The 72,089-nt window shown below is 46.3% G+C and overlaps 2 long non-coding RNA genes across 2 annotated transcripts; one reads left to right on the forward strand and one right to left on the reverse strand.

The window, feature by feature from the left end:
- The first annotated feature begins 24,602 nt into the window (after positions 1-24,602).
- Positions 24,603-53,001, forward strand: LOC123286833 (uncharacterized). Its single transcript, XR_011504551.1, has 3 exons — positions 24,603-24,825; positions 30,387-47,635; positions 49,422-53,001. It is a non-coding gene; the product is annotated as an uncharacterized lncRNA (long non-coding RNA).
- Positions 26,994-46,536, reverse strand: LOC123286834 (uncharacterized). Its single transcript, XR_006529632.2, has 4 exons — positions 46,412-46,536; positions 32,004-45,827; positions 30,488-30,641; positions 26,994-27,407 (listed from the first exon to the last, which is right to left on the reverse strand). It is a non-coding gene; the product is annotated as an uncharacterized lncRNA (long non-coding RNA).
- Positions 53,002-72,089: the final 19,088 nt, after the last annotated feature.

Raw genomic sequence — 72,089 nt, forward strand, 5'->3', positions numbered from 1 at the left:
CTATCTGGGGCCCAGTTTCTTCATCCATAAAACAAGATCATTGCAGGAGACAGTCTTGAAATCTGCTTTCTTATTAAGTTCTGTGAGGCTGGAAAAGTCCTGATTCACCAAACAGATGTGGTGAGGGCTCATTTCTTCCAAGGATTCGCAGTCAGAGAGCTTCATGCAGGCAGACCTGGAGCTGTCCATATCTGGGGAGGCAGGCCCACATCCCAGCACTCAGACTGACTGACGATTCAATCTGCCAAAACCCCATTCACACTCACACCTTCAGGAACATGCGGATTGCAATAGTCTACAAGGAAGTTACTGAGAATCAGGTAGACTCACCAGAAGAAGAATGTTAGGTATTAAAAATTAAAAATTGAGGTTTGTTTATGAGATCTTGAGCTCTTCACAGCCCCAGACCACTTCCGCTCATCTTGGTTTCCCCCAGTGCAGCCCCTGGATCCAAGAGACGTTCAGGAGCTGCTTACGACTGAACGCAGGCCACCACCAAGTCACGGGTGAGAAGCAGACACATGCAAACATCATCTCACCCAACTCTAGAATGGCTGGTGCCCTTTCACGAGAGTTCAGTGCTCTTTCGGAGGATTAAAGCATTTCGTATAAATCCTGTTTATGTTTTCCCAAGAGTGTGTTTAAAGTATTCAGACACAAGTGAATGTGCCTGCCCTCTTAATCTCACCATAGAAGATAAAAGAAGCTTTTTCTTTGAAGTGAACAGGTAGCAGCTCCACTGATTCCTCTAAGTTTCCCTGGAAAGGGCCTACTGAGTTGAGGGTGTTGGAATGTGGAAGAAGAAACCACAGAAGGCAAACCCTTTCCCCGGCCTCCCCCGAGCACCTCTCTGCTTTAGGTACCACAGGGTCTGCCACCCTCTTTGGGTGGGTTTATGCATTGCTATTCTCAGCTGGCAAGGCTGCAGACACTCTGCCCACTTCCCCAGAGGTCCAGAGCAGCCTTGGAAACACGAATCCAAGAGGATGAGTCTAGGAGTCCACTGGACCCCATTCTGTGGAAGGGTGAGCTCTATGTGGGTCTCGGCCAGGCAAGGACTTGTGAAGGTGAACCCAAGGCTCCTCAGAGAGGCTGGCCTTGTCCTGAAAACCTGCCCAAGCAAGTCAGCCTCTCCTTGCTCTCTGAGACTTTCAGTGCCCTGAAACACGGTCCCTCTCCAGCACTGCACCCAGCACAAGCACCCGTCCCACACCCTGAAGGCCTAAATGCCCAGTGCTGGGAACGGCTAATTTATGTTTGCATCAAGGTGTAACTTACGGCTGAGGGCTGTTTTAAGAATCATTTTGGCAGGAGGTGATGATATCAACTCCCAAAGTGGAGGAAGCAGCATTGCAGAGGGACAGACTGAATGTGACAACCACAGATGCCACCAACCTTCCAGTTTTGCTCCCCCTGGAATGGTTGTCTAGGGACACCCTGTAGCCCAGAGCCCACTGGACCATGTTCTTTCAGCTCACTGGAGCCCAGCACTGAGGGTCAAGAAAGGCCACAAGTCTCCAACATCACAACAATGAAGGGGACTTCCCCAGAAGTCTGAGGACCTCGTCCTGCCTCCCCTTGGAACATTCCAGCCCTGCAAGCTCCCTTGCTTAGCGTCCAGGCTGGCGAGGGATCCAGAACACCTGCAGTCAGAGCAGAGTTCATTCAATGCACACTGCTCGAACAGAGCAAGAGACCTCCTCGGGGTTCCCCTGGCTGAGCTAAAGCCGTTTGGTTTATTCATATTTGCTGCTTTTTTTCTCGCAAAGGAGTATCTATCACCAGTGGCCTCTCTAGACAGTACTGCTAATTCCCAGGGCTTCTTTGAAAGGCAATCACCTCGTTGATTTCTCAAGAGCGAACAACAAATTCTCAATACCCATGAGCTTTAGCTCACCTGCCCTGCTCATGGTCCAAGACAATATTACCAGACTTGCATAAGCCATCTTCATTTGAGCTCTTTGCCTAGCCAGGGGTACAATTCTCATTTGTGTTCTCTAGGAAGAAAGTTTTTCCACGGGAATCTTGAGTTCTCTGCATAAACATAATACTCGAATACAGGAAATAAGCTTTTCCCCATTATTAAAAACAACTGACTAAACACCACACCCGTCCTGGTCACCTGGGCAGGTCACAGTTTCACCACGAGCGGGGAGGCAGGCTCTCTGCTGCCGCTCTTCCCTGCCCAGGAGGAGACAGCATCAGCTCCTCACGTTGGGTCAGAGCTCACCCTGCCTCCCTTCGTTCTCCACGATTCCAAGCCATTTTCTCAGAAGCTTCATAAAGACTCTGAATATTTATGAACATGATCTCAGATTCTTTCTTCGGGACCTCAGTCCCATCACTTTTTAGAATACATTGCCTAATAAACTCCAAATCATTTTGATGTTCTTAATATTGATTGACAGATAAAATATCTTTCTGGAGATATTTAGAGACCATGTACACTTAATGCATGTAAAATTAGAACATCCTGGAATATACATGGAATATGTTTTGCTCCTTCAAAAACCAAAATAGAAAGCCCTGCCTGGGAACATGGCAGGAATGAGGGTTTGTAGCAGGAGGGCTGTTTCATTAGAAATAAAAATGTATCTGGAATTACAGTTGAAGTTTACTACTTTATGCCCTGCTTTACAGAAAAACAGACAATGGTTGCTCCCGAAGGAAATTTGGAAATATAGCATTTCCACGGATTTACTGAAGTCAAATATGTCAGCCACCACTTCCTTCATATTAAAGGTGCCCAAGATATTTGTCTGACTCTACATAGCTTGCCCCTCCACCTCCTTCCAGAAAAACATAAGATCACTAGGGGCCAGTCTGGTGGCGCAGTGGTTAAGTTTGCACACTCTGCTTCAGCGGCCTGGGGTTCGCAGATTCGGATCCCATGCACGGAGCTAGCACGGCTTGTCAAGCCACGCTGTGGCAGAATCCCACATCAAATAGAGGAAGATTGGCACAGATGTTGTCTCAGCCACAACCTTCCTCACCAAAAAAACAAAACATATCTATATCTATATCTATATCTATCTATCTATCTATCTATCTATATATAAGATAATTGATGTGGTGTTTTACAGTTTTTCTTCTTGCTAATGTATTGCTTCACAGACAGGAGAAGTCAAGAAAAAAGTCCATGTCTTATCAAGCACCAGCAAGGAATATTGTCAAGAACCAGCAAGGAGATACCCAAGAACAAGTTAGGAAATGATGTTCAGGAAGTTTCCTTCATTCTATTGTAGAAACAAAAGTAAACTTAGACTGAAAACGGCCTCCGGGCCTGAACGTGTGACACTATGAAGGCCCCGTGTAAGGGTCAGTTTGCGATCTATAACAATGCTCAAGGGCAACCAGGAAAGTGGGCTCACTTCTGAAATGAGCCAACTGCCTACTCGCATGAGGTCCTTCGATCTGCAAAGCAGCCTTGGTAGAGTGTGTATTAACTCTGTCCACACCTCCCACCCACATTCCAGCTGACTCCGAGCCCGAGGGAGGGGAAGGAAACTAATTCTGCACAAGGCGTGGGCCCCTGGAAACACCCTTCCACTTCTCCCAGGAGGCTCAGGATGGGGCTGGGAAGATGGCCCGCGGCCGTTTTATTTTGGATCTGTTCTTCAAGTGCCTGTTGGCTGGAAAGGAGGTTTGGTCAAGAGCCTTAGCACAGAGTCCAGGGAATAGTTGCTCACCAAATACAGTCACTTTGTGGGCTGGCAGGAGAGGCTGTTCCTGTGCAAGGGCAGCCAGGAAAATGGCTACTACTGATTGGTCCCACCAAAATATTGGAACAAAATGACCGGACAAAGGATTGTCCAGTGAGACAACAATGGCTTGCTTGTTTGAATGGTGTGAGAGCTAGATAAGATAAAGCAGAAGTTCCCAATCTTTCTAAGCTTGAAGGTCCCTCTTGAACAACAAATACGTTTGCGCATTCTATGTGGTGGTAGTTGTATCTCCAAGATACACTGACTGGAAAAATAGACGATAGCAGTCATGACAAAAAGCTGTCATGAATTCAATAATTTTTAAATGGATTTGTATTTATCAATTACAACAGTATCGATAGCCATTTGAGATACAGGATGAGAAATATCATTTGTTAAGTGTCCAAATGAAGAAAGTGTATGCAAGGATCCATCCCCTGCACACACTGCTCATACACGGGGAGACAAGCCTGGGTCATTTTGGACTCTACAGAATTCTGGTTATTTCATATGATTGAATGTGGTATTCAAACTCTCTGTAAACTATATATATATGCACATATGTATAGACACACACATATATACACACATATACATATATGCACACATACGTGCATGCACAAACACATATACACACATACACACACACACATAAATATGCATATACCTATTACACAGAGCTGACCCACCCTGATTGAAGGGAGTGCAGAGAGGTGGAGGACCACAAGTGCCCTGTCCCCCATCTGCTCCTCAGGACGCCTTTGAATGTGTCCTACAGCCCCTGGCCACAGCTGAATGGGCTGTATTTGCAGAATAAGAAAGGTCAGTTCGTCTAGGTCCACCAGCTCTACTGCCTTCACCATCCAGGACATAACATGCTCTCATCCGGTCACATTTGTCACATTTGGGGTGTTTGTATCAAAAGAATTGCCCTCCATGTGACAGAGGGACAGACGGGCCTCTAAGACAGAAATGCTTTGGAAGCTCGTTATATTTTAGAGACTATTCTGAGTGCTTTGTTCTTTCAGAAGTGAATTTTTGTCCCTTTAGGGATTAACATGAGAAAGCCGAGATCTGCTTTTTCAAATGTGAAAGTACACTGCTAACATATTTCCATTAAGTATTGGTCACTAGCCAGGTTAGGTGACCATGGGGTCACCACGACTCCTCTTGCAAGGATGAACATTAGTCACTGGGGAGGACCACAGACCAGAATTGCTCCAAAGCCAAGCTGGCACATACACAGAAAATGGTGGCAGATTTAGCCAAACAGCCAAATACCATTCTATAATGGTGTAAAACTAAGTTCACTCAGATGACTGAGTCGGGAACAGCTCCAATAGGATCCCAGTAACGTAATGAGGAATGCAATGAATGATTGCAGCCAGTAACCTGGCCCAGGAAAACCCTGCGGTTACAGTGATCTTGACCAGGGGCGATGACGGCTGCACCCAAACTCAGGCATTTCTTGCCTGTCTAATTTGCATCGCAAGAAGGGAAATCCAAAAATCTGTTCCAACAGGTGGAAGGCAACTCTCTTGATACAAGCACCCGAATGTCACAGGGTGAGAGCAGGTTTTCTTTGTAAAGTGAAAGCAGTAAAGCTGGTGGACCCATAAGGAGTGATCTTTCTGCAAATACAGACCTGTCCAACGTGGCTGGGGGCTGTGGCAGGTACCAGGAGGCCCACATTAAAGACCAATGGCTGACACTCAGACGCTGGCCCGGGCCCCCAAGTCTAAGAACACTTAGCTGCTAGGGTCAAGGTGAGTCCTTGCCCTCCCCGACCTTGTACAGGGTAGGAGGGGGTCTCTCTTGATACGAGGACAAGGGTTGGAGCTGAGGTGAGAGCTCACTCAGTGCCCCAGGATCGCACTCAGCCCCCTTTGTAGTGGTGCTGGCATCCTGAAGCAGAGGCGTGTGAGAGAGCCAGCTAACACAAAGCTTTGGCATCAGGATTTACCCAGAACTGAGGTTGGGAGGCTGCATGCCTGGTGGCCTAGGAGCAGAAGGTAACAGTGAGGATAGGCGAGGACAACCCTCTCAACCACAGCGGGGCAAAGAGCACTGAAGTGGAAGGGAGGACCAGCTGACACGTTCCCTGAAGAGAAAACAGAAAGGCAGATTCTAGTCCTCAGAGACAACGAGAGGGCTTGTGACTAGTCTGGAAGTCACAGAGGAGAGGAGCTGATGCGATGATGCGGAGAAAGTTGCATGCTCTTAGCAGCTGGTGAGAGGACCCGGTGTTAGCAGGCGCCAGTCTTAGTCAAGATGCTCTGGACCAGCCTGGAGTAATGACTACTTCAGAAGAAGCAGACCACTCTACACAAGGGAAGGAAAGGAACTGGAAGGAGAGGAAGGCAAGCAAGATGGCCAATGCACCAAACTCCAAGAAAATCTATCCTAAATATCTACTCAACTTGTAAAGATCTTGAATCATACTTCCAGCAAGAGTAGTTGCTAACATTTAGTGCACATTCACTGTAGTCAGACCCACTACTAAACACTCTGTATACTTCTCCTAGGAACAGTTTATGGGGTAATATTTCACTTACGATTATCTCTGTTTTACAGATGAGGAAACTGAGGCTTGGAAAAATCATGTAACTTTCTTAAGGTCCTGTAGCTCGTGAGAGGCAGACTAGACTTTGACTACAGGATCTTGAGTCGCTAGATCCTTCATCACTAGAATATACCAATACAGTAGTCTCTCTTACCCACAAGGGACACGGCCCAAGACCCTGAGGATGCCTGAAATCAAGGATAGCACCCAACCCTATATATACCATTTTTTCCTCTACATACATACCTAGGATAAAGTTTAATTTATAAATTAGCACAGTAAGAGATTAACAACAATAACTGATAATAAAATGGGACAATTATAACAATATACTATAATAAAAGTTACCGTAGATCTTAGCAACCTCAGTATATGATTTTTTTTCTTTCCTTATTAAGTCGAGAACTTTCACTTTTTCACTTAATGAACCTTACGTCTTCTCTTTGGCATATCTGAATTGCCAGCATCACTACTCTTGCACTTTGAGGCCATTATTAAGTAAAATAAGTGTTACTTGAACACAAGCACTCTGATACTGCGACAGTGGGTCTGATAACCAAGACAACTACTTAAGTGACTAACGGACAGGTGGCACCTACAGCACAGATCCAATGGACAAAGAGACGTCACATCTCAAGCAGGACGGAGTGAGACAGCTAGAGAGTTCATCGCGCTACTTAGAACGGCACGCAATTTAAAACTTACGACTTGTTTATTTCTGGAAATTTCCATTTAATATTTTTGGACTGAGGTTGACTATGATAACCTGAAACCAGGGAAAGTAAAACCATAAGGGGGACTTCTATAATTATTTAATTCTTATTCAGATTTGGACATAGCACCCGGCTGTGAACTCCAGCTCGAATCACCTAAAATTGTGAATCTAGCTCCAAGCCTTCCGGAAGTGAAGAAGTAATCAGAAAGTCAAAAGGAGTTCCGAGGCATACACGAGAATAATAGAACAGCTATGGCAGGGCAACATTAGAGAGACACACATTAGACATTTTTAGAATCTCACATTAGGAGGATCTAACCATTGGGGCAGAATGAAAAGGGATTGTCAGCTAATGACACAGAACCACAAGAAAATTCATGGGAATAGGAAAAGCGTTTCCTGATCAGGAAACCCAGCAGATTTGTGGACACTTTTCCAAAGGCAGGTTATGGAAAGCTCATTAGCTGAGTCATTTAGAATGGAACCAGATAAAATGTCCACAAAGATCCAGGAGCAACCTCCCTCACATTGGACAAAATGACCTAAATGATCTCTTCATCTCCCATTGTAAAGAATCTCATTTTTCCACACAGAACACCCCAATCAGCCCATCATCCTTTCCTCTCTTTTAGGTTCACAGAAAATGTGAAGCTAGAAAATTATGACACCTTAGAAAATTCAAATAATTGTTATACTGAATTATCCTAAAATCTTTCTATTTTCTGGCAATACAGTAAGAAACAATTTTTAAAAATTCAAGCACAGGTAAAAGCAATCTCATGGAAATATCCTTAATGGTACATAGCAAACTGAAAAATAAATGCTCTATGCCAATTTTGAAGACATCTATTTGGCATTATGTAGCAAAACCTGGTGCGCACAATGAAAGCATTAAAAGCCAAAATTCCACTATATCAGAAATACAGTTTATCTTTAGCTTCCCAGGTCCATTAAGCTGATCACTGAAATTTTGGGAAGGGACAGCTATGTGTAGAAACACCCCACTTACAATTATAAGGGCCTTTCCTCGTTGACCATCAACCACACCGCACCAGGCCGAGTGCCTGGGGATGCACGTGGACCCATGGCCCCAGGACCTCACGCCTGCTGGCTCCCCTCTTCCTCACTTCTTCCTTCCCTACTCCTTTCTCTCTCCCTCTCACCCTCCTGCTTCTCCTCTTCCTCCCCTTCCTTCTCCCTAAGAACATTGTTGTGGTAACATTGCTGGTCACCTCACCCAGGCCCAACGTCCAACCTAAACCTCACTGGGGTTTCACGGCTAAGGTCTCAGTAGGACGCAAACACGGGCTCCCTCACTTCTGTTGAGTAGTCGCCTCTTCATCAGTTTCTGCCTCTCCTCCCCGTCTGGAATGGGCTTTTCAGACACCACAGGGCTTGGACCAGCGGCCAGGTCTACACATTGAGACCCAGTCGGTGGCCAGAGCCGATGGCAGTTTTAAAGTCCCCTAAAGAATGCGCTGGTGCCCCAGCAGACCTGGCCAGGTGGATTTTGCCTCCAGGGAGTTTGAATGTGGAGAGGGAGGCGCTGAGCCTGGGAGTTGCTCTGCCACGTCTCCAGGCTGTTCAAACGGGGGTCCCGTGAGGTGTCGCGGTCCTCAGGCCCCTCTGCCGTCGCCTCTCCCATGGGCTAGCAGTCCGCTTCTGTCGCTCACCACCGGAAGAACGCCCCCACCGCAGCCTGGAGCCCCATGTCACGGTCCTTCTCCATTTCCTCTCTCCCATCATCTTCCCTCCTCACCTTCAGCGTTACTTGGGCTCAGGCCTGACCCTACTCAGTTGTTGGGGATTTTTTTTAATCAAGAGAAATATAAAAAAAAAAAAACCATATTTTTAATGGGCCATATTTCCTCTACCTGGAGGATCTCTGTTGATATTCATTTTTTATATAAAAGCAATATATGCACATGATTGAAAAATCAAGCAGTATAAAAAGACATTAAATGAAAACTAAAAACTCTCTTCCCCAGACAATCATTGCTAACAGTTTTTCATGCTTCTTCTCAGAAAATAAATTATGTCAGCATATATACTCTCTTATTTTTAAAAAAACTATTCATAGTAGCCTTTTCTATGGACAGCACCCATGTGTATATTTTTTTAACTTTTTATTTTAAAAAATTCAGGCTTACAGAATAGTTGCAAAAGTAGTTCAGAGGTTCCTGTATCCCTTTGGCCCAGATTTCCCAAATGCCACGTTAACATTTGACCAAACTTGCTCCGTCACCCTCGCTCCCTTTCCCTGTCTATTATTATTTCCCTAAACTGGTGGGGACTAGATGGCAGACACAGTGTCTCTTTATCCTGGAATACTCCAGTAGCGATCTCCCAAAATCAAGCACATTCTCTCACGTACGCACAGCACAATCAGACAGTCTGGAATCCACCCCGATGGTAGCACTCGCGTGCACACAGCACTGACAGAACGTTTGAGAGGCTGAGCTGGGAAAGGACGGTCTGATCCAACTGAACTGCCGGCAGGAGCCAGACACGAGCCAGGAATCCTTCCGGCGGGCTGGGTGAGGGCTGTGGCGCACTGGAGACCTGAATGAAGGGGAGTTAGTGTTTGACGGGGACAGAGGTTCTGTTTGAGTTGAGGGAAAGGTTCTAGAAATGGATCCTGATGATGTTTGCACAACAGTGTGAATGTACTTAATGTTACTAAATTGTACATAAGTGGATGAGCAAGAGCAACCTCCCCAAGGAGGGCAGGCTGTGGGCTCTTCCCTCCCACAGCAGACTGAGCAAATACCCAGAGGACCATGGCCACAGCCACCCAAAGATGCAGGATGCTACCCACCCCTTAAGAACCCACCACCCAGTGGGTAGCCCACCGCTCACTGGCCAAGCAACCCATCGTACCCATCAGCGAACATGAGCTACCCTGACAGCTCCTGTGCACCACACAGAATTTTCATCAGCGTCAGAGCTAAAATACAGAGGTCGGGGCATAAATAAACAAAACTAACAATGTTATAGTGTTTGGGAATTTATAAGGCTTCCTTATACGTTAGTTCAATTGATCTTAGCAGGAACGCTGTAGGATGAGGTCTTACAAGAATGCCCAGTTCATCTGCGGAGAAAACTAAGGCTCTATATGGGGCGTTGGCAAATTACAACCTGCAGGCCCAATCTGGGTTGGTAAATAAAGTTTGATTGGCGCACAGCCACACCCACTTGTTCCCGTGCCGTCTCTGGCTGCTTTTGCTCTACTGCGGCAGGGCTGAGTAGTCAGGACAGAGACTGTGGCCTGCAAAGCAGGAAATATCTGCTTTCTGGCCCTTTACAAAGAAAGTTTGCCAACCTCTGACATCCAACCTCTATAATTAAAAAGCTGGGGTTCAAATAAAACACTTCAGACCCCAAACCCTGTGCTCTTCCATCACACCACGCCGCCTTCTCCTAGGCAGGCGGAGTGGGGCTGAGGTTTGAGTTAGCTGATAGCATAACAGCTCCTAGTTATCCAGCGTTGTGTCTCCACATGAAGAGTCTTCACTTACTCATCTACACTCTGCCACTCTTACCAAGAGATTTGATGCAGCTTAAAGCAACGCAGATAATACACGTGGAAAAGAAGTGAAGAGGCCAGAGTAAAAGAGAAATAACAGAAACGTGTCCAAAAGAGTGAGTAATTTCAGCAATGTGATGAAAGCCCATCTTTCTCTCAGGGAATTGTTCTCTCACTTGTCTGGAGAACTTTCTTGAACGCTTATAGATTTAATGTATTTGGAGAGTGCCACCCTACCCACACTTCTGCCCCGCCCGGAGCTCACCCAATGGTGTGGGCGCTGCTCCTTGTGGCCTTGCCTGGATTTCAGCCCTGCAGCTCAGGAGAATCCCCTGCCAGCCTCAGTCTGCTCCTGCTGCCCGCCAGCTCCCGACGCAGGGGCCCCTCAGGCCCGCACGCCTCCAACACACCAACATCACCTCCCTGGACAGGGACCCCTGACCAGCCCAGCTAGCGTGCTCCCCTCACTTGATCCCTTGCTGCTCTACTCACCCCAAAGCCAATCTCAACAATAGGACCTTCTTACAGCACTAATCGCTATTTGAAATTACTTGATTCAGGTCTTTCCCTTGCTCTGCGAGGGGGGGGCCTCATGCATTCTATTCAGGTCTAGAACCCCAGGGCAACAGCAAGCGCTCCCCTCAGACACCAGCAGGGCCTCAGCCCAGATGGCAGTCCCATCGCTGTCGCCTGGCCTGGAGCCTGACTGACTGTGAGAACCACGACTGGCTCTGAAACAGGAACGTGCCTGCTGAGGTGGAGGGGAATGCTCCTGTGTGGCTCAGGGGCTCAGGTCACCAGGGCCACAGAGAGGCCTGGTGTATAGCGTCTGGGGGCCTCAGGAGTGTCTTCTCACAGCGAGGCTGTGTGAAGGAAGACCCACAGAGGACCAGCTGCCCTCAGAGCCTCCTCTTACACTGCATGCTCCCTCTTGCATCCTCCTTCTTATCTTCTCTCCAATTGTCTCTCACCTTCTCCCTTTGAATAAAGAAACTTCTCTGTCCAGATTTATTTAATTAGCTGAATCACAGGATCATGTATTTTCTAAATGACCAGAATCGCTTTCCCACTGAGATGTCCCTGGGCCGGAATGTGCTGGGCTCAGGCTGGCCAAGGAGGGCATTAACTGGTGCTCCCCACAGAGGAGCAGGCATGTGGGGGGCAGGGGGGAAGCTGCCTGTCTGGGTAACAGTCGAAATTCCCATTTTCCCCCAACAATTGTGGCATCGTCACTTCTAAATCACAGGATGACTTCTCGTGACAGGACCTTCAACATGCTGCTGAGTACCAGAGCTGAGTCCATTCATTCCCCTCAGTGGATTTCATTGCTTGGTGTAGATTTCCTCATACCTGGGGTTCAGAGAGAATATCAGGGTCCAGGATTTTATTGCACACCTCCCCATATCCCTCCTCCTTTCCTACCCATCCCTGCCCCTCCCCCATGTAAAAAAATAAAAAGCCTTCTCTAAGTGTGTTGAAGGTCCTAGGCTCCCACTCGCAGCTGGACAGTGCAGTCCACAAGGGGTTGGGGACACTCTGCCCCCCGTCTCCCCTTCTGTTCCAGTCTGCAGCCTGGAACACACGCCCCACGCCCCACCTTAGCCAAACTGTCACAACAAGTCATCCTGTGCATGACCAACCCTAGCTCAAAACGTGAAAGTGGTTGGGGGTCCTCGTTCCTCCCCTCAAAACATTTGGCAAAATCGCACACGATAAGATTTGCTAAGTTACCTGGGAAACAGCACCCACAGCTGCAGCCTGAAGACGCCGTTCCTTCCTGGCTGGGGAAGCCAAGTGGGGCTGAAAACGTCGTGGAGAGGATCCATGAACCTTGAAGCACCCGTCCTGGAAGCTGGGTGGGGAAGCACCTGAGGCACCCCCGAGCTGGACCTAAGGGGAGCATGACGCCGCTGAAACTGCCGCTCCCTTGGGAATCAGAATAGAGCCAGCGTCCGCTGAGATAGTGCAGGTCTGTGTGACTGCTGGGGACAGGTTCCTGATCCCAGCTGCTGTCCCCATCTTCCAGGTACCGCCCCTACAGCACTGCTGCAGCCCCCAAAACACTGAATGGGGCAGGAAGAAAGTTCCCGAAGTTAGAGAAACCCGCCCACTAGTGACCCAAACACAAAACAGAAAACCCTCAGAAATCACTTTGTGGCCAAATCCTGTTTCACTTCTGAGCATTACTGAAAATGCTGAATTGTCAGATTTTCCCCCAGCCTAAATCTCTGCCGGGTGCAAGCTCAGGAGCTTAGGAACATGTCACCACCATGCACTATTGTCTCCTAGCAGGCTGAAGGTATTAACGGCTTTCCCAAGCCCCCGAGTTTCTGTGCGGAGGGATGAGGGGCCAGCAGACTCGCGCCATCATCCAGCAGGGTAGTCTGCCCGGGAATCTCCGGGGCCGGCCCACTACGGTTTCCGTGAAACTCACGACTCGGTCTACACCCCTTACACACGGTTTCCCTCCTCCATCTCTGGCACTGTTGTCCGTAACTCCATTTCCTCCACCCTTTTCCTCAACAATTCCCTCATCCTCTTCACTGATTATCCCACCCCCATTCTTTCTCCAGGCTCCTAGAAACCTGTGTTCTCTCTGTCTTCAACCGTTTGAGGGGAAAATAATCACTCACAGAAAGAAAGAATCCCCGACCCCTCTTCCTCTGCAGTCGTGTGGATTTCATCTGCGCTGAAGGCTGCGTCTGCTGAGCCCCCGGAGCCTCAATGGTGCTGCCTGCCTGCGCACTACGGCCGTGGCTCGTGCTGGCGTGAGAGGTGGCCGAGCCGCCTTCTCCACCCCTTGGGTTCCCGCTGAGGTCTCGGGGTTGTGTGATTCTGGGACACGGGTGAGACACGGCTGTCCTCCCAGTCAGGTGGGTGGGAACTGCCTGCTGGGCCCAGGCCCTCGGGATGCGGAGAGGATGCTTCCGGCCTGCAGAGGGCAGCACCCCGGGGGCAGTGCGAGGACCCCTCTCCCAGCTCTCCTTCATGGTCTCAGCTCCCTTGAGTCCCTTCCCCCGGGACTGGTCTGGGTAAACTCCATCAACCCCACAGGATGTGAATGCCCAAAGACTCCCCACGGCCCCGGGATGATGAGCCCGAGTCCAGGACACTCCCTGGCCTGGACGGGCGCCCGCCCAGCGCGCTGCGGCAGCTGAGAGGCAGCCTCGGCTCCACCCTTTCAAGGCTCTTCTATGGCGAGCTTCCCCATGTCTCTTTGAGAGACGCTGGGGGGCCCAAGGGGAGTTCTGAAATGATCAGTTCCTAGGAAAATGATACACATTTTTTAAGTTTTACCTACAAACACGTTTCTAGAAACACATCTATTGAATGAAGAGAAGCACATGGTCTCATTTACCCTCACGAGTGTTGGCAGGAACTTCTGATTATGAAGTCTCCAGTCATATAAGTGCCTTAGGAAAATATTTCTTGAGGGTACTGTGATAGCTGTAAGAAGTGTAAGGAAGAAAGCAGACAGAGGGTCATTATGGAAGCCACTATGCTATGGCCTGGCGTCCTGTCCCCGTGCTAGTTGGACAGCAGATTCTATTAAAAGATGCACAGAGAACATCTCACCACTCTGGGTTAAGGACCCCATTTTAAGGTACCACAGGTGTCTGGAGAAATGATGCTTCTGAGGCAGCACCAATGACTGAAGGGCATTCTCTCAAGAACACCAAGAGCATCTTCATGTGAATCGCCCTCTGCCCTCACCACTCTCACAGGACTATCCAGGACAGAAGGAAAATTCTAGAGGGACCTGAGGCTTGTGCCCCAGTAGGACTAAGGGGAGGAAAGACTATGCCTCATACCTCTAACCAACGGCCCCTGGAGACCCTGTTCAATGTGGACCCAGCAGAGAGAACTGTTGGGACATGCTGGTCATCAAGACCTGGCATCACCCCACATGGCGCCCGGAGAACAAAACCATAAGCAAACCACACTGTGCCCTCGCGGAGCTCACATTCTAGAGGAGAAGAGAGCATGCGACCAGTGGGGTAAGTCCTGCAACAAGGGCAACTGGAGGTGCTCATTTGTCGCAGGAGATGCCCCAACTCACCTTGGAGGGTCAGAGACAGCCTCTTCCTACAGAGGACACCCCCATTTGCAACACACTTCCTCACCTATAAATGCTATAGCTTTTATTAGTGTCCTATGGGATTATACTTGTAGATAAAAAGGAAGCTTGTGGGCTCTTCATTTTTAGGATGGCATGCATCTGACATTTAGTGCTTTAATGACGTAAAGACCAGACTGCTAGTGGTGCAGAGTCTCAGAGCCCGTGGGCTTGTGGTTTAGTAGAAAGAAAATGAGGTATAAACCAAGAGACTGGGCTTTAAGTATTTGCTGTCTCCATCTTGGGGCACTCACTTAACAGCAGTGTCCTCGTCTGTGAAATGAGCACCGTGTTACCTGCACTATGCACTCGGCTGGGCCCAACAAGTTAACACAGATTGAAAGCCTTCGTGAACCACAATATGCCACACCGGTGCAGGGAGAGCGCTGGCGGCGTCACCTGGCTGTTCAGGGAGGCCTGCTGGGGGCCTGGTGGTAAGCCGGAAGGCCTCACATCCTGGAAAGCCCAGGCAGACAGGCTTGTCGGTGACCCTACGACAGTGATGGCAAATCAGACCTGAAGTTTTGATCCTTCATTTTCCCCAAACTTACCCTTCAAACCTGGGTTCATCTAGCAACTCTTTAACACACAAAACCTGTACTTCACTTTGTCGAATGAGGAAACAGGAGAATTAAGAGTGGGTTTTCTACCTTGGTGGCATATTAGAACTACCTGGAAAGTGTTTATAGCTTTTCATTTGGGGGACCCCCCCAACCAAGTAATTATTAATTATTAAATCACAATCTAATTATTAACTGACAAATATTTATTATTCTTAAATGACGATCTCTGAAGGGTGGCAACCAGTCGTCAGTATTTTGTTTGATGTTTTGTTGTTGCTGTTGTTTGCCTCCCAGGTGATTCCCTTATGCAGCCAGCACCCGAGTTAGAACACCGCCCGCTGTCCCCAGGAGCTCCCTCATGGGCCACGACACCACATCATTCAGAACACAGGAATCTGCAGATGAATGTGCCTGGCGGCCTGCGCTCTCTTCTTGCACATTTGCTGTAATTGTTGTTGGCGAGAGGTTAAGTGCGCCCATGTACTATCGTTGTCATGAGTATGAGAGGAATGAATGCTAATGGCTTTTACCAGCAGCCCATGTATTTGCATTACTAGCCTTGTTGCTAATGAGAAGCAGAATATGCATTTTTTGAAATGCCAGGTACCCAAATAAGATGAAAGAGCTGGAGACCAAATTGTACTGTTGCCAAAATGCACCATCCACTAGATTTGACTAACACTGCCCCAGCCCCCACCTTCCGAGTGTGTGTGCCCGCGCAGGCAGAGGCTCTGGGTCTCTCGCACGCCCCCTCACGGGACCACATGGGAGCCCTGGTGACCTGGCCAGACTTGTGTGGACATAAAAGCTGAACTTTCTGCTAGAATGAGATATGAAAATACACGTAAAGACAATTTGGGAATAAGGTATAACTTAAGTCCAAACAAAAAGACTGACTTTAATTTATATTTTCATATTTCAAAATGATGTATGCCCTAATAACTAAAACTGGTATTCAGAGTGTGGGCTTGTGACTGAAGACAAGGCAGTTCTGGGCATTCATAAAACTCAGCAGACGCGGTGGCGTCAGCCTCCGAGGGAGGGAGGGTCTGGGCGTTGGCAGGCCGAGGCTTTCTCAGAGCTGTCGCCGGCAGCACCATTTGTGGTCTCGTTGTGTCTTCCCAGTGAGTGACTTCACCCTCTGCCCAAGTCCTCTGAATGGAGACAGGAAGGTTCCAACCCCTCTGTGAATTCATCAAACGTTGAATAGCCAAGTGAGGCTCTGAGATGCTGGCTCCAAAGAGCAACCTGTCTCCTCCACAGCAGGCGCCTCCCAGCAGGGCTGGCTGTGCCAAATGTTTATACTTCCCAGAGTAGCCCTGGTTACCCAAGACAATGCGCGGCTGCTGGCGTGATGCCTGGTCCCCAGCATACCCTCTGCTCCTCCGGCCCCTGCCAGGAGCATCCTCTGACCCCGCCCCCAGGATCTGGGGCCCCAGCAGAGGCGCCTTCACCTCCCTGGGCCCCCCGCCTCAGCCATCCCAGCTCCAGGTGGTGATAACAGAAGTCGGGCCCGGTGCTTTGCAACTAGCCTGAAATTCTCAAAACACGGAAACACGAAAGGTTTTCAGACTGCATTTGGCAGCAAAACCTGCCCTGAATGGCCACGAGGCTGTTATACTGTCTTCATGTGTCCTGCTCTGTATGAATATCCACACATTTCTCTGTGGAAATATTAACATGCTTGATTTTGGAGTGCAGCCCCAGACTCTGCTGTAGGTTTTATATAATTTATGCCATAGTTACCATACGCCGTTTCTAAAATCTGAAAAATTCTGAATTCTGAAACACAGCTGGCCCTAGGGGTTTCAATTAAGGGATTTCAATTAAGGGATTGTGGACCTGTGCTCACAAACACTTACATGGCTGTTACTCAGACCAGGCCATGTTCTACATGCTTTAGACCTGGGGTTTTCTGCAGCAAAATATTTGGCACCAAACTAACTACAAAACTTTACAAAGAGGAAACGTTACATTGACATCAGATTGTTGAAGGCCTGTTCAATTTATGGGACTTGGGCTTTATTCGGTTGGCTAGGGGAAGACGTTGACGATTTCTGAGCTGGAGAAAGGTGGGATCATAACGTCTAGGTTTGTTCCATTCTAAAATACCTTCTTGATACAGTCTACCATCTGAGGTGTGTTTTACAAAGAGTCATTGGTCAGTAGGGTGTTACCATTGATAGATTGGAGAGGAGAAATCTAGGAGGTGGAACCACCAGTCAGGGCAAATTGTCTTGGAAAAAGGGCTGAGAGGAACCTGGAGAAAACAAAGGGAGATGTTAGCCGGAGGACGCTGGGCTCAGGCAGGTTCTCAGGGCCAACGCTTGGGCCCAGGAAGCCACAGACAGCTCCAGGGACCAATGCTAGGAGTGGTGGGGAGAAGGCAGAACGCGGGTCCTCAGAGCCAGGGCGCAAGGGCGAGGCCCGACGCCGCAGGAAGGGCTGGACGTGAGGCCATGTGGGCATCATCAGTCTCACCGCTGGCCTCGGGGCCCGCTCGGTGACACGGGGTGCCCTCCCTCCTTGCCCCTGTGGCTCCCCGTGCCTCCCTGTGCTGCGCGGAAGCAGATAACTTCCCAGGAGGGAAGAAGCAATCGGCGAGTGGAGGCCTGACGAGGAGCGCACTTCGCGAAGCCTGGGAGGCTGGGCTGGGCGCGGCTCCAAAGGCAGCAGCAGAGCTCCCCGCAGTCAGGACTGCCCTCGGGCTGGCGCTCTGCTCACACGCAAGGGTCTCCAGGGGTCTCAGGCCGGAGCTGCAGAGAACGGGGCTCCACAGGCCTGGCACTAACACACAGGACAGCTGTGGGTGAGGCTCAAGATGCACATAGACAGTAAATGTGTGCAGGGGTGCGTGAGCAGGAACGAGTGCGTGAGGCTGCTCTCCCAGGAAGGAAAAAGGACAGAGGGGTTCTAAGGAACAGATGAAAGGTAAAGGAGGTTCTGGAAAGGTGAAAGAGGAATTTTGGCCATTCTACCTTTTTGTACGATGGATTTGCGCTTCCTTTTAGGTGCATTTGCTGTCGAGATTCTGGTAGGGCCTGGAGTTCCCAACCAGGGCCCGACTCCTACAGGCTCTGAAGCCACCCGGTCCCGCGGTCATTTGGGCCCTTTCCTGGATGCATCGCCTTGAGCTCCAAAAATGGGCTCCCACCCTAGGTTTAACTTTTTTTCAGTTTTGAGATATAATTGACATACAGCTCTGTATAAGATTAAGGTGTACAGCATAACGACTTGACTTACCTATGTAAAGAAGTGATTGTCACGATAAGTTTAGTGAACATCTGTTATGTCACACAGATACCAAAAACAGGAAAAACAATGATTTTCTCCTCATGATAAGAACTCTTAGGATTTGCTCTCTTAACAACTTTCATAGGATATATATAAAATACAGCCAAGTCAGCTAATAGTCATCATGGTGTACATTACATCCCAGTACTTATTTATTTTACAACTGGAAATTTGTACCTTGTAACCATCTTCATCCTTTCACCCACCACCTGCCTCTGATAACCGTAAATCTGATCTCTTTTTCTATGAGTTTGGATTTTGTTTTTCAGGTTTTTTTAGTTTCCACATAGAAGTGAGATCATACAGTATTTGCCTTTCTCTGTCTGACTTCACTTAGCATAATGCCATCAAGGTCCAACCATGTTGTTGCAAATGGCAGGATTTCCTTCTTTTTATGGCTGAATAATATTCCATTGTGTATGTACACACACACACACACCAGGTTTAACTTTTAATTACTTTTTCTAGGTAGAAGTGACAGGGCTTGTCATACACACCCCAGGTCCCTGGAGCAAATCCACACCAGGGAATGGGCGTCTCCAGGTGGTAGGCTGGGCAAGATGGGAGCATCCACCGAGCTGGCATGAGCAGAGGATGACGGCACAGGGGCTAAAGAGCCCAGGGGTCAGCACGAGGTGCGAGGTCCCAGAGGCAGGAGGAAACGCCTGTGACGTGGAGCGTGTAGCTGCCATGTTCCAGGATGGGGCAATGCTGCTCTCAGACAGGAGCTGCCTCTGTGTTTAAGGTAAAATATAGCTGGTTTATTCTAAAGAATACAAAAGAAAAGAAAGAAACTAGGAGTTTTCCAGCAAATAGGAAGAAGGCAGGAGACGTGAGGCAGTTTGGGGCAGAATGGGAGTCTGAGCACGTGGTAGGAGACAAGACCCTGAAGAGGAAGTCAGCTGACCCCTCCGAGGCAAGCAAGCAACATAGGAAGCAAGGCCCACCCGGGCTGAGGCGCGGCTGCTGGCGCTCGGCCCGACGTCGCCCAGCCTTGAGCGGTCTGCCACACAGCAGCCTGGGCTGCAGCTGCCTGGGGACTTGAAGGAAAAAGGGCTTTGTCCCACTGAGACAAAAACAGAGAATCACCACAGAAGGCGAATTGTGAAAGCCATTAGGGATTCGGGGGACAAGAAATGAGAGTGAGAGGTGATGACAATGAGATCAAAAGCTCCTCAAAATGTTTCAGAAATGTAGAGGAGACAAGCCTCCCTTTGCTGATAAAGATCCAGGAGCGGCTGGAGAAACGCGGGGAAGCTTTGACGGCCTTCCCGTTCAGCTCCGGCTAAACCTTCTCAAACTGAATTTTCTACTTGGAAACGGAGTAACAGGGAATGTTATTTAAGCCAGAGGTTTTGCAAATGTATTTTTTTCTCCTTCAGAGTGATTATTCAAACTGTGTCATACCCTAAAGCCTGTGAACAAAACAGGTACAAGTGGCACTGCCGGGGTCAAAGGAACAAGGGGGGTGACCCCAGGCACACACAGCTCCTCCCCCAAGCCCGGAGGCAGGTCCAGCGCTCCCAGGGCAGGGCCTGGAGCCTGTCCTCATCTCTTGTTCCACCTCCCTCCAGCCTGCAGTGTGCACAAGCCCTGGACACACCAGCCTGCACAGCCAAGCCCCTCCCTCCACACAGCACCTGCCTGTCCCTCACCTCCCAGGCCTGCAGGAGGCACGGTGGAGAAAAAGCAGGCTCAGAGCCTCATGAGCAGCAGCTTCCGGGCCTGGGGATCAGGACCCGGTCTAGAGGAGGGGGTACAGGCTCTGGGTGGGCACACCTCCCTGGTGTTGGGACCCCTTGCCCTATGGGAAGGGCCCAGCCAGAGGATGGCCAGCATGGGGCCTAGAAGGGAGGCTGGGACTGGAGCAGCAGTTGTTAGGCCTACGTGCACCATTGCCCCAAGGAGCACGTTTTGCCCAACTTCCACGTCAGCCAGGGCTGGAGAGATTGGTGCGCCAGCCACCGGCATGTCCCAAGCCCTGCCAGTGGTGACCCTGACTGTCTGGGACTGTCCTGCCACTCTAACTCCATCTGCACCCTGCAGCCCTAAACGATCCTTCTTCCCTGTAACTCTGACCGCCTCTGATACCTCAACATCCCCATGGTCCACAAGGTCCCTGAACGTGGATCCACGCCGCCGCGGCCCAGCCCTGACGCCCCTGTGTGCTCTCCAGGTGACAGGAACACCCTTCCCTCTGCGCATCCCCCGCAGGCCTGCCTCAGCGCCTTGGCTCACGCTGTTCCACCCCTACAAGGCCAGGCCCGCCGTCTCTGCTGCCCTGGCTTCCCTACTCAGCTCGCGGATCCTCCCCACTGGTGCCCGTCCCCACTCAGTGCTGTGCATTCTCGGCGGAAACGCTGTCCGCGCAGCTGCCTCCGCTCCCTCGGCACCTTGCCCTGGTCCTCTGGCCACGCCCTGGCCTCGCGTGGGAAGTCTAGGGCTCGCGCGGAAAGGTGCTCGATGATGTGTGCTGAGCAGAATTAGACCGGCCTGGGCTGTCTAGGGTAGGGATAGCAGCCCTTAGGGAGACACTTCTTCAGAGAAGAAAAGAGATCTCTGAACAGCGGACTGGCTCCTCCACATGGAAACCATTTTCAGGTGCACACTGCGTCCCCCGCGGGCCCTGCCGCAGATCTCCTGAGCCTGGGCCTGTGGTCCCCAAGCGTGCCGGGCCCTCGGGCCCTCTCGCTGAGCTCAGCCCACCCTGGCTGACTTCCAGGGGCAGGTCCCTTCTTCTCTGTTCCCAAGGGCTTTGTTCTAGGGCTGAGAGGATGCGCAGGTGCACAGTTAACACCCGCAGGAGCCTCCCTCCACTGGCTGCTCTCAGTCCAAAGTCTCCCCCCATATAGTGAAACGTACAAGACGTTAATGAAAGAAATTGAAGAAGACACAAATAAATGGAAGGATTTCATACGATTGTCCAGCTTTGCTCAGTTTTCCTGGGCTTAGGCTCCAGTTATCCACGGTGGTACGTGGCTTTCTAGAGCGTCCTCTCTTGGCTGCCTGCCTTCCTTGCCGTCCCGTCCCCACTCCCTCCCGGCATTCCCTCCCCAACCAAATAAACCACTGGGACTTAAACTCTCCTCTCAGGATCTGCTCTTAGGAGAACCCCAACCACAAGAGCGTGATACCAAAATCAAGGACTCATAAATCAATATATCTCAAAAAAAAATAAAGTTTATATTTTTGTTTGTTTTTAAGAAAAATAAAACTGTTTCATTTGAAAATGCTCTATCAGCAGCATAACTGGTTGTGTCCTTGTTTCCATCAGAACAATTTCTCCAAGCTGCTTGCCGAGCAGAGGTAGATGAGTTGAGAGAGGTTCCGTGTGTGTGGAATGGGAGTAATGAAGCCTGGGCCAATCCCCATGGGGCTCACGGATCTGCATTGCAGAGCTCCCCAGGGGCCTCCTCCCTCAGCCCCTGCTCCAGCCAGTGCTAAATCGGATTCTCTCCGGTGGACTTGCTTATGAAGTCTCCGGGGGACGGGCTTACCAATCAGATCTCATCCGCCCCTAGGAAACTGATCCAGCTTCCACGGGCAAGCATCAAAACAGGAGCACTGTCTGGAAGGAGTAGCAGGAGAACCAAACTCAATGTCTTCTGGCTCCGCCAACAGCAGTTGTGAGCAGCAGCCGAGCCCTGGGCAGGCAGGGAGCCCACAGGCGCAGTGTGGCTGCTCTGATCCTGGAAGGGCATGCGGTCCCTGGCTGGTTAAGGTTTGATTTGTTTCAAAAACCTATTGGAGCCTGTGCCTTTATACTAAGATATTTACGCATTTTGAGAGAGAGTGGAGCCTCTCAGTGACAGCACCTGCCATGAACTCTGCTGTCTGTAAGGCTGGGGAAGCCTCTGTGGAGCCCCGCGTGACCTGAAGCAAGTGCGCTCCTTCCCCGGGCATTTGCACCATGTGTGTCTGCTGAACACTGTGAAGAAATGGGGCTGACTTTTTCATTGAGGCACTGAGACAGCACTGAGATCAACATGTAATGCTTGAAAGATAAATCATTTCTGACCATGACACCATATCTGTAAAGTATAAAGTGTGATCCATCAAAAAGATACAGCAATCGTGAACCAACAGAGCTGCTCTCCCCAAAAGCAAAGTGTTCAGAATTAGGAAGAGAAATTGACGTCTGTGATCAGAGTGGGAGATTTGACATGCCTCTCTGAGAAATTCATGGATAAATCAACAAAATATAAGTAGGCTATAAATGCTTTAAGCAATGAAATTTAAGAGCTTGATCTAATATTATAAATAAATATAAATATCACTTACCCAAGGAAGAATATGTTATTTTCAAGTTCACATCGAAGATTTGCCCCCCAAAAAAATGACCACACACACATTAAATACAAAAGAAAGGTTAACAAATGTCAGAGAATTTTCTCTGACAAACTCGCAATTATATTAGAAATCCACATTTAAAGCTTGGCTAAATAAATATATTTGAAAACACTAAAATTGCACTCCTACATAACTCCAGATTAAGAAAAACCTATAATAGAAATTATAAAATATTTAGAATGGAAAGGAAAGTACTTAAATACCTATTAAAAGTGGTACATAAAGGAAAATTTATTGACCATGTGTTAAAAAACAAAAATAACAAATTTGTGTCAATGGACTAATTGCTCAATTCAAAAGCTTTAAAAAAGAACAATAAAGTAAACCTAAAGTGGGTATGGGATGTAACTAATAAAGGTAGGAACTAGTACTGATGAAATAGGAAACAAATATATAATAGAGATCGACAAAAAGAGCTGATCTTTTGAAATAAACTAAGTAGGACAAATATCTAGCCAGACTCATCTAGACAAAGAGAAAAAACAACACAATAACGGATATTAGTAGTGTGAAAGTGGATACCATGAAGATTCAAAACATCACAAGAAGATACTATGAATAATTTCCTGCCAACAAATTTGAAAATTTGGAAGAGATGGGCAACTTTTTGGAAAAATACAAAGAAAGTTACACATAAATTTAATTTAAATATAAATAGTAATACAGATTTTATTCAAGAAGAAATAGAAAACCCAAATAAACACACAAGCCTTACAGAAATTGATCTAGAAGTCAAAAGTCTCACACCCAAAAGACACCAGACTTCAGTGGCTTTACAGGGGAGTGAAGCACAAAAATATTACAGCCCAGTCACATTTTTGAAAATATGCAAAAGTTTCAAATAAAAAATTGGCAAATTAAGTTAACTATGAAAAAACAGACTAAATCATAAAATATGTTACATTTGATGCAGGAATGCATGGATGGCTTGAAATTCATCTTGAAAGACAGTAAAAAGTTGTTGCCTACCTATCCTTGGCCAGAGAGAGCAGTGAGAGATCCAGGTTTCTTTCATTTTTTTCAGATATGAGAGAAGTCTATGTGGAACATGTTCCAATTAATTAAAATATCTCAGAATCTAATTAAATCTTGAAATGTAATCAAAATGCCTTGTTGGTTTTGAAATGCATTGTTTGTGACTGCTGCTGTTGCTTCTGTTACCTGAATGATTCATGACATAAAAAAGGTTCCATCTGAGCCTGGGAAGAGTCCGTCCCAGCTCACAGTCACAGCACGCAGGCCCACACCAGCACTCAAGGGCCGCTCTTGTCCACTGCCACTCTCAGCACCTTCGCCAGGGGAGGAGGCTTCTAGACGCTTCTGTCCCACAGGAAATCATTGGGAGGCTTTTCCAGGAGGCCTAAGGCAACAGAGGAGAAAAGGTGCCTGTTTCTTGTTCTTTTTTTTTGCCTAAAAGTTCAAAAACAAACGAAACGAAGAGAAACAGACAGACAAGAAATCTACACAGTGATTGTTAGTTGTCCTTCAAGTGATACCTCAAATGTTGATAATGTTTTAAATACCTTTGTGTTGCTGCAGTAAACTAGAAAATAGTCACTATTCCACGGGTCATTGTGGTATTTCATTCTGGGTTTATCCGACACTTGACAAAGTTTTCCCATCATTGTATTCTTGTTTATATTATAAATAGTGAGGGAAATGGAAAAATTAATAAACACTATAAATGGGTTCCGGGCTAGCTCATTTTATTCCTCTGCTACAAGTTGAGCTCATTCATACCAGGATCCTCCCCTGGGGTAGGATTCCAAAGTGGGCCTGGAACATGTCCAGGGCTGCTGGGCCCCTCGGGCGGAGCTCCCAGGTGCAGAGGAAAAGGAAGAAAGGAGAGACCTCCACCGTGCCCTTCTTGCCCTCACAGAGGAGCACAAAGTGCCGATGGCCCCATCCATCTGAACACGCTCACGGTGACTTCCATGCTTTAATTCCCAGTCCTGAGACACAAATCCGGTCCGATCGTTTCTTCGAGGAGCGGGTAAGCACTGTTCTCTCTCTCAGGGCGCATTCATTCTCTGGTCTTTTTGTGAAGAGACTAAATCTACCTCCTCACCAACAGCTAAAATAAGTAAAAGTGAGCTTTTGCTGTTGGAAGGCAGTAAGATGTGGCGGGTATTGTTAGCACAGGCTTTCCTCGTGGACACTGACTAATATAGGATTTTAGCTCAAATCAGGACACTAAGTTTGAGAGCAAGACTCGGGAGAAAGAACATGGGGATAATCAGCTCTGAGGACAGCGGTCAGGTGCAGGCCAGAGTCGCACAGCAGCGTGAGCGGAGGAGTTGGTAGTGGGGACCCCCATGGGAAGGTGAGCTCAGAGGAGGCTAAAATTGTCATCTATGACATGTTTATTCAAGTTTCCTATTCTAGCACAACATTGGAGACAATCTAAATGCCCACCATGGTCAAGTAAATTGCAGTAAATATGCTTTATTTCTATTATTTAGCCATCAAAAAATTATAATTATAAAGATTATGTAACATTGGGGAATTTTTATGATAAATGTAAGGAAAGAACACAAATTTTTCGTGCAACCATCTAATAATAAGTTTACATATGAACAAATACTAGAAACGTGAAAGCATTCTTAAAATCTTAAATAATTTTTGCTGTTTTAAATATTTAAAATATTATTTTTACAATTCAAAGAATAAAAAAGAATAAATTCACTAAATCAAATTGTTCTAACACCAAAAGAAAATGTATGGAGTTTAAGAATTATTAGCAAATTGTTTCTAATTATTTTTAGACGGTCTATAATTTTCTTGCTGGCATGTGAATTGCTGTGAGGGACTCCGCTATGTTCTCAGTTCCTTTTTAAGAAGTGCAGTGGCTGCCCTACAGCAACAGTCACGGAGACGCCGTGACTTCCTGTTGCCTGGCTATGCTTGTGGACCTAACAAGATCAGAAGTGAAGCGTCCTCAGATGGGGAACCATACTTTCTCAAAAAGGACCCTGTAAACAAACTTTGTGTTTGCTCTGTGGTTTCTTTAGTCTTCCCTCTATTAGGAACATCCTACTCAACTTCCTGCTTCTTAAAAACAACAGAAGTTTTTACATTTTCATTTGACCGCTATGTCAGTCACATGTTTCTAGTGCCGTCATGGATTTGTGTTTACAGATGATTGAACTTGGGTTTGTGTCTTAGCCAAGTTCTGCGCAATCATCATCAGTGTGGAGACTTAGCATTCATTTCATATCCAGAATGGCCAGACTTCTTTACTCCACTCAGAAGCAACGAGGGCAGTCCCCCCACCCCTGCCCCTGTTCTTTGACGAGCGCCCCATGGCCGCATTCTCTTTTGGAAGGAGATGTGATAAGGAAGTGAGTAGGGAAGAGTTCTGTTCAGAACTCAAGTCCTAATCCTTGGCTGCTAACTTCAAATTATACAAGAAATCCCAAGTAGAATTTCTTTCTTTCTTTTCCAGTTTTACTGAGATGCAACTCATATACAGCACTGTGTAAGTTTAAAGTGTACAGCATTATGATTTCACTTACATAGATCATGAAATTATTACCACAAGAGGTCTAGTTAACATCCAGATCTCACATAAATACAAAAAGAAAAAAACAGTATTTTTCTCCTTGTGAGGAGAACTCTTAGGATCTGCTCTCTTAACAACTTCCATATATATTATACAGCAGTGTTAACTACAGTCATCGTGCTGTACATTACATGCTAAACTTATTTATTTTATAATTGGAAGTTTGTACCTTACCACAACCAAGTAAATTTCCAAATGGGAGGGAAGAGACAAAGCAAAATCCATTAGGAGGATTATGATAGATTTGGCCTACTTCAAAATTGACTTCCAGTGATTCCAGAAATTGATATCTTCTTGGAAAGCCAGTTATATCTCTTAGCCCAGAGGTGCCAACGCTATTTCCAAAGAGAGAAACCACAACATTTGTGGACATTCTGATTTTCTCAGCATTTTTCACACTACCTGTAAACTTCTTACCTGGGGTTCGTGTTAGAATATTCCCACTCAGTTCTGTGATTTTTCTGTACTCTGTTAATGTCCAAGAATAAGACGAGATGGACTTGAATTGAATTCTTTAATTTTTATTAGACAACACTACTTCTCACTGTTTTTCCAACATTTTCCATAGATTTATATTTCCCAGCCAAGCTTTTTTCCCCTATTACACACCATCAAAAATCTACTTTGTTTAACCTACTTTTTCAAAATTCTCTTTGTGTGTACGCACAGAGAGTAAAACAGAGAAAAAATTCAAGGTGAGCATTTAAATTTGTTAATCAGAAAACACATTTATTAATCAAGAGAAGTTGGGTTATGCTCTTGCCACAAACAACAAAATCAATAAAACAAACAACAAAATCTCAATGTCTTAACACGACAATGGTTTATTTTTCATTCAAGCAAATTCTACTCCAGATCCAGGCATCTCTCCAGAGCATCCGCCCTCCAGGCCGTGACTCAGGACGGCAGGCTGAGAGGCCGCCCCTCCGCGGTCAGCTCAGCAGAGGATGCAAGTGCTGGAGGCCTCACCATAGTTAAATGCTGCTGCACAGAATGGTAGTCTTCCCGTGTGCCTGGAATAAGAAGAGAAACAGATATGTAAGGACACTAGAAATTTCTGCCACACATAGATAGTAAATGTGTGTAGAGATGAGAGAATGACACCCTCACTCAAAAAGTGTCCTAAAACTAGCTTAGATTTCTAGCCATCCAGAACAGCACTATCCAGTAGAAATATAATGCAAGCCATTAATGTGAGTCATATACATAATTCTAAACTTTTTAAATAGCCATATGAAAACTATAAAAAGCAACTAGCAAAATTGATTTTAATAATATACTATACTTACCCAAATATATACAAAATAGTATTCTTTTATCATTCAATCAATATTTTAAAATTAAATATTTTGCCTTCTCTTTTTCTTTTGCACAAAGTCTTCAAAATCCAGTATTTATTCTACCCTGATAGCACATTTTAATTCAGGCCGCATTTCAAATGCTCGGCAGCCACATGTGGCTGGTGGACAGCACAGAGTAGAAGCTGCTTGAATCATAGAGGAGACTATGTTCACTGACCACTGGTTTGCCAGATATTTGTGTATATTAGCATATTTAATCCTCACAACACTGCTTTGAGGTAAATAATATTATTTCCATTTTTAAAACCAGGGCACAAAGTTCTGGAGTAGTCAAATAAAATACCCAGGGTTACCTGGCTGACAAGGATTGAGCCAATAATCAAAACTGCGTCTAACTCCAAAGCCCACGCTTCCTCAGCTTCCACCCACGGAGAGTGGCAGAGTTTAGAGAACAAATCAGGAATTGAAGCACTGTTTGGCGATGGTATCCTGCCCCACAGCCTTATTGTTATTTCCTCTAGAACTTGTTTAATTTCATCTCCTCTATAATTAGGACTCAATAGAGCCCGTATTTCATTCAGTATTTTAAAAAGCAAATCATTTCTCTAGCTTCTTAAATGTGTTCCTTCTCAGGGCTGGATGTGGCAAGAGAGGAGCAGGAGGAAAGAAACAGAAAGGGCGAGGCGGAAGGTGAGCCCCGCCCACAGGGGAGGAGAGGCACTGACATCACTTCTCTAAATCTTAAAGTTTTAAATGGCTGAAAACAACCATTTCACTCTATCTCATAATTTCGTGGGTCCGGAGTTCAAGCAGGGCTCGGCCGATCTTTTCTGTTCCACATGGCATCGATAGAAGTCACTCAAGGGGGGATGAGCTGGTCTGGATGGTCCAAGCAGCCTTTGGGCAGGATGAACAGAAGGCTGGCTCAGCTGGGACTGTCCACCAGAGCTCCCGTGTGGCCCCTCGGCATGGCACTCTCGGGGTGGTCGGAATTCCTTCATGACAGCTCAGGGACCCAAAGGAAAGTCCCAAGATGCTGGGTAGAAGCTGCAAGGCTTCTTAAGGCCTGCCCTCAGAAGTCACAGAACATCACTTCCACACGTTCTATTGGTCAAAGAAATCATTTAGGCAGATTCAGGGGGAGGGGAAATTAGACTCCACTTCTCAATGGGAGGAGGAACAAAGAATTTGGAATCATCTTTAATCTACCACAAGCAGAGAATAAAAACAGAAGCTTAAGCAAGAGAGACATTTATTTCTCTCTCATAAAAGTCTAGATGGAAGCAATCCAGAGCAGATATGGGATGTCAAGGTGTCAAGGACCTGCGCCCCTTCTGTCTTGTCATTCTGTCTGCCTGGAGTATTTGTCTAGAGTAGAGATTGGCAAACCAGAAGCCAATGAGCCAAATCTGGCCCTCAGCTTGTTCTTGTAAGGAAAGTTTTCTTGGCACACAACCATGCTCACTCACTTAGCGTGACTGCTTTCACACTACAGTGGCAGAGAGGAGTACCTGTGACAGAGAGTATATAGCCTGCAAATCTTAAAATATTTACAAACTAGCCCCTTACAGTAAAAGTTTGCCAGTCCCTGGTCTGAAGGGATTGCCCGTATTACTGCTGTACACATGGGAGCTGCAAAGGAGGCTGGGAAATGCCTTTATTCTGGGCAGCCACATCCCATCAAAAACTGGGACTTTTCTATAATTATAGAAAATGAGGCATGTATAAAGCAGAGCCAACCCACAGACGCTGCCGCCTAGGCCCCGCCACAGAAGCTGAGAAGTTAGAAAGTCAGACAAGCATCTAGAGGACCCAGCCACAGGCAACAGGGGCTAGTCCAGGTGTTCACTCTCATCCTGACGCTGTCCTGTCGGGTGACTGGAGGAGGACAAGCAGGAATCCAGGCCGGGCGGAGCGGCGTCAGCCTGGGAGTCTGTCAGCAGGCAGCTGGGCCCTGCTCTGGACTTGTGCGATGGAAGCTTGGGTAAGCACATTACTGCAATGAAAAGGATGGGATCTCAGTGCTAGAGAGGCTGGAATAAGTGTCCGGTTTCAAGAGCAAACAGGAAGACTGAGGGAAAGACGGAGACCCCTGTGATCCCACAGTGCCGAGAAATGGAAGCTGGTTCTAGCCCCAAGGGGGACACCTGGCTTATGAGGAGAGGAGCACAAACTTGGAGTCAGACGTGACACGCTGAAAGTTCATGGCCCATATTCCTTAAAATCGTCACAAGGTCTGTGTGGATCCTTAAAAACCAGGAAGTGTGGAGCCAGCAGAGGTCATGTGTCCCCCATCTTGAGGCAAGGAGACGCCAGAGTCCACGAGTGAAGCAGGGCCCCACAGTTTGTCCTCATCAATCCATTTTCCACATTTACACTTTTCTTTTCAACCACTTCAAAAAAAAAAAAATGTCCAGCAAAAAAATGGTGCCAAGTTTAGAACAGGTAGTCATTAGCACGAGCGAAATTGACATTGATCACAGATCTGTCCTTTTGGGGTTTCTTTTATATCTTCAAAAGCCCAACCTTCCTGTCTCATCTAGGACATTAAAAAAGATACCCAAGGAAAATTCTTTCAAGTGTATTGCCACTGCAGCTAGATGATTATTATCCTGACTATTAATTACTGTTATGGTTACTACTGGCATGATTTCTACGTTTTTCTGTGTGCCCGTCCAATCCCACATCCAGCCACTGCAGCCGGCGCTGTGTTTCGCCTGGGAAACAGATGTCCACACACTGATCTGAGCAGCCACAGGCACTGAAGGCAGCAGCCACGCGGATCTACTCACAGCTGAGCGTGCTGGAGGCAGGTGACGTGACCGGATCAAAGGCAGGTGAGCAGGTTCACATCCCGGGAGGATTAGAGAGCACAGGCCTGGGAGCTGCCGAGGAAGCCTGGTTTCATGAAAGCCTTTATCCCAGTGATGCCCAAGACAGCTCAGCCTGGGAGCAAAGAGAAACGTGCAGAGTGCGTTGAAAAGAAACCAAGCCATCTGCCGTGATCCGAGAGAGCAATAAGACAGTCCTCCAAAGGAATTTAGCCCCAAATCAGAGAGTGCACCCGGTCCTGTCAGGCATGCCAGACACTAATTGTGCCTTTTCCTATAGCATTTGGTTTATATTTTTGTGCCAAATGTTTTACATTCCACATTACATTGGGGTCCCTGGTACACATGTCTCTTTCTCTCCTGCTAGGTGGTGAGCTCCTCAAAGACAGGGCCCAGGTCTTTATCTGGTTTCTCCCACACTGAGCATAACACAGCAAGGTTTAGTAAAAAAAATAATTTAATTCAATTAAAACCAAAAGGAAACATTTTTAAAGAGTTGTATTGAATCTGGGGTGTAACGAAAGTGGCAGTTTACTGCAGACTGAGGAGGAAAGAGTCCAGGAGGGAGAGTGGCTGTGGAGACCCTCAGCAGGCCGGGGTGTACACTCAGAGCACACCTCCACATGGACACAAACACACTCAGAACACACCTCCACATGAACACAAACACAATCAGAGCACACCTCCACATGGACACAAACACAATCAGAGCACACCTCCACATGGACACAAACACAATCAGAGCACACCTCCACATGGACACAAACACCCTCAGAGCACACCTCCACACAGCACAAACACGTTCAGAGCACACCTCCACACAGTGCAAACACACTCAGAACACAGCTCCGCACAGCGCAAACACGCTCAGAGCACACCTCCACACAGCGCAAACACACTCAGAGCACACCTCCACCAGGCCCAAACACACTCAGAGCACACGTCCACATGCACACAAACACACTGGAGCACAAGTCCACATAAGTGTAAACACATTCAGAGATGCCTCCACACAGAAGCCAAGCCTTCCCTGTGGGGATATTCGGCCCTTCCCGAGACGTCTGCTCCCTGCCTGTTAGAGCTCCCCTGACCCCTGAGAGGGTGGCCACTGCCCTCTGAGAGCCACTGTCCATGTCGGGGCCTTTATGGAAGGTGGGTGTTACAGGAAGTGGGTATAACTGTGACAGTGCTGGGGCTGCCTGTGCAGAGAAGGAGCTGGAACTGGTGGGGTTCAGTTCAGGCCCATGGCAGCCTGGTGTCAGGGCTCTGAGGGGGCCAGCCAATGGTGGGGCACCCAGAAACCCCAAACGCTACAACTGGAGAGGTGTGCAGGCATCCTGGAGCCACAGCCAATGTTTAGAACGAGGGAGGCAAGCTCCGGGTTAGGGGCATAGTATTGGAATCTACATCTGTGTTGCCAGTGCAAATAGTATAAAATTTTTAAATAAAGGAAATGTGGGGGAGGGAGAGATCTCACCTACGGCACTGAAGAAACGAGTCAAGACCAATGCGGAACCCGAGCTGCTGTGGAGATGAGCTCACAGAGCACAGAGCTCCCTCAGCATCCGGGAACCCCAGGGAAGCTGGTCCAGCGCCTACAGGTGAGAAAAAGCAATCAGCGGCTTGAGGTGACTTTGGGGAGTGACGGGGCATGAATCAGGGTAGACTAATTATTGTAACAAACAACTACCAGATCGTAGGGGCTCGACCCAACGGAAGTTTGCATTTTGCCCATGAGGATCAGAAGAGGAGATAGGGATGGTTTGGGGTGTTTTGACTCCTAGAGTCATCCAGGAACCCGGGACCTACTCTCCTCCATCTTTCGTCTCCATCTTCACCTCTCAAAGTCTCCCCCTGGGTTCTCTACATCTGGTCAGAAAAGAGGAGAGAGCATAGAAGATCACATTTTGGAAGTTTTTTAGCATCTAGGCCTGCCAGGCCTCACTTTTGCCCATGTTGGCCAGACTCAGTGACATGCCCGAGGACAAGTCTTGAAGGAAAAGGAAGTGGGAGTGGGTGAACACCCAGCGGGAGGCAGGTCAGAGCAATGGCTCCTGGAGAGCAGACGAGACAAAAATTGAGAGACCTGAGGCCCGGGAGAGGGAAGAGGCCCTACAGAGCAGGAAAAGGTCAAAGAACAGGAAGCAGGAGGACACTGGGCACAGTGGCCCACAACCGAATGAGTTGGGCCATTCACCAAAGCATCTCCATGTACCAGGACTGGACAGGACAGTGCCACAGATGGTGTTGGGAGAGCGAGGGCAAACAGACTTTGCAGGACCCAGCAAGGATGCAAGAAAAATCAATAGAGACAACAACAAATGCAGGAGACGAGGTGCAACCCCATCCACCTAAGGTCCTGTGCTGTGGGCATCTGGCAGCGAGTGACTCCCACCAGACAGCTGCTGAGAAAAGGGAAGAGCTGGTGGCTCAATAGAGTCTGGGAGGCAGAGAAGAGAGACCATGGAAAGAAAGTGCTGGCCACTTCTGAAACTCAGCCTTTGTAATCAAGACTATAAGGAAACCGGGAAGCAGTAGAGAGAGGTCTGCACAGTCCTGGGTCTGTCCCATGCGTGTGTTCATGGTGGCTGTGAGGGGGTGGGGTCTGCAGACTCGGGTGCCCATCACCTTGCGGGGGTCTCCAAGGAACAATCCACACATGTGTTGTGTGGTGCCTTCCTGTCCATAAACTCTGAACGTGACTTTGTATTTCTCATGGTCCCAGAAACATCTGGAAAAGAGCAGAGACCATGCTTAAAACTCATAACCTGATGGAAGTTATGAAATATTACAATTGTTATGTCCATTTTGGGGGAAAGTTCGATTGGAAATAGACACATCATCCCTTTCTTGAAAGGTCAGCTGAGCCAAAGCACCTCAGACAGAAATGATTTCTCAGGATACATCTATGGAATATTTTCTGTCTTCAGCATCTCAAAAGTCCCAGGTAATTTAAAGGCAATTAACCAGAGTCTCCCCTCTGATTTTAGTCCAAATTTCAAAGCTTTTCTCATCCAAACTTGTCTAAAAAAGAGCTTCTCCAAAATCTATTTGCCAGAATTTTCCATGTAACAATGGCCAAATCAAGACAATGTTTTTGAAACTTTGAAAGAAACCAGGTCATTAATGGTACTAAGCTTTGTTTCTCTGCCAGCCAGCACGGCAGAGCACTTAGGGAAGGAGGAGCAGAAGGACTGCGTGGACCACAAGCTCTGTCCTTTGAAGTGCTGTGGAGCTCTAAAGGAGCCCCCGAGGGTGCTACCTGTGCCTTGTTTTGTTGTAGTTCCCATTCGTTACAGGCATTTCTTCTTCAGCTACCTTCAGGCTGTCATAGTGCCACCAAATGAGACTCCAGAAGTGGTCAAGTGAGGGCCACTTCCCAGGACGAAGCCCCCTTTCATTCTTTCCCAACCCACAGAACTCATATAGGCTAAACGACATGAAACCAGAGACACACTCCTGGTGTGCACCCCGCTGGGTCTCAACTGGGGCAGTTTTACCCCTCAGGGGACATTTGGCAATGTCCAGGACGTTTTAATCGTCACCACTGGGGGAATGCTACTGGCATCGAGGGGGTAGAAACCAGAGATGTTGCCAAACTTCCTACAATGCACGTGTGCTGGCTCAGGCTGCCAACAAATACCACAGACTGGGGCGCTCAAATGGCAGAAGTAGATTTTCTCACAGTTCTGGGGGCTGGAAAGTCCAAGAGCAAGCTCCTGCAGGGTTTGGGTTTTGGTGAGAGCTTTCTTTCTCGCGTGCAGACAGCTGCCTTCTCACCATGTCTTCACATGGTGAACAGAGAAAGAGACAGCAACCTCTTTAATGTCTCTTCTTATAAGGGCACTAATGCCATCCTAATCGCCTCCTAAAGGCCCCACTTCCAAATACCATCACGTTGGGGGTGAGGACTTCAATATATGGATTTTGGGGGGACACAAACATTCAGTCCACAACAGCACACAGCAAAGAATTACCCAGCCCAAAATGTCAATAGTCCCAAGGTTGAGGATCCCTACTGCACCGCAAAGCGCACCGTTGCTGATGCCCACAGACCACCCTGAGAGAGTTACTCCTCCTTGAAGTCGAAGCTACTCACACAGCCTCTCATCAGTTGAACTACCTTGTCAAGGAAAGTAATCTCGTTTATAATCTGATGGAAACCACTGACTGTCACAAATACATCCAGTGGAGGTGTCATACAGGAAAGCTCCCTCCTCGGTTTTCCGGAGCAGAAAGACTGCCACCGTGTGAACTTATACTCACATAACTGGGAACTTCTTCCACCGCCCCTTAGAGAAACAAGGGACACTAACGTGTCGCCTACGTTTATTAATGTCTCTGATTTTAGTTCTCTCTTGTGAGAGGCTTGGTGGCATGGCCATAGAAATAGTGAGGGGCAGGTGAGTGGATACGTGGGAGTGGGCAGTGAACGTGAAAATCTTTGTGTCATGAGTGTCACATGACCTCCGAAGAGCACGCACCATGGTCGCGGCACTGAACAAAGTAGACAAAGTGACTCTGTCGTCAGCCATTCCAGGGCCAGCACGATGGAAGCTGCTCCCGGCCCAGCGGCAGGGACCCCGCTCACCAAGGCTTATCCAGCTGCTGCCGCCACTGATGAACACCCAGTCTGCCAGCAAGAGAGACTGACGCTGAGCTCCCTGTGTGACACCATTTCTCGTGTCTTCTTCTTAGTGGCAAGTTGACTATGTGAGGTGTCGTTCATCCTGGAAGAGCCAGTGGTTCGTTCTCACAGGAATAGACCTGCATTCTGGGTTTAGCTTTGACTCTCCAGTCCGCAGAGCCTCAGCCAGCTCCACTATCCAGGGGTTATGCAGCATTGGACCTGGCAAGGGAGCCCACATAGGAGAGCTTCAGGCCCAGGGACCCACAGGGCGGCACAGAAGGTGTGGGACGGGGCCTACGACCATGAGCTCCACAGTCTGCATCACATATCTCACCTCCCAGGTGGAAGCATTGGAACAGCCTGCTGAGGGCACAGCTGGAAGGCCAGCTCAGAAGGAACACTCTGCAAGGACAGGGTGCTACTCCAGGGACACAGGGACACACCGAATCGAAAATCTTTATGTGGCGCCTCCAAATGAAGAATATATGGGTCCAAGAGTCAAGGGGTAGAAGCAAAAGTGGCCCCACTTGCTGTCACCCCCAATGACACACTGGGGGAATGTTTATTTCCCATGCCCACAAGCTGGGCTCTGCAGGGCAACAGGTCTTGGTCCCCAAGTGGGCATACTTTCACCTGGGGACTATCACTGGAGTCTCACCAAATTATGAGCTTGATGGCCACCTGGACAATCAAGCAGAGGAGCCACCACCCTGGTCATCAGGGAGAGGCTGAGCACTGTTACACATGGTCTTGCAGGTGACCCACTCTGGCCTCCCTGTGTGCGTTCTTGCCTCCGTGTGACTGTACATGGACGGGAACAGCAAACCTGGCTGGAGAACAGCACAGTGACAGAGACCTTGGGTCCCTCAGGAATGAGGGTCTGAGTCACGTCACCGGGTGAGACACCAAGACTGCAGAGGTTGTGGCTGAGGGCAAGGGGACCCCAGACCGAGAGCAGAGGCGGTAAACCAGGAGCCCCAGCGCAGCAGTGGGCACTGTAATGTCTCCCATAAATCTCCCTCTAGCTTCCCCTGAGGAAGAGAGGCCCACCAGAGCACGGAGGAGCTGCTCCCCAAGAGTACAGGGAAGTCTGTCGAGCGGCACAAGAGGCAGACAGCGGGACACTCAGACACACGGCCCAGATCGCCGCTCAGGAAGGACTTACTGCCCATTGGCAGGGAGCATGGCCTGGGCTGCAGAGAATGGCCTCACCTGAGGTGGCGCCAGGCCGGGGCAGTCCCCTTGACCAGGCCGGCTGACTGACAAGGCTGGCGCAGAGATGAGCCCCTGAGGCCGACTCTGGCTCCAGCGCTCCCTGTCGGGTGGGCTGAGCCTTCGTCAGGCCTGCAGTGCAGTCCAGCTTTTCCTTCTGCCCAGTCCTGCTTCTTCACCTTTCTTTCCACAGGAGCTCCTCTTGCACCCCATACTCAATCTCAGTATCTGCTTCCGGATAACCCACCTGGAGTGCAAAGCCCCGGATTTTGTGTGGGAAGTTGTTCCCCCAGTAGCCACCTATCCAGGAGGGTGGGAAGTGGGGAGGGGACTCTGTCTGCAATGGCCCACATTGAGCCCAAAATTGTTATTCAAGGGTAACTGATCATCAAGGACGGACTGGAAGAGGTGCCGGGAAAGGGCAGCCTGCAGCCTGAGAGGTGCTTGTGGAAGGGCAGACATCCTGAGACGCTGATGGGGGTTGGCAAATTTTCTCTGTAAAGTGCCAGATACTAAGCATTTTTTGGCTTTGCATGGACTCTGTTGCAACTATTTACCTCTGCAGTTGTAGCACAAAAGCGGCCACACACACTAGGTAAAATGGCTTGGCTGTATTCCAATAAACTTTACACACCAAAATAGGCAGCAGGCAGAATCCCCGCATGGCCCATAGCTGCCGTCCCCTTCTCCTCATTCAGGGCCCATTTGGATGGAGAAGGGGTAGACCCACTGCCGGAGGATGAGCTCTCGTCTTTTCAAATAACTTGCTGGTGCGAGTCCTTCCTCCGCCTCTGCCTCGAGCCTCCTCCAGGTAACTTCACCATCTGGAAGAGGATCAAGGCTCCTAACCCCGCAGATGTGGTTTCCAACTGTTTTTGACCACAACGCACAGTAAGAAATACATTTTACTTTGCAACCCAGTACATACATACACTACTCAAGACCCGTAATTATCAAATGGTGGCTTCAAAACATTAAGGGACAATGAAATATATTTGAAATCAATTTTTTAATTGAGATATAACTCACATATAACATTATATTAGTTTCAGGTGTATAGCATAATGATGTGATATTGGTACATATTGGGAATTGATCACCACAATAAGTCTAGTTAACATTCGTCACCACACATAGGTACAAACTTTTTTTCTTGTGATGAGAACTTTTAAGATCTACTCTCTTGATTTAAAATCAATTTGATAAAATACTGAATAACAGTATTTGACTGAATTAATGAAAAGATTGAATAGAAATAGAAGAGAAAATACCACAGCGCATAACGTGTAGGAAGGGCAAGTATGGTTGCATGAAATTCTTCCTGAAGTTGTATGTGTTTAAAAGAGAGAGAGAGAGAGCATGTTACCAGGACAGGATGTGAAAGAATTTATTAGGGGAAGTCAGAGTCAAAAAAGTTTAAGAACCACTAGCCGATAGCCATGACTCCCAACCTGCTCCTCCCGAGGGTAAGACGAACCATGAGCAGATTTGCTCACAATTTACACTTGAATAATACATCAAGAAAACTAGCTTATCCATTATCCAGCAATCCTTGTCAAGGCTCCTTTTCCAAAAACTCCTCCTCTTCAAAACCTTTTCTTATTCTTTTTAGGTTTTTAACACTCTCTTTCGGCCCCTCTTCAATGTACTTTTTATCACTCGGTTTCCAATGGAGAGCTCAGGTATCAATTGTGAGACCTGCTGTGATTTCATTCGGGTTTGATTCATTCCAGCTGTCTGCTCTTTCAAGCGTCAGCATGCTGGCAGTGTCTCCCTGGAGCTCAGGCCCTGGGGCTGCGGAGAGCCTTTGGGATCAGACTTCGGATGGAAGAGTCTCACTCTGACTTGAGAGCCTTCTTGCTGAAGTGTCCGTTCCCTGCCCCCACCCCTGTGAGGCCAGGCGTGTGTCTGAGCAGATGACCAATAGCTGCGACAGCAGTCAACACAGACAGCCTCAGGCAGTGTTTCTGTATGATGACTGGCTGTGCATACTTGGGGCGTTTCCCTTCCTGTTCAAGGCTGACACTGGATTGGGTGGCTGCATGTGCCCCAAGTGCCCAGAACCATGCCCCTGAGCATCACCACAGCAGGGCTTGGGGCTTACACCTCCAGGGGACACTGGCCCTGCTACTTCATCTCTGTCCCTCATTCCATTCCTAAGCAGTGGCTCGCAAATAAGTGCTCAATACATCTGTGCATGTGGATGGGATGAGGTGCCCATTAGGGTATCAGAAGTTAATTACGAAAATGTATGAAAGGACTTCCAACCCCCACCTAAGTACTAGAGAAAGGCTTTTCCTAATCAAATGGAGCTTATAAATTGCCTTCCAAAAGATTAGCTAGCAGAATGGGTAGGAAACTTTCCAGATTCTCTGTGGCCTGGGGTATATCTGATCATGCTTCGCTTGCAAGTGGTTGATGTCATGTACGGCAGTAGCTCCTTATGATGTTAACAAGCATGAAAGTATCTAAACTCCTGACCCTACCGATCTGAGTACATTTCAACTCCTACTGAGATACAGAAAATTAGACCTTTTGTTTTTCTCCCTTCCCTTCCTGATCACCTCCCTTATTTTGATAAGACCTCATTTCAAAATGCCCTGAACAGACATATTTAATCTCACCTTTCATTTCAAGAAGCAGGATTCAAGGAGAGACAATCTGTGCCTCACCAGCAAAGCGGGTGGTCCTGTAACATGAAAGTTACCAACAGAAGTCTCCAACATTCCCCCAATTACTTTTAGCTTCCCTCAGACTCATTGCTTAAGCCAGAGCTTTTAATCCACATACCAACTCATCATTAAAAGTTGGCACAAAATGAAGTAAACAATTATTTTTCATGCAGGGTGAATTTTAAGATGCACAGACACAACTACTTTGTCTTCTCTGTCTGAAACCAGATGAAAACAACTGTCTGGCAATGAACAACAGCAATGGAAACTCTCCTGCCCTCACAAGGATGTCAGCATGCAGGACAACACCCCCTCCTGAGTTAAGGGCACGATGCTTTTTCCAAGAAAATGCAGCCTGTCCAAAGGGAAGCTCAGGCCAGCCTCTGTGCTCAGATCTAGAACACAAGGGGAGAGAGAGCTCAAAACTGATACCTCAGAATCCACTCTTGACTAGACATTGGCAATCAGCAATCCAGCAAATGCGCTCAGTTTGGGCAGGTTGCCATTTTGGATGTGGACATTTTTAGGTTCTGTAGTGAATATTAGGGCTCATTCTTGGAAGCCAATAAATGTTTGGCATCTGAAGGTTTTTCCTCTTCATTTTACAGAGCTGAACGATGATATTAACATCATGAACCTTAGCAAAGCTAACGACCCTCCCCTCCTGCCCTGTTGAAAGTACTGTGAGGGCTTGCCATGGATGGGTATCAGAGCAGAAACAATCTTATCACTAAAGCAATTTGTGTCTTTTAGACAGTCTATGAGGAAAAAAATGGCATTTTTCACATGCTCAATACACAGACTTAAAATGTTGATAACTCTTGCAACATCATGCAGTGGGAGAGTCGGAGCACGTGAATGTTGGTGGTCTCCCTAGGGACTGGAAGAACAAAACCCCAAGGAGGGGAGCCAAGTCTAGGGAGATTCCAGCAACGTGCAAAGGATTCCTTTGCATGACTTTCTTTGATAAGCCCAGCTCTGTGAAATCAAAGTGACTTCCTGGTTTGCCAGGCCCATGGTTGGCCCCCACACTAACAGTGGCTATAGTGATGCTGTATAATGTATAGTGATTACATTATAGTGATGTAAGAATCCCTTCTGCAGTAGGACTTCCGTGGCCCTACAAGAAGGGAGATCGCTTCCTTGACTCCTTGATCATCAGCCAAACACCCTGAGCTCTCCCACAGAGCAAGCACTCTGGACGTGAGCAGCAGCACCAGCTAGATTAATCGAGTCAGGAAGAGAGTTTGGTCATTTCAAAAATTAACTCCTTTGCACCTTTTGGTTTGCTTGACAAAAACAGACCAGGGTGAGTCTCACAATGTCTTCTCCTGTTCCCCCATGTTATTCTATGGGACTCAGACCAGTCAACCCATCTACACGTGTGAAAACAGTTCCCATTTAGGAAACCTCTGTTTCTCTTTTATAGTCTTCCAAAAGTCAATATAGACTTTCCAGGCCAGATACAACTCAGCTTGAGCATTCACCACATTACTCATCAGATGTGAAAGAAGTCCAGATCAATATCTAGTTAATGTTTACCCTGTTGAATCTGCCCTATGACTGATCTTTTCATGTGCTTTCTTCTTGAGAGATGAAAACTAAACAGAAACTATTTGGAAAACACAGGGGCCTAAGTGGACAGCTCTCTCGGCAGGGGGTGGGGGCCCCACCAAGCGGGAATGATGTTTGCCAACTTGGCCATTCCAGATTTCTCTGACCTCCGCTGTCAGCACTTCTCCAGCTTTAGTGAAAATTCTATCTGCAACTGACAGCATCAGTCAAAGGCAAAGGACTCCCCAGTCTCGAGTCACTTCAGGAAGTTCTCCGTTGACTTGTCTCTGTCCTGTCTTTGCTGTTGTTTTCCTACAAAAATGAAATATATGTATATTTATACATATATATCAAGAGAGAGACGATATCAGGATTTATAAAGTGACCTTTATAAATTTACACACATAACCATGGCAATCAATATCTAATTACAAGCTGTGGCTGGCACTGTGAGAGGAAATGTGATACAGGATGAGACTGTGTAAGGCGTATGTGGTGGGGGTTGAAAGGCTTCTCCAAGGAAGTGATGAAGTAGTAGGGGAAGCTTTTCCAGGAAGAGGAAACATCACTTGTAAAACCTACCTGACAGGAGGGAGCATGTTTGAGAAACTGGAAAGAAGGTCAACGTAGCTGGAGTGGAGAGGGCAAGAACAAAGCATCATGTGAGACAAGACTGCAGAGATAAAGAGGACAAAGTCACACCCGGCCATCAGGCCATGCAGAGAATCAGGCCCAGTTCCCTAGCATGAGCAACTGAACCATGGGCTGGGGCTCTGGAGGGGGCTGAGATTTGGGACACACAAGCCAGATCCTTGGCCAACTGAGTTTGAGGTCGTTTGAATCATCCCAGGCAAGATGTCATAGAGGAAGTAGATATCTGTCTAAAGCCAAAAAGAGACACTGCAGCTGGAGCTGAGCATTTGACAACCAAGCCTCATCTGTGGCCACTCACCTTCAGAGCTCTCAGGCTCCCGCCCAGCAGTGCAGACACACTGACCTACTTGCAGTTCCACAAGCCCTCCGTGCCCCCTCCTCTGGGGGCCGTGCATGTGCAGACGCTACATTCAGACACCTGTCCCCAGCCTCTGCTCGTGCATTGCCTGCTGATCCCCTACGTGTCCCTCAGGACTGGCTTAGACAACAAGCCCAGCAGAATGTGCTCCCGAAGCACCTGTGCTTACGCTAGAGTTGGAGCAATCCTCCATACTGAGGCTGCCTACTTTCCGGTCATTTCTCACCACTGGGAGTGCTCTGGGGCACATGCTCAGCAAATATTTGTTAAGTGAAAGAAGGATGAACCCTTTAATTATTTACCCACAGAATCAAGAAGTTCTACAAACCCCAAGCAAGATAAATATAAAGAAATGCACACCTGGACATATCACAATAAAACTGCAAGAAATTCAAAAGACAAAAAGAATCTTATGATCAGCCAGAGAAAAAAGACACAGTAACTTCAAATGAGCAATAGTTAGACTGGCAACTGATTTTCAACAGAAAAGCAATGGAAAGCAGAAAAGACAGAAGGAAATTAGCTGACAACCTGGGAGCACACTGTACGTGGTGAAAATACTCTTCAAGAGTAAAAGTTAAATAAAGACACTTTTATACCAACAAGGGCCAAAGTATGCAAGTGGCAAGCAGACCTATACCAAATGAAATACTTTCTTCTGGCAGAAGAAAATGTTCCCAGATGGAAGGCCAGAGACAGTAAATAGTAAATATAAGGGTACATGCAAATGAGTACTGACCGTATAAGGCAGTACTTGTACATGTCGGAGCAGAAGGGAAGGAGACACTTCTCCCAGAGCAGGATAGGTAGGCATTAGCTATGAAGCTTGGAAAAGGAAGGAGAAAGGAAAAACACATTTAGTGAGAATCTTCTATCTTCCAGATTTTTCCACCACCTGACTACTATTCCTAGGGATAAGGACTTCAGTGTCCAAGGATTCTTAATACATTGTAACCTTATAAGAAAAAATTTATGAAATCCCGTTGATTCTACAGAGGGAAAAATAACCCAATGACTCAGGTCAGCTCTGAGTCTTCAGCAGGGTCTTCTCTCCCCACCCTCCCCGAACCCTGAGGAGGAAGAGGACAATCTCTGCAGGGGCAGCTGGAAACTGAGAGTCTAACCACTTGATCTCCTGCTTCTCCTTGGATCTGCCCAGTATTACACTCCACAGTTCCTCATTTTTCATTTCTTCCCCATTGCCAACATTCACAGATTTATTTATCCACGAGGTCTTAGTACTAGAAGGGTCTCTACTGATCCTCTCATCTAACTCCTTTTATAGAGTAGGAAACCGAGACTCAGGTAGGTAGTTGACGGATCCAGGCCACCAGTAAAGTTAGTGCCAGGGTCACAACTAATACAGATAATGGCAGCCCGTTGTTGACTGTATGTGCTAGGCATTGTCAAAGGTGCTCTATATACGTTATCTCACTCATTCTCTCACCACCATAGAGTCAGAATAGGCTAGGTTATGCTGGAAACAGACAACCCCAAATCTCAATGGCTTAATACAACAAAAGCTATTCCTCGCTCATGCGAAGTCCTCTGCAGATCTGAGTGGCTCTCCACGGCAGCTGGGTTCCATGTGTGGGCTCAGTGATCCAATCTTAGGGCACCTCCATGTATTCTTGGCTCCCAACCCTCCCACGGCAGGGGAAGAGAAAGGTGCGACACGAGCACCAAAAATAAAATGCTTTTCTGTTAGCCAAAGGAAATCACATGGTCATGCTTATTTCAAGCAAGTAGGAAATTGGCTCTCCTAAGAGCTAAGAACTCAGGTGCTGAAAAGGAGTTCTCCAGTCCGGGACGATCAAACGTTAATGCCTGCTTTAATCATCCTGTTCTTCAGCATTCTGAAATTTCCCTGCCTCTGAATTATTCCTAACACCACCAAAAATAAAATAAAATAAAATAAAAATTTAAGAACTCACTAATACCTACAACTTTACAACCCTGAGATTTATCCTCAATTCCTCTCTCTCTCTCTCCTTCACTGTCCACCTCTTATTTACTAAAACACTACCTATAAATAGCTCTTGAATTTGCCCCATTCCCCTAATGCAGCCGCCTTGATCAGGTCAAGCTGCCTTCTCTCCTGGACTCTTAGCTCTCTCTGGTTCCAGCCTCACCTCCTTCTCCACTCTACACACTGACTCCAAATCAGAACCTTGAGCATACTGTGTCTCCTCTTAATGCCCTCAATGACTTCCCATTGCCTCAATGCAAAGTCCAAACTCCACATGGCATAAAGATCCTCCATGAGTCGGTTTTTTCTTTCTCCATCCTCATCCTCACCTGCCCCACCCACTCCATGCTTCTGCCCAAACCAACAACTGCTGTTCCCAATGCACTGGGAAATACCCACCATTGTTTTGCTATTTTTCCTCAGCTCTAACTGCCTGGTTAACACCTGCTCATTGTGTAAGCACCAGCTCTACTCTCTCTCCATCTCCGTGTTATTCAAAGGCCTGAGTCCTGCACACCTCTGTATCCCAGGGTCTAACAGAGTGTCTGACAGAGTAAGTATTTTTAAATGTCTATGGGGCCAGCCCCGTGGCCTAGTGGCTAAGTTTGGCACGTTCTGCTTCAGTGGCCCTGGTTCAGTTCCTGAGCATGGACCATTACCACTCACCCATGGCCATGCTGTGGCGGCAACCCACATACAAAATAGAGGAAGATTGGCACAGATGTTAGCTCAGGGTGAATCTTCCTCACCAAAATAAATAAATAAATATCTATTGGCTCACTAAGAAATGAAGACTAACTCTTCCACTTGGCATTCAGAAGCTGTGTCCCCAAGAACCTAGGTTCTTATTCACAGTTGATAAAAATAATAGTAGAGAGAACTAACATTTATATGATGCTTACAACACACCAGGGACTATTTTAAGTGTTTTACATGTACTAACTCACTTAATCTTCCAACAGCCTTGGGAGGGAAGCACTATTTATCATTTCCGTTTTCCTAGTGATGAACCTGGAGCACTGATTGGGAAAATGACTTGCCGCAGGTTACACAGCTCGTATGTGGCAGAGCTGAGACACAGACTCATGCTCTTCATCTTACTGGCTCCAGGGAGAGCTAAGAGCTATGTCCTGGTCCACACAAAGACCCTCTGGTGGAGGCACCCCCTATTCCATATTGGCCCATCGTGCAGTGTACCTGTCTCCCGAAAGCAGGGGAGGGTGATCATCTCTCCAGTTCATGTCATTCCCTCCAAATCCAGAAGGGACAAGGGTAGGTGTTTGGCTGATTACGGTAGAAGACTGCTTTTACCATACCATCTCTCAGCTTGACCAAAAGGTATGCCAAGGAGATGGGTAAAGTTCACGAGAAAAGGATTCAGCCTGCATCTAGTAACACGAACTGACACATAAGTGATAACTATGCAGCAGAGAGTCTTCTAAGGACATACATGTATTAATCCATTTAATCCCTACAACAACCACTATAGAGTGGATGCTATCACTAGCCCCACTTTATCAGAAAGGGAGATAACATACTAACATACTCTGATCATGAATGACCCTACCCAAGGTTACCTGACACTAAGTGGCAGGGCAAGGATTCCCACTCAGGCATTTGGCTGCAGAGGGTGCAGGTAGAACCTAGCCTCTCCAAGATACTGGCCGAGGTCATTGCAGGCCACCAGCCAGGTCACTTCTGATCCACGAAGGCAGCTTGCCAAGCTCACCTCCTGAGCCTAATGTTTTCATCTTCCTTCCCCTTGCAAGCTCAGAGCTGTGCTGCCCTGTGCCTTCTCCAGTCAGCCCTGCCCGGGCTGTTCTCCATATATACCTCCATTTGTGATCTCTTCTCTTTGTTATGGAGGAAGTCAACTGCTTTTCCTCCCATTTAAAATGTCCCATTAAGATGGCCCTTCCAGGGCTTTCCTGTCAAACTGGCTGATTATCTTCCTAAGGTTATCAGGAATGAAGGCTGAGGGTGGGGAGTTGCCCCAACCTTGTGTCCAAGGAGATTTCCTCTGCTCCACCTATGCCAAACTGACACTATTTGAAAGGATCTGTCAAAATGCACATGTGTATTCTCATTAACTTGCTCCCCGGAATGGAAGAGTGAGTTAGGGAGAAGTCCCTTGCTGGGTACACACTTCGCAGGTTGGAACCCCAAGCTTTCCTCTAGCTTGGAAGAGTGACGTCTGGAAGCAGTCCACTGCCATGTTTAATTAGAACATTCAAATCACTTCATAAAAGACCCTGGAGAGAGAGAGAGAGCAGACGATAGTTACCAGGCCTGTCAACATTGATCCCAGGCCACCTGTATCCATCTTAATTTGTGGCCTTTCACATAGCTGATGACTAAAGAGACTTCAAATGAGTTTTAACCCCGTTCTCTAGGATTTATGAGGATATGAATCTTAATCTCACTTTCCCACTGTTATCTCTGAGTGACTGGACAGATAAGAAACCAAACTCATGTCAAATAGTCAAATAGTCCCAAAGTTTTCATGATGTTTTGGGAAGCATGAACCACAGCAGTTAAGATACGTTTCACTGTCTGCTTTTCTCTCACATGGCAAGAGGTGATCAGGACATGCGGGGACGTCCTCAAGCCCCATCCTCAAGTCACGCTGCAAAAACCCTCTGGAGGAAGTGTCTCTCCTCCGAGGTTTAGGGATAGAGTCTCCCCTCGGAAGTCCCCTCTCCTTGCCCTTGCCCTTCTGTCATGCCTTCCTGCTGAATCACCGAGGGTGGTGTGTAAGAGGAGATGGGCAGGCTTTGGGCAAACACAATTACAATATTCATGTTAAACTCACAATAGGCATGGTTAGTTAACCAACCTCTGGATTCCGAGTCACACAAAAAGTTCATCATGCAAAGCACATCGATGCCTCTTTTACCATTTTTCGTTTTGAAGGTACTTTTGACTTCATTCTGTCAATGATATGAAGATGTTCTGGAAGCACTAATAGACTACGGATGTCGTAGCACAATCTCCATTTCTCTGGCTTAGAATCTCTTGACTTCATGCACATTTCGAAAAAGACACATTGATTTCATATTGAGCTTTGAATTTGGGGTTGCTGCATTCTCTTCTCTTTATTCCTATAAGTAATCCTTCTTCTCTGATTTTTGTTGTTTAAGATCTGAAGTTACCTACTCTTTCTTGAACTTGACAAAATAAATTACTCACAGGATACAGCCAAGTTATAAACAGTATTGTCATCATCTGGGGAGGCAGGGCAGAGATTCCCGGCATAATGAGCTTAATTCACTGGAAATAACAGAATATGTCTTCTAATGTTTACACAAACGTGGCCTTGGCTACTCCCCGACTCTGCATCATTCCAGACACAATTCAGCAAAGAGAAACTCAACCTTCCGACATTTTATTGCATCCAAGAGACACTTTTATTTCCTATGAAGCCTCTTCTCTCCATCTTAAGGAACAGTGTAAAATAGAAGAGAAAGGTACAGACACAGACTGGTGGTCAAATCTTGGCATCACCACTCACTGCGTGTGTGACCTTGTTAAAATGGCCTAAGCCTCAGTTTGCTCATTGGTAAATGGCAATAACATTACCTGCCTCACAAATTATTGTTACGATTACATGGGATAAAAGATGGAAAGAATTTACTCAGCACAGAGCCTGGGATATGTATGTGTTAATAAATGCTAGTAGTAGAAGCATCCATTTGAATGTTCTGAAATAGATTATTTAGCCTTGGTCTTTAAGACATTGAGTGTCATGACGGCACACACGCACACACACACACACACACACACGCACGCACACACCCTTCCCAGTGCTACTGCTGTCATCCACCATTGGTTTCTCTTCCTCACTGCGCATTCTATGGTTCCCTGACCTAGTGTTGTGGTTTCTCTTTTAGGCTTCCAGGCAAGGGGATACCAGGGTTTGGGGCTTCTAAAAAGGTTCTTCCTTCAAGTGACAAGGTCTGCATTAGAACATGCTGACATCTTCCTGGTGAAGCTCCTTCTTGGTGAAGGTCTCCCAGTGACACTCAGACACCATTTTTCAGAAGAAGCCTGGCAAGAACAGGTGAAAGCAGACTCCTTCTTCGTGGAGAGCAGGGCAGCAGGCGGGTGGTGGTGAGCAGCCTCCGTCCGGGGGAGGGAGACAAGAGGGCGACCCCAGCTGACCATCAGCAAGCCCGCATCCTCAGCCCCAGATGAACAGCTCCACATCGATTTGCTTCCTGTCAGATTGTACCCTTTACGCAGGACACAGTCACTAGAAAGCGCTTCTTTTCTCTGCCCATTTCCTCTTCTCGGCATGAATTCCCCCTTTATGCAGACTAGCTCTATGGTCATGACTGCGTCCACCACGAGTCAAAACAACCAGGCCTTCCGTCTGAGAAAAAAATCCGTTTCGGTCTATTCTATGAAAATTGCACAGATCTCAAATTGCTTTTTTAATCGAATTCTGTACTTTTTGACCAGTTTGTTTATACTTTTGCATCTTTCCTGAATGGTTTGGAGAGTTTTTTATATATATTTAAAACCATAGTGCCAAAATTGAATTTTAAAAATAAAGATGAAGGAAAATAAGAAAAACTAGTAAAAGCGAAGCCTGCCTTGGAATTAGTCCACCAGAAAGCCCTGCAGAAGTGCTCGTTTTCAGATCAAGACTTGGCTCTGCTCAGCCTATGGTCAAGGCAAAGCTCAGGCCAAACAGTAGAAACGGAGTCCCACAGACAGTCAATTTGCAGCGTTCTTTTCTACTCACGTAAAAACTGGCCAGCGCAGCCCGGTGACTGCGTTCTTCTCAGGTGATCAGCCCTATGTAGGGACCTCTAAATATCCTTTAGCAGTGTTCCTGTCCCAGAGGGAACGAAAGGCCAGAGGGTGACGTGGCCCCTGCCGAGTAGCGGGAGGGTCTGGTCAAGCTCTCAGGAAAGGGTGAGACCCTGCCTGGAGCCAGCAGCCAGCAGGTGACCTCACCCAGCGTGGCTCCGGCCTTTCAACTTGTTCATTAAAAGAGGCCATTTTTCACCGAGACATCCAGGAGGCCCAATCTTTCAGAGTGGGCGGGTGGGCGGGGCCGGCGTATGGGTGGGCGGGGCGGGCGCTCGCACCAGCGGGCGGGCGCCGCGCGGGGCAGGTGTGCGGGCTGGGCCCTTGTGCGCATGTGCAGAGTCAGGGCCCTTTGGAATCGACCCGGACAAGCGGCTGTTACTGGGAGCAGCCTGGGGGGCGCTAGGCCGGCAGGTGCACCCCAGACAGCGCTTCACCCCGCAGTAAATTCCATAATTACAGGTCACCGAGTGGGCGCCCCTTTGAAGTGAGGGACTTTCTTGTTCCTGCGGCGGATACAATTTGGCTGAGATATCAAATGTAGATAGTAAAAATTTAATTAACAAATCAAAGCCTTTATCTGGAGTTTTTAGAACTGTGGCCAACAGTTTTCTTCCATCTTAAGAACTCCAGTCAGAGCCGAAGAGAAGAAAGCAGCGCCTTTGTAGAGCATTAAACCTACAACTTTTCCTGGTGAGTGCTCTCACAGATAAGGCTCCCCATAAGCATCTGCTCCTTCTGGAAGAGGCTTTGAGGCCCCTCTGCAAAGGGGCTGCATTTTTGAAAGCCCTCTGAGACTTTGCTCTGGTTAACCCTTTGTCTTCAGAGCCCAGGGAGATTCTCCCAACTAACCAAGCTGTGAGAGACGCTGTCCCTCTGGTGGGGTTACGTGGACAGGCCACACTCCCAGGACCGAAAACACAACCGACCCAGTCTTTCTTCTGGGAGCGTATTGTGGACTCAGTCTTAGGAGACACGTAGAGATAAAGCAGTATTAATTACTCACAGGTAACAATTTACTTCCCTTTCAGCCTTTCAACACATTCACACGAGGGAAGCCGCGAGGCTGCCATCCACCACAGCTGCAGATGCGGAAGCCAGGCTCAGAAAGAAAAAGAATGTTTTCTGCCTCCTAGTCCAGACAGAACTCTTATGAATAAAAAGCACGAGGAAATAATGCAGGGCAACGTGTAATTAACATGTAATTAAAACATCAGAATCCAACTTTGTGGATTTGGATACAAATGAACTCTATACATACCTATATTTACTTAAGGTTATCAAGATGTAATCTCTGAGTGTGATTAAACGTGATTTTTCTTTCCATTTTGTGTGTTTTGCTCTAGCTTTTAGGTTTTCTAAAATTAACGTATGTTCAATTTATAATAACAAATTACTACAGCAGTTAATTGAACTCTTGGAGGCAGAAACCAAGTGGGCCCAGTGGCTGGCTCCCAGTGCTGATAGCCCGTAGTTTGGGATTAATTGGACTAGATAGGGTTGAACTGGATGGAATAGGAGAAGAACAGAGTTCGCTGCAGATTTCACACACAGGATAAGAAGTGGGTCTGAAGGAGGAATGCACAGGAGAAGCAGGCACCCATCTGTAGAAAGCATCTAAAAGACACAAAGGCAGGGACACCACTTGACCAGAGGAAATTTAGGAATTTCTCCCTCATCTCACTTCCTTTTCCAGTGTCCAGGGAATAAGCGTAAAACAGAGGACTCCAGATATTCTCCTCTAGTCCAGCAGCTGTTACATTGCTCGCATTGGCACTGTGATTTAGAGAAAAGTGGAAACAGTGAGGAAGCCTGAAAAGGGAGAGAGGAAGCCCCTTGAGACCCAAAGCCTAGGAGCAGAGCAAATCTACTCCTCTGATTTGGGAGCAAGGGTATCTCACAAGCTATGTCCAAATGAGGCTAAAACTGGGGTTGGTTTAGTCAGTTTGGGGGCACTAATATATATGGGGTGGGGGGAGATACAGGCAGACTGTGAAAGAAGGAATGGGATTAGTCCAAGTTAAAATGGCCAATTTAGAAGCAGCGTGGCTTAGTGACCTTTATCATTGCACAGGAGCAGACGGCTCCCCTCACCACTATGTTCCAGTCTGACAATGTTTCAGCACTGCCAAGCCATCTTGGGCAGCTTGTCCCTTCAAGTGAAGTGCCTGACTCGTCGGAGACCATCCTGCCCGAGGCCACCTGAGAATCCTCACCTGGAAAAGGTTAAGAAGCAGCTGGCCAAAGGAAGCCCCTCCTGACTGCACGCTGCCACTCCAGCTCTCGTCCACGATCCAGCCCCCAAGGAGGTTCCCATTCCAACAGCTAGTGTTCCATTGCTAAGCATAAATGTGGTCTAAGATGCATTTAACAAAGAAAGGTATTTAAGACTGTCATGATTTCTCTTTCAGGTGACTGTCTTGTTGGAAAAATAAAAGAAAATGCCCGTGACACCCTCAGGATCGGGGCAAGTCATCGGGAAAACTGTAAGAAGATGCCATCACGTTTAAAGCATCAAATGGTTTTTTGTGTGGTGTTTTCAATTTTTAAAAATTTTTATTTGTGCTTCAAAATTTAAACCCAAGACACATAGACTTCACAGGAAAAGCATCACATAGCTTTAAGACATATTTCTTCACCCTGTGGTTAAAACAGAAAAAAAAATTTTAAGAGCTTCAAAAAATAATAGCATTGCAGGCCTTAATTTATTTTTACAATTCGCTGGGTCTGCAATGTATTAAACATGAGAAGCTCCTCCGGGCTGGTCTGGTTTTCATAAGTGTGCCTTGCTAATTCATCTGCACTTGCTTCATGACTGGGAGAGCTGGCAGGGCAAGACCAGGTCTAGGGAGCTCTTCTTGAGCAGCATGTAGCTGACCATATGCTCACTTAGACATTTGATGGATGGGATCTGGTAAAAGGGGAGCTGGTATTTAGGCTACAATCCTGAAGGCAGATGTCCAAAATCTCAGGTGTCCCTATTGATTTGTTAAAGCAATTTATTAATCAAGCAACACTTTAACTATAGTTGCTATTTCTCGGGTCCTTAGTACATGCCCAGCACTGTAAGCTATTGTACTGTTAATCGTAACAGCATCCCTGAGGAGTAGGAACACTTATCCCTACTTTTCCATGACACAATAATTGACAGAGATAGGCTTTGACTCCTGGTCCATTTTACTACGAAAGCGCCTGTTCTGAACTAGTTCCATCCTGCCACCATTCTACAGGCAGATCTGTTGGGCATGTAAAACCATACATCTGCGGTCCCCGCCTGCCTGCTGTGTGTTTTAAGGTATCTTTGTGCAGTAAGCTATCCACATAAACTGTCAGCTCCCTCTGACAGGATAGCAGCAAGTGCTGTAGCACTCACGGGGAGTGTGATCCTGTCTGCTGGAAACACCAGGGAGGTTTCCACGGAGGAGTCTGAACTGGCTCTTCAGTGATGATATTGTGAGAAGAAACTGGAAGGCGACCCAGGTTAATGTTTTCATATGTTCTGAGTAGGTTAGAAGATGGGAGGAGCCATTCTTAAAACATCTTTACGTGTTCTTGCAACACTTGGGGAGAAAAGATCCATTTCCATGGCTACAATAGTTCTGAGTTTAAATCTATGGTAACAAGCCTAAGATAAAGCTAACGCCACCACACCACCAGCAGCAGCTGCCAGTTATCGAGTGTTTAGTCTGTGCCCAACACTGTAGTCAGTCTTTTGCAATTATCATCTCATTAGATCTTCCAGTAATCTTAAATTACTATCATATCCCCATTTAACAGATGAGGAAACTGAGGCCTACGGGGGTAGGTAAGTTGCTCATGTTCACACAGCAACTAAATAGCAGAACTGGAGTAGAACTGGGACTCTCTGCTGTAAGAATGTGCGCTTCAGCCCTTGGCCATCCTGCCTCTCTCTGTGCAGCAATGTATGGAAGACATGGGGAAGGACTCAAACTGACTCCAAAAGGAGATTCTGGGAAGATGCACTGTGGAAGCAAAGAAGTTTGTACTAGGGATCAGAAGTGACTCTCTGAGAATTGAAGCAAACCCACAGGGTTGGAGAGAAAGTGAAATGAAAGATGGCAACACTCAGAGGTGAAGCGTCATCATTTCCTCTTTTCCTCCAAGAGAAGGCCCATCTGGCAAATAATCCAAGTCCAAGGACGTAGTTAAGAGTACACGTGTGTGGCCCAGGGTGACAGCAGGTGATGCACACAACAGGGGCCTGAGTATTTGTCCCCCAAGGGGGCCGAGACTCTCAGCCTGAGAAAAATGAGCATCCACAGAATGGGATCTGGCTGGCCTGGAAATTTAGGGTTCCAAGTGAAAATACTGACTTGCTGTTTGTGACAGGTTATTTCCCCCCTGGGAGGCCCGTCCCATAGTTAGATATTACTGTGGTCACTACACTCATTAGTAGAAAGCTGATGTAAGAATGTCACATTGGTCTATGATTGGCTTTTAGTTTGGCCAACACTGAAAGGCTGAGCCAACTGCGGAGGGCTCTGGCACATGCTGGCCAGGAAGCCTGGGGTTGCGACTCCAGGAAAGGATCAGGTCACATAGCACAGAGCCACCAACAGTCCTCCTCTCCTCCAGTACCTTCTCCTGCTGTCTCCACAGCTAGGCCCCCACCCCACTGAGAGTCTGTCCTCCTCTCCTCCAGTACCTTCTCATGCTTTCTCCATAGCTAGACCCCCACCCCATTGAGAGTCTGTCCCCTCTTCCCTCCAAAATCAGAAGTCATATAAAACTCATGGCCTCAGGGACGAGCTTGGGACTGAGAGCTGGGGGGGTCCCAGATTTCAGTCTGTGCTCAGCCCAGAACCAGCTATGTGATCTGGGGCAAATCACGTGTACATCTAAAACCTGCTTGAAGGACACGGCGAGCTCCCAGAACAGTGAGAATTTGCATGTCCAGAAGAAGAGGGAAGGCCCCAGGGAGGAGCCCTGGGTTTGGGGGCTACTCTTCCTCACAGAGCAGATGCCAATTCCAAAAGCAAAGGCAGTGACTGAGAAGCTGAGCATAGCTTTTCGCAAACTCATGGTGCGGAGGGGTCAAAAAGAGTTCAGCTTCAGCAAAGAGAAGGGGCCCTGGGAAGCAACCCAGGTTCTCCATCCAAATCCTGAGAGGCTACACCCAAGGAGCAAGAGGGAACCAGGAATGGACCAGCCCTCACAAGGACTGAAGCCCAGCTTGGCCCCTGAATCATCTCAGTCCCTGACTGGATCAAGATGCTCAGCAGCCTCTCAAAGGCAAAAGCAAACTCTTCAGGCAGAACGAAACAGTCTCAGGTGGGAACTCAGAGATGCAGGAAGACACAAAGAGTGGTGAGGATGTGGGTAAACAGAAATGAATACTAACTATACAGTACAATAATTCTGCCCTGAAGGGGTTTAAATATATGTAAAATTAAAACACACACAACAATAGCACAAAAGGATGGAGGCAGGTAAATGGATGTAGTGTAAGTGTCTGACACTAAGCTTCTTGATTACAACGTAAGTGCCTGACATTAAGCTTTTAATTGCCGAGGCATCCATTTCAAAGACATCCATCTCGAATAAACGCACTGCCAGCTGTATAACACACTACTAGACAAGGAACCAGGCTGCCCCGGCCCATGAAGTTCCCCTTTCAGAAAGCCCTGGGTAACCCTGCTTTTCCCTTCCCACGCTCTAATTCCCACTCTTTATGCTTTAAATTCGCCAATAAAGAGTGAACCCACAAAACTCTAAGCACCCCACCTTGGACCCTAATAAAGCAGAGCCCCAGGGCCGTGTTCCCTCCCTCTCTTTCTACCTGTGACCCCGCTTTGGGGCCCCTGTCATGCCGCGTACCCTCCAGGACTTGTGAGTCATGAATCCTTTTCAGAGTTCCCCGGTGGTTGTTGCTGAGGTGCATCTTGCAATCTTAATAAGAACCGCAAGGCCCAGTCCAGACGCAAAATTAGCTCCAGGTGGGGAAATTCTGTGGGGGCCACCACAAGTGGTCCGGGCCCAGGTGAGGGCCTCGAGCATTCCTAGCCCACAGCATCACTGCCGATGGACTGAGACCCACACAACAATGGAGCTAAAGTGTTCTCAGTTTCCTTCATTCAGAAAGCGGTAAAAGAATTAATTTATGTTAGACCTTAGTGAATCAAGGAAGGATATTATAATTTCTATGATAACTGCGAAAAGAACAGTAAAACAACATGTAACTAACAAACTAATAGGATAGGATAGAGAGAGGAATAACACGATGGTTAACTTAAAAGGGACAATAGAAGAAAGATAAAGAACAAAGAGAAGGGAACAATTAGGAAACAAATAGTAAAAGGGTAGACTTCACCCAAATATATCAGTAATTACTCTAAATGTAAATACACATTTCAATTAAAAGACAAAGATTATCAGATGGGGCGGGGGTGGAAACTGATGCTTATAAGACCACACCTTAAATATAAGAGTAAAGAAAGACTGAAAAGATGGGAAAAGATATAGCATGCAAATAATAACTAAAGGAAAGCTGGTGTAGCTGTCCTAATATCACACACTTTAAGGCAAGAAGCATTCTTAGAAATAGAGAAGAATTTCATAATGACTTGCCTAATAGAAAATGTTTTAATAAAGAGGGAGTCAAGCCACAGAGTGGGAGAAACTATTTTTCACAAATCTCTCTGACAAAAACTCTCAAATTCAGAATACATGCATGTGCCACATAACAGTGTTTCGGTCAATGACAGACCACATCTATGATGGTGGACCCACAGGATTAGTATCATAGAGCCTAGGTGTGTAGTAGGCTATACTATCTAGATTTGTGTAAGTACACTCTATGATAGTCATGCGACAAAGTCGCCAGACGCATTTCTCAGAACGTATCCCCATTGTTAAACAATGCATGACCGCATAGGAAAAAACTCCTGCAAGTAAGTTAGACAAAGGAAGATAGTACAATTTTTTTTTTTTAGTGAGCAAAATCTTAAACAGGGACTTCACAAAAAAAGGATATCCAGATGGTCAAAAGACCTATGAAAAGATGCTCTATTTTATTAGTCATCAGGGAAATGCAAAGTAAACCACAATGGGATACCTGTAGATACCTCCACTTAATGGCTAAAACTAAAAAGACAGACAATATTAAACGTTGACAAGGATGTGGAGCAAGCGGAGCTCTCATACCCTGCCAAAGCAGTATATGTATTGGTACCAACCCTAAGAAAGTTGTATGACAATATGCACCACAGTTGGACATACACTTGCCCTACGACCAAGCAATTGCACCCCTAGGTATAGAGCCAAGAGAAATACGTGTCCATGTCTACCACAGACATGTTCAAAGCAACTTTGTTCATAATACTCCAGATCACGAAGCAATCAAAATGCCCGTTAATTATAGGATGGATAAATATGGTGTCTATAGTATATCCACACAATGGAATTCTGCTTAGAAATGAAAGGAAAGCGAGTGAACTTCTAGACATTCAGCCCCCTGGATGACCCTCAGCAGCGTGGAGGAATCACACAAGTGTGGTGGTGAGAGGAGGAAGCTGGACACAAAAGAACACACACTGTGTGGTTCCATTTACACACAGTTTAAAACCAGAGAAAAGGATCTATAGTGGCAGCAGCCAGGATGGCTGTCACCTTGGGGGAAGGTGGTTGCGACTGAAAGGCGTCACTAGGAGGTTTCTGGAATGTTCTGCCTCTTACCTGGGTGCAGCTTACACAGCTGAGTTCAGTTTGTAAACGTCATTGCACTGTACACATAACAGCTGTGCACTTTTCTGTACAGACATCATTCTTCAATTTAAACAGAAAGCTTATTTCGATAAGTCTAATATATCCTGCAAGAGGATGACTCTCTGAAAGTTTGCGTCTTTCTCAGACTCTGTGAGCAGCAGGACGGCTGGGATGGGCTTTTCATCCCAGGGTCACGGACGTCAGAAATCCCACACCTTCAGGCACCTCCCAGACCCGCATTGTCAGTTTGGGTTCGAGACAAGCCAGTTTCCCTGTCGCTAACACCCAGGCCAGGGCAGGGTCCTGGGGCAGCCAGTCAGAGCCGGGCTGAAAAGAGTGTGGGTAAACCAACAGGCAGTGGCCAAAGGCCTGGGACTTTTTGGGGTAGCCCTACCCTGTTTGTCTTGCAAAATCACATTCCCTAGTAAATGAAGCATTAATTTGATTGAATTGCAACAAGCATGGGTTAGAAAAAAATAATAATAATTGTACTTGCTGGCATGGCAAACGTTGGCATTGGTCTCCTTACATCACTTCCTGGCATTTCTTTCCTAAATGGACGACAGAGCTGATGACCTCAATTCACTGAGGTGTGAACTGTGCTGTGACTTTGTTTTGGATCTTTGGCTGGCCAGGCGTGGAGCAGAGGATGGGAGTGGAGTGGAATTGGCTGTCATCCAGGTTGGAGACTGACGGTCCAGGGCCATAAGTGTCCTACATCCCTCCTCAGCAGCCTGCTGAGCCCCTCCTCAGGGACTCGGTGTGGAAGCTGCCTTTGACACACAGTGAAAGTGTTGCTCCAGGAAGCCCACTTGATGGGAAGTGGGAGGCCAGCAGACCACGTGCACCTGGTGGACAGAGGGAACGCTGGTCTTCAGTTATGTGGATCTAGGCTCTGGCTTTAGGGGTAAGAGTTAGCGAGAGCAGATGACTTTCCATCACAAAGGGAGGGAAGACTGGGGTGGGGAGTTGCTAAGGAGGCAGCAAAAGGTAAAAAAGAGAGTGCTGAGTCAAGCATGAGAGGCTAGACCTCAATTGGCAAAAGCAGCAGCAGCAGGAGGTTTTAAGAGCTGGGGAGTCTGCTGTCTAATTAGGTTATGCGCTGGGGAGAGGCTGCACTGTGGCTGCCTACTGCCTTCTCTCACATCGGTGACAAAAGCCTACTGCACACAGCGCCATGTCAGCACTGCCTGGGAAGAGGGAGTTCCACTTCCAGTTTGGGGTGAGCCAGGGAGAAGACAAAGACACAGCCTCACAGCGCAGGGCAGAGAAGGAGAACCCAGACACAGCAGGACAGTGGAGCAAGGGCGGCAGGAGGGGAGCTGTGACACCTGCCCTAGGGAGGCAGGTCGTACTCATACAGCAAAGGAAAGAAGTGGCGATTGCACAGGTCGTGGCGGGCACTGGGTGAGGAAATACAGAAAGCGTGCTGACATGGTGGCTGAGACCTGTCAAGACAAGAGAGCAATTATTGTCTTGCTCCTTGAAATACCCCCTCCTTGCTTCTCCCTTTTTATGAAGTCCCAGCAGGCTAAGGAGCCATCTCCCCTCACCCTAGCCCTAATCCATTGCCGGCTTCCCTCCTCTGACCACTGTCCCATCTCACTGCCCCAGGAGAGTTCTGCTTTAATCTCAAGGTTCTGCATTCAGATCCAGCCGATTCCCACCCTTGGTCTAAGGCCTCTACAACCCAAGGAGAGTTTGGTTATGAGTTTTTGGTGTGGAACTAAATTGTTCCAGGGCATTGCAGTCACACAGCATGACACCGAATTCGGATGAGGAATCGGGCGCCCCTAAGAAAGGCGTTTTTCTGGTCAGCAGAGCATCCTCACACTGTGGGGAGTTTCATCTCTTGTATTCTGTCACGGCTTTCTATTTCAACATCACTCAACAAAGCCTCGCCAAATATCCTAAGGCACGCAAGCACCCCTTCCCCCTGGTCAGCCTGGTTTTATACTTTTCGAGAATGTGACATTGAAACAAGTCCTGTTCCCTAGATCAATACTTTACTAGGTGGAAACGTGCAGATGAAAGAGGCTAACTAGGTTGTGTTGCTGCCTGCCAGGAAATCTGTGCAAACTATTTTCATCTTTGCTACGAGGTAAAATATTTATGTCTTTAATAAGCACAGCGACTGAGACATAAGTGTGCTTGTAAATAGCGACACCAAAAATGTGCACACACTACTTCAGTTAGGAATGTGGGGCCTTAGGAGTACCACTCTGACTCCTCCCCAGCTCGCGGCCCTCAGGGTAAAAGATAGCTGCCACCATCAACTTCAAAACAACTCTCCCTTTTCCACAGCCCCCAGGCCTTACGAGGGAAGCTCCCTCCCGCTCCTGTTTATCCTGTTTATCGCGGATGCTCTTCTTCCAACCTCCCTGCGACAGCTAGGGCTCACAAAGGCGTGGCAGTCAGTTTCCCCGCTGTCAGGAAAGTGAACCCTTGGTCTCAGGCTGCTGGGTCGGGGATGACCTCAGGCCTGGCCATCAAGCGGTGCTGACAGTGTGGCAGGTACAGTTTCTAGCTGCATTGCCTATCCATGTGGAGGCATCTTCCAGGACCTTCATGAGCCCCCAATACCAATTATAGCTCTGTGTAAACACACCCCCCCAAACAGGATTGGCCAGCTGACAGGTTAGGATAAAACAGTCATCTGACCAGAACCGCTAAACCACTCAGTTCAGGGAGCTCAGGTTACAGGGACTATGAAACCTGAGTCAAACCTGAAGGACTGAGAGGACACAGGACACTTTCACCAGCCAATCTCCCTTCCTTACTGCCGGGTGAACAGCAACGTGAAAGAAAACGTGTGTTGGCACCAGAAACAGTTATGTGCCTCAGTACTAGGAGCTCAGCTTTGCAGACCGCAGCCGGGGTGACACGAAAAGCTCAGAGGACAGAGAGCACTGAGGCCACTAAGGGTATTGAAAGAGAGGTTTCACTGCCATGGAACAGAAAATAAACACAGTTCACTAAAGAATACCTACACGTCTAGAATTCTTCAGGAGATGGCACAGTCCCCCGGCACTTCTGAAAGTATTTTTGGCATTCAGTGTCTGCTCCAGATGTGTGAACACATCTTTCTGGGAGAGGTCTGGGTAAATCTAACAAAGCCCTCCAGGTCCCTGATTTTTAGGTTGAATGGCCTTTGAGTTGGCCTTCTTCCACACCCAAAAATTAATCCTGGGATTTTTCACATGCAACTGAGTGGAGTGAGCAGGTGATATAAAAATAAACCCCAAGCCAGAGACACACACACTCACTCACTGAAAGTATCCTCACCCAGGCTCTTCCCTAGCCTGACCCGCACTCAACACACGTGGAGCATCAGTGTTTGTGTCTAGACATGGACCCAGAAAATGTCATGTGCAAGTTTTTGATTGAAAATGTTCAGTGAAAATTTTCATCACTTAAAGCATTATTAAAATATCCTCAAATGATATCCTCAAAAAAAAAAGTCCTAAACCAAAAGTTGTGTATTAAGAGTTTAATCATCTTGCATTTGAAATGTTATAAGAGATGACTATATATTATTCCTACAGATTCCTACAGATATTCTAGGGTGGTCCCAATGCACCCATGAGGTCACCAGGGGAGGGACTTTGGCTCTGCCTATGCAAGCAATGAGATGGGCCACCCCTGACAGGTGGGCCTGAGGGGAGCAGGAGTGTGCTTTCCTCCAACCTCTCAGGCAGGAAAAGCATGCACACTAATTGTCAGGAATGGGATAGAACTATCAAAAGCACAGAAGATATATATAGAATCATGTCATCTGCAAACAGCAAGAGTCTCACTTCTTCCTTTCCATTTGGATTCCTTTTATTTCATTTTCTTGCCTAACTGCTCTGGCCCAAACCTCCAGTACTATGTTGAATAGGAGTGGTGAGAGTGGGCACCCTTGTCTTGTTCCTGTTCTCAGAGGGATGGCTTTCAGTTTTTCACCATTAAGTATGATGTTGGCTATGGGTTTGTCATATATGGCCTTTATTATGTTGAGGTACTTTCCTTCTAGACTCATTTTATTGAGAGTTTTCATCAGTTGCATTTCTATACACTTAACAATGAACTAGCAGAAAGAGACATCAAGAATACAATCCAATTTACAATCGCAACAAAAAGAATAAAATACCTAGGAATAAACTTAACTAAAGAGCTGAAAGACCTATACACTGACAACTATAAGACATTATAAACAAATTGAAGAAGATATAAAGAAACAGAAAGCTATTCCATGCTCATGGGTTGGAAGAATCAATATAGTTAAAATGTCCATGCTACCTAAAGCAATCTACAGATTCAATGCATTCCCAATCAGAATCCCAATGACACTCTTCACAGAAGGAGAACAAAGAATTCTAAAATTCATATGGGGCAACAAAGACTCTGAGTCCTGAGGAAAAAAAAAAAACAAGCTGGAACTATCACATTCCCTGACTTCAAAACGTACTACAAAGCTATAGTCATCAAGACAGCATGGTACTGGTACAAAAACAGAAACACAGATCAATGGAACAGAATTGAAAGCCCAGAAATAGAACCACACATCTATGGACCGTTAATCTGCAACAAAGGAGCCAAGAACATACAATGGAGAAAGGAAATTCTCTTCAATAAATAGTGTTGGGAAAACTAGACAGCCACATGCAAAAGAATGAAAGTAGATCATTGTCTTACACCATACACAAAAATTAACTCTAAATGTATTAAAGACTTGAATGTACGACCTGAAACCATAAAACTCTTAGAAGAAAATATAGGCAGTACACTATTTGACATTGGTCTTAGCAGCATCTTTTCAAATACCATGTCTACTGGGGCAAGGGAAACAAAAGAAAAATTAACAAATTGGACTACATCAGACTAAAAAGCTTCTGCAAAGCAAAGGAAACCATGAACAAGATGAGAAGATAACCCACCAACTGAGACAAAATATTTCAAATCATTTACCCAACAAGAAAAAAGCAAATAACCCAATAAAAAAATGGGCAGAGGATACCAACAGACATTTTTCCAAAAAAGATACATGTACGGCCAACAAACACATCAAACTATTCTCAACATCACTAATTATTAGGGAAATGCAAGTCAAAACTACAATGAGATACCACCTTACACCCATTAGAATGGCTATAATCACCAAGACAATGAACAACGAATGTTGGAGAGGATGTGGAGAAAAGGGAATCCTCATGCACTGCTGCTGGGAATGCAAACTGGTGCAGCCACTATGAAAAACAGTATGGAGATTCCTCAAAAAATTAAAAATAGGGGCTGGCCCCGTGGCCCAGTGGTTAAGTTCGCGCACTCCGCTGCAGGCGGCCCAGTGTTTCGTTGGTTCGAATCCTGGGCGCGGACATGGCACTGCTCATCAAACCACGCTGAGGCAGCGTCCCACATGCCACAACTAGAAGGACCCTCAACAAAGAATATACAACTATGTACCAGGGAGCTTTGGGGAGAAAAAGGAAAAAAAAGAAAAAAAATTAAAAATAGAAGTACCATATGATCCAGCTATTCCACTGCTGGGTATCTATCCAAAGAAATTCAAATCAGTGATCCAAAGAGACTTATGCACCCCTATGTTCACTGCAGTTTTATTCACAATAGCCAAGACATGGAAGCAACCCAAGTGCCCATAGACTGATGATGGGATAAAGAAGATGTGGTATGTAACATACAACGGAATACTACTCAGCCATAAAAAAGACAAAATTGTCCCATTTGCAACAACACAAATGGACCCTCACATGTTAAATTAAATAAGCCAGACAGAGAAAGACAAATACTGTGTGATTTCACTCAAATGTGGAAGATAACAAATACTTGGATAAAGAGAACAGATTAGTGGTTACCAGAGAGGAAGGGTTGGGGGGTGGGCAAAAGGGGTAAAGGGGTATATATGTATGGTGACGGACAAAAATTAGACTACTGCAGGTGAGTACGATGAAGTCTATTCAGAAATTGATAAATAATAACGTACACCCAAATTACACGATGTTATAAAACATTATGATCTCAATAAAATTACTGGGGAAAAAAAGTACAGGAGATAGTTACCAAAATCATAAAATGTTAAATCTCAGTTCTATTGTCCTGCGACAATGAAAAGCTGAGTCTCCATCAGCATGGCAAACAGAAGCTAGAAGCACTCGAGGGCAAGACGACCTTCAGTACTGCCTCAGGCCACCTGCGGGGCTGCCTGTCACCCAGACACCACCCAGACACCCATGTGCAGGTCAGTCTTTGCACAGCTTGTTTCATGCCACAAACATTTCACTTCTTTCAATAGTGGGATACTTCCATCCCAGGCAATGGTAGTTTCTTTCTGGATAAATTGATATTATGTGAAACATTGTCCATATTTCTTCATAGCAACGGTTCCTATGCAGCACCTGCCGCCCTCTCATGTTCTCGCTGTCCTCCTTTTCTAGCTTCTTCTTTCCTCTGTCCTACTGCCTTTCCCCAACCCAGGTGTGGATTTCTGAGAAAGGCTGGACACAAGTCACCTGTGAACCACAGTTATCAGACACAACAGTGCCGCAAAATACAAAAGTGGTTCAGAGCCACAGACGACAGGACTCAAGCGGCGTTGGCAAGCGGTATCCGTGTGAGTGTTTAATTTGCCTATCAGCAAGTTAAATACTCACAGGCGCATATATGATAGATAGATAGACATAGAGGATAGATAGATAGATAGATAGATAGATAGATAGATAGATAGATAGAGGATAGATATAGATGTAGACGTAGATATGAAATTAGAGGCAAGTTAAATATATATATGTAAATCTTCTAACACGCTATTCTTGTGTCAATCTTTGAGTATTCAGCAACGCAAAACAATGGATATTTGTCTTTCGTTTGCTGAGATGACTGAATCTAAACTTTATCATTTGTAATTTTAGTTAAAACTTAGTCTGTTCTTTCCTTAACAGAGGAACATCATTAGAATTTTTCTTACACTTAACCACAAATTTGAGTCAGAGAGAAATTTCCCTACAATGGGTAACTGTGAAAGGATTGGAAATAATCACAGAAAAGCAAGATTTTTGTACACATATTGGAAAAGGATTTCTGAACATAAAAAGCATTGATCTGTGAGAGATGAAAGAAGGGAAAAAGTAGGCAGCCTGATACGTGTATAATATTTACAAAGGGAAGGAAAAAAAATGGTGGTCAAAACCTTGGTGAAAGAGTTCCTCACATCAGCCACTAAGTGGTTCATCTGCCCAGGAGAACTTGGGCAAAAATAACAACAATGATAACAATAAATAATGTTTATTGAGCACTTACCCTTTGCCAGGCACTCTAAGGAGAACTTTTCATATGGTAACTCATGTAGAGAAAAATGGCGGATGGGCTGGCCCACTGGCCAAGTGGTTAAAGTCCTCCACGTTCCATTTCCTCGGCCTAGGTTCGAGGGTTCAGATCCCAGGCGCAGACCTGCTCCACTCGTCAGCCATGCTGTGGAGGCATCCCACATACAAAATAGAGGAAGACTGGCACAGACGTTAGCTCAGGGACAATCTTCTTCAAGCAAAAGAGGAAGATTGGTAACCGATGTTAGCTCAGGGTGAAACTTCCTCACCAAAAAAAAAAAAAAAATAGTGAAAGATTCTGAAATGGGCAGAAGAGACTACTGGACAGATTTTCAAGGGAATGCTGGACACTCCTCTGGGGATGTTTGTCTTTGGCTAGACTATTTCACAACTCTGTAGAGATAAAGGTTAGCTTGTAGAAAACAGAGTAATGAAATTTATTCTTATCCGTAGAAATGCAAATTGTATCCAGTGGAATGCAATTGATTATCATCCTACGGCTACTGACCAGTTTTGCCAGCTTTGCATCCATTTGTAAATTCATTTCATCACTCCTAATCTGCCTCTAGATGCAGTAACTGAACCAGCTGTAACACCTAGTGAATCCTTCGTTAATTAATGAGTTAAGTAAAGTCTTTGGCACATGTTCATTTAGAATTGTATGTCGTGATTTTATTCTCTTTTAAAGTTTAGACTTCAACACTTATCTTCATAATAATACTATGAGTAATAGGAATAGGTTTGATGGGAGCCTTCTAGCAAATGGAGAAAAGGAGGTAAGGGACAATCGATCCATACCCAGATTCAAAGAAAGGGGCTTGCCATCATTTGTCCAAACTCCCTCTTAACAGATGAACATCTTGGCCTGCATCGCGCGTGCGGTGTGCGTACATAAGTCTCTAGTGCACAGGAACTCACCGCTCAAGAGGCAGTCCGCTCCAGAGCTGGAACGCTATATTCTTAGACAGATATTTCGTATATTGAAAGGAATTTTCTCTCTGAAATTTTAGCCATTCTCCCATGAAAAAAGCCTATTCTCTTCTCTACAAAAGAGTCTTTCAATTGTTTGAGGGCAAATATCCCATATCCTCTGAGTATTCTCCAGAATAAAATACATTAACCTATCCTCATTTGAGACAGTGTCCAGACCCCTCTACCTTCCTGTCCTTGTTACTCTCGAGTTCACAACGTCCCTCTAGAAACATGGCATCTAGAATTGGAAACAATATTCTGACTCACCCAGATCATTGTTCCTGTGGTCTGAGCACTAAAAATGTGCAGGATGTTAGTAATCTTGTTTTTATAATTTGGGGTGTGCCTGCGATTTGCTAAAATTCCTTATATTAATGAAGCTGACACCAGTCCTTTTTCCTTTTACATGTATTCACTATGCAGAATGGGAGATTCTTTTTAATACGTATATTTACTTATTCCTAGTTAGATTCACTAAAATCTTTATTTCTAAGGCTATCAGTAATCCTTTTCATTCCATTTTTTATGGAAAAATTCCTGTCATCTTCTGTTTATGTTAATAAATTATTTTTATATTAACAAATTAACTCTAATGATTAAAAATCTATTAAGGTGTTTGATTTAATACCCTGTAGTCAGCTACACGGGGCTTATTAACATCCTACACATTTCAAGCATGTGATAAAGAATTCATCCTGACACTAAACTAACAATCAATCAATATTTATGGCTACTCTTCATACTTGTTTAGGAATTCATGCTGATGAATTCCACATTTCTGAAAGTTCTTCAGGGAGAAAGTCAGCCAGTTATGGGAACTCAGCATCGTGATGACAAGAATCCACGATTCCTTAAGATGCAAATAAAGCTACAGAAAATTGTACCAAAGAAAGAAACACCCCAAAGATTCCTGGGCTGTAATTAAAGTGGTCGACTACCCCCTCCTGTAACTCTCCATCTTCCAGCCCCCGGCTGGCTAGGGCAGCCCATGGAAGCCTACCCTGTAATCAGAATGGGGGGAAGAATAACAAAGCAGAGGACAGGAAGCTGTGGCTATCTCCTCTACCAGATGTCCCTCTGCTCGCTGAAGTTTCAAAAACACGGGTGCTGTCAATGTGACTTCTTTCTTTCGTAGCTCAGCAAGCCCTCCGTGCTGAGCTCACTCATGGACAAACAGACAGAGCTGCCTGGAGGTTACCGGCACAGGGTTATCCTTGCTTTTCAGTTAATTTTGCATGTCGAGCACTCTAGCTCTATCATATGGTGCCAAAATCACTGTTGGGTAAAGGAACAATACAGGCAGCCCACTAGTTCATTGATCTTCATGATATCCAAACACTGATTCTTTTTTTAACCACATTGATTAAAATAAAGGACATTTTGACATCCTGTATAGACAGAGTCTGAATTCCTCTACACTCTTCAATATCAACATATTGCTTAACACATAAATTCTCCATGACATGTAAAAGGCCCCTTTGATATTGTATAACCATCATAATCATGGGGAAACAGATATTGAAAGAGTAGGCAATAGGCCAAAGCTCACGAGCAAGGTCAAGGATGAAATCAGATTTAAGAGTGAAAGTTTCCACTTCATTAGTCATTATTCCCCAGTGAGACTCCAGAACATCCTGTTAGATCTTGTTATGTCTACATTCAAAGTGAATTTCTATCGTTAGCAAGTAAGAAAATCTTTTGAGTAACATCATAGAATTCAATTATCCAATTTGACTATTTGGATATAGAAACGTGGGCAACTTTTTCAATGTCAAGTAACATCCTCAATGTTTCCCTTTGGTTAAATCTGGCTAACCTCCTAAACCTAAAATTAGTTCCTAGTTCGCTATTGACTTCATGCCCTTAGGAGAGCCTGAGGTAGGAAGTATTGACAGAATTCCTGACCACCTGTTCTATACAAACAGGCCCTCGCTTTCTGAGTGGGCAGCAGTTACATTAATTGGTGTACCACTTTAGCTGATGTCCGGAAAATCCCTTCACGCATGCAAGGGTGCCTGGGATAGACAATGAAGATTTCATTTGAACAGAATACCAAACTTGCACCACTAAGTGCACTGATTTAGCAATAAGGTTAGAGCGATCATTTGGCTGTTCCAACTTGTTGGAAAGGGAAACATGAGGAAGCTGTGCATGTGACTTCCGTAGGGGAGATAAACCCGTGCTCGCAGACAGTGCTCAAGAAGGTGGGGAGAGCTCCCTGGAGACAACGCTGTCTTCAGAGCAGGGCTGGTCCAGGAGCTCACAAGAGCCAACAACCAGGCCGTCCAACACCAACCCTGGCCAACAGAACAAGTAAACCGTGTTGCCTCGAGACACTTTCGAAAGGAGTTCCAGGGCACCAATGCGCAGAGAGCAAGCTGCTCAGAGCCAGTTGTGTCTAGGCCTCTCAGATCAAAGATCAGTTTGGGGAAAAAGGAAGTTTTGAATTTGACAGGATTCTCTTGGACACATTCAAAACAGGAATAACGTGACAAACCAGGAGCAATGAACTCAACTGCATGCAACTCTTAAGGGCAACAAGGTTGGATGCTGGGGCAGATTCCTCGGTCTGAGGTGCTGCTCGTTTAAAGAAACCTCCAAAGGAAGAAAACCAGCCCTCAAAGCAGTAATCCACAAAGCTTGTGGGAGAGTTAGAAATAGAAGGAGGGAGGAAGGGAGACAGATTAAAGTCAGCAAAGGAATTCCTTGACATACGCCCAATGAGTTTTGACACTTTAATAGGAAGAATCTGTTACAGTGCTTAAAAGTCCCTCCCTCACCCCGCAGGGTACGGAGGAAAGGAGCAAAGAGTTCAAAGTGAATAATTACCTGCTATTGATGTATTATATTTAAAGACCCTGGCTAAGGATTAAAGACACTCTCAAGGCCGTTAACAGCCTACAGTAAACAAGCCATGTTTCAGAGGGGAGAAGAAAAAAAATTTCAGAAGGATTTCCTCCACCATTCTGGAACCCTCGGTAGGTAAGGCAAAGTATGTCTATGTGCACTACACAGAAGGACATATTTAAGACCAGAAAAAATCATCAAATACTGCTGGTCCCTCGAGTGTCCTCCTGTGAGCTTTACTCTCTTTCAAGGACTTTGTCTTATAACCATTATATTCCTGGCCCCCCAGAAGGATGGGCAGCCAGTAGGAGCACAACGAACTTGCATTGTTGATTGGTTGGTTGGCTAGTTGAACTCCATTTCTTTCTTCTTTACATTTTCAATTAAAAATCAAAGATTTTTGTCACTGAAGTTACTGGTGGCCCACTGGACCCAGCGTCATTTCCCTGGGGACAAACCTAGAGAAGGGACAGTTTCTCCCCAGCAAAGCTCCCCCAAAGCAATCACTGGGTACCTCCCTTGAGGATGTGCTTGAGGATGCCCTGTTTCTGCTTCTGTTTCCCCTTCTGTGAAATCTGATTCTCTGATCTCTCAGCCGAGGACTATTATTCTAATGAAAAACACTTCCAGGAAATCAGTCCAAGACAGATTTAATTTGACGTGGAAAAGAATTTCAAATGCACATTATGTCCATCGGAAATCACGATCAGCTTTAGCTTTCAAGTACAGATCTGAAGATGCCACAGTGCTTTGAAGGAAATAGGGAGAAGTACTTTTTTGTTTTTGTTCTTTTTCTTTCTTTTAGGAAAAAGTGAAGATGAAAAAGAAGACTCATCCTTCCCCCAGGGAAAAGACAGTTTTGATCAACATAATTACAACCTGTGGATGGGCAGCGCCTGGCCACGCACTGAAGCCACGAGGCCACGTGCACCTCCTGGAGGCTGCCTCCAAGAGTCCAGCCTGCACAGGAAGTGTGTATCCTGTGCGCTGGTCCCCAGGAGGGCATCTCCCTCAATCCACACTCTCCTATGGCACCGCCCTACTCAGGAAACTTCAGCCTCTGGCTCAAAGCACACTCTCAGAGCTGAGAATCAAGGTCTCCTCCGCCCACTTCACTTGCTTTTCCAAGTCCAGCTCCAACACATGCCCTCAACAAACTGTGCCTTGCATCTCCGCTGGTCCGAAGCTTGGCGCCAGAAAAGTCTCCAGCCAGCCCATGGACAGCCTTTCTCTCTGCCCCTTCCATGCCAAAAAGTGATAAAATCCCACATTTATAGAGCAAAAAGGGACTAACCAACTCTGAACCTGAGTTCAGAAAAATAAAATAAAAAGATCTGTCTCACATAATAAGAGGCCACCACTTCTCACCTCTCAGCTTTTCAAGACCCAGTTCCACACCCTCCTTCTTTGTCCTTCCTCTGTGGAGTTTCAGGATAAACAGTCAAATCAGGCTTGGCTCCCACCCTAGAAACCCCACTCACATGGGTCTACAAATACACTAAGAACCATCACGGGAGATGTCATTCCTCCATTTATATATTGTTTTTATTGTGGTGAAATATACGTAGTATAAAATTTGCCATTTTAACCATTTTTAAACGTACTATTGAGTGGTATTAATGACATTCACAATGTTGTACAACTATCACCGCTATGTATTTCCAAAATTTTTCATCATCCCCAACAGAAACTCCATCCTCATTAAGCAATAACTCCCATCTCCCCTCCTTCAGCCCCTGCTCACCTCTAATCTACTTTCTGTATGAAGCTACTTTATCTATGAATCTGCCTATTCTAGATATTTCATGTAAGTGGAGTCATACAATGTTTGTCCTTTTGGGTCTGGCTTGTTTCACTTAGCATAATGGTTTGAAGGTTTATCCTTGTTGTATGTGTATCAGATTTTCATTCTTTTTTTTTTTAAGATTTTATTTTTTTTTTCCCTTTTTCTCCCCAAAGCCCCTGAGTACATAGCTGTATATTCTTCGTTGTGGGTCCTTCTAGTTGTGGCATGTGGGATGCTGCCTCAGCGTGGTTTGATGAGCAGTGCCATGTCCGTGCCCAGGATTCGAATCAATGAAACACTGGGCCACCTGCAGCAGAGTGCACGAACTTAACCACTCAGCCACAGGGCCAGCCCCTCATTCTTTTTTTAAGGCTGAATTATATTCCATTGCACAAATATCCCATATTTGTTTGTCCATTCATCAATGGGCACTTGGGTTGCTTCCACGTTTTGGCTAGTGTAAATAATGCTGCTATGAACATGGGTGTATAAATATCTGTTTGAGCCCCTGCTTTCAACTCTTTCAGGCACATACCTAGGAGTGGAATTGTTGAGTCATCCCTTCACTTATATTTGATGGGTGAATGAATGAATACATGAGCATTTCCAGCAGAGACGCAAATTTGTGCAAAGGCACCAAGGCATAGCACAGCCTGTATAACTTTGTGCCACTGGAAGCTATTTAGAATAGCTGCATTGGAGAACCAAGAAATGAAGCAACAGGAGCAGGAACTCTCCTGAAACCCCACCATTCCCATCTTTGGAATGCACTTACTCTGAGCCCGACAAAATCCCAGGAATAGGCCCAAATTCCCAAACTTTCCCCTTCCTTGACACCCAGGACAGAGGTCACTCAAAGAAGCAAAGTGCCTCATGGCCCGCCAACAAAGAAGCCTAAATCCATCCTTTTTTCTATCAATCTAGAAAGATCTCAAGCTAAGGAGATTTATGTTTTTAGGGAAGCCATTCTAATGTATAAGACCAAACTTCAATGTGTTATTTTGCACACCTCTGTTACCCACCTCCCAATCAACAGTGAAAGCTACTGGAGGTGGAAAAGTTATCTGCAGCATCTGTCTCATGGATGAACCCTGTAATGGATCAGCCAATGTTGGTGACAAGCACCACTAGCCAGGACGGAAAATATGAGAAGAGAGAGGGTTTAGGGAAGATGATGACTCATTTTCAGATAGAGACTGAGAAGCAGCACCCAAGGGTAGGGTGGGGGCAGAGGTCAGATCTCCAGGGAAAGGTCATCCCTGAAAGACGTGGGAGTCATCAAGCGTGTAGGATGAGACTGCTCAGCTAAAGCCAGAGCTTCAGAAGAAAAAAGGATCAAGATCAGAATTGTGAAGAATGCCAACACTGAAGAGAAGAACGGCAAAATGTCAACATGGTCAAGGGAAGCAGTTCGAGGAGAGAGCGATCAATGGTACCCAGCACCACCAAGTCGTGGTGCAAGTTAAGGATTCCATTGGGTTTGACAACTGGTTGGACCAAGAGGTCTTACAGCAGGCTCAGGAAGCCATGGTCAGGATACCCATGTTTGAACAGTGAAGGGAAGTAATGAAGTGGATTAGGAATGACTGCCGCATTTGGTAACAGATGCAATACATGGTGGACAATCAAATACTTATTACATGAGTAAATGCAAAAATAAATATTCAGAAAGCAATTAGAACTATCTATTACCGGTGAATATATGACCGTCTCTATGAAGACTGGGACATGGGCATATTTACAATCGCTAACCAGTTACAGAAAAGCCTTGAGCTATTTTAAAATGGATGAACACCATTTAATGATATAACTGGAAAGTTGCCCCCGTTTGTAATGAATGCAATAAATCAGATCATAAAATACACTGGAAGGTGATTACAAGATATTCAGGCTTTGAAAATCTGATGATCTGGAAAACTAGAACGTGTTCAGACTTGGGCAGAGATTTCTTTTTCTCACCGAGCTAAAGGCAGAGCCAATAGTCTAAATACGTTTGGATTCTCTTAAATGTTTAAGAATATGCATAATGATAATGACAATAAAGAGATCAGCCAGGAAACCATCTGAATTACAGGCTGGTTTACCTTAGAACATTAAACTCCAACTGTCCTTCAACCCTCTCAGTTGCCCGGGGCTGAGGATTGTAAGGAATTCAACTTTACACTTAAAGTTGAGAGAAACAAAGTAAAATGAAAAGAAATCTCCTATGTAAGAAGAGGCAAGTCCTCACATCCTCACATCCTACTTTAGTTCAAAGGGTGGCTCTCACTGATAACCCAACTGTGTGACTGGAAACACTGGAGTTGAGGCAGGCGGAACCATCACTCCACTGTGGGGTCCTGCACGTCTTCATCATTTCAAAAGGGCTGAAGGGAGGAGGTAACAGACCCTCGAAACTGGCCCTTCTCTCTCCAACCTCAGTGTCTCAGTTCTACAATTCTGTCAATTTACTGGTCCTAAAATATCATTTTCATCCTGTTACTCTATAGCTCAAAACTCTGCAATGAATTTTTATTGCCATTTGAAAAAAATTTCACACTCCTTGGGCTGGCATTCAAGATTCCCTAGTTTCTAGCCTTGTCTTTCTTACATGAATGCTCCAACCCAGCTGACCTGCTCATGGTCCCCCAGAAACTCTGCCTCAGTGCCTTGGCTCATGTGGACCCTGAAGGGTCTTCCCTAGTGAGGGAAGGGTTTTCCCTAGTGGCTTTATCCCTGGCCTTCCTGCTCACAGAAAGATACAGCTCTATCTAATTTGCATTTCTTGAGGATGTAGGCTGAGAATTAAATTCCTTATATTTCCCACAATGTTAGTCACATAGGGGCTCAGGAAAAAAAGTGAATGAATGAATAAATGAAAAAAATAAAATAAACCCAAAGTTGCAATGATTTTTGGAAAAATAGATACATTCGTTGGGATACTTTTAAACTGGACTCAAACTGAGTTACACAACATGTAGCCCGAAGCCCAGCAGGAGGTTACATGTGAAAATGTAATATCAGCCCTGTACATCAGGGCTGGTTGATAAGTGCCTTAGCGCTGCCAT

Source organism: Equus asinus, chromosome 7, assembly GCF_041296235.1.
Source record: "Equus asinus isolate D_3611 breed Donkey chromosome 7, EquAss-T2T_v2, whole genome shotgun sequence".
NCBI classification, from domain to species: domain Eukaryota; kingdom Metazoa; phylum Chordata; class Mammalia; order Perissodactyla; family Equidae; genus Equus; species Equus asinus.